Source organism: Cricetulus griseus, chromosome 5, assembly GCF_003668045.3.
Source record: "Cricetulus griseus strain 17A/GY chromosome 5, alternate assembly CriGri-PICRH-1.0, whole genome shotgun sequence".
Lineage (NCBI taxonomy): Eukaryota > Metazoa > Chordata > Mammalia > Rodentia > Cricetidae > Cricetulus > Cricetulus griseus.
In genome coordinates this window covers 56,148,349-56,220,437 of record NC_048598.1, presented here as the reverse complement: position 1 = coordinate 56,220,437, position 72,089 = coordinate 56,148,349, and the positions used below count along the sequence as shown (strand labels likewise).

The following is a 72,089-nucleotide window of genomic DNA, read 5'->3' as shown; positions in this document are numbered from 1 at the left end:
TGAGATCCTTGCTGTCTCTCTATGTAAAAGAATCAACAACCCATTGTGGTGAACTGGCAGATTTCTGTTTTCTACCCCATAGCTATTTCTGAGGAGACATAACAGAGTTGTTTACTTTGAGCAAATAACATGTCGTAAAGAGCTTTGGAAAGCCAGCTCTGTCCTCCTCCTTAGTCATTCTCCAGGCAGCCACAGGTATACACTGAGGGAGCCGTGACAGTACCAGAGTGGATACACTCACAGCTACAGGGACATGTTCCATGATTCACAGGTGCCACCGATATCTATGTGGCCTGCCACCTCCTTTAACACTTGCCTTTGTCTACGGAGTACAATTCTGAAGACTGAATGTACAGCTGAGTCAGTCATGATTGGCTACTTGCATTGCATGCCCTTGGCCTGCCAGTGGTCAGGGGTTTAGTCTACCCATGTTCCCAAGTAAAGGAAAACTGGAAAATATTAAGAACACAACATATCAAAATGTTGAGTACCCTTAACATAGGTAGGGAATTTCCATCACTGAATATCTATTTTATTTATTTGTTTGTTTGTTTGTTTTGGTTTTTCAAGACAGGTTTCTCTGTGGCTTTGGAGGCTGTCCTGGAATATTTATTTTAGAAAAGGCACTTTTAACCCAGTCAAACTTACCTCTGTCACCAGCCTACCGTGAGGATCTGTTTGTCTCCTCACCCAACAGAGGGTGATGTGTGCTCTGAGGATGTCTGAGCCCATCAGAGGGTGATGTGTGCTCTGTGGACATCATCCCCCATCAGCCCTGAATGGACAGAACTAACAGCTCCCCACCCACTGTTGGACTCCTGAAGTGAGCGCCCTCCCATGAGAGCTGGGGGTTTGCCCCTGATCTGAACCTTCTATTCCATTTGAAGAAAGCAAATTCTGACTATTTATGTGATGCTGGGAGAGTGAGGGCTGGAGGTGGATCCATTTCTCAAGCCCAGTCTATGAAAGGAGGCACTCTGGCCAATGAAAGCCTACTGACCCCTGTGGCACCACTGGGCTGTGTGCGTCTTTCAGCTTGGTCCAGCTCAGCCATGCTGGGAACGGCCTGGTTCCAGACAATGGTATTCAGCAGCCTTTGCTCATGGCTTCTGCTTTGGCATCACCACCACCTAGAACTCGTTCCAGGTGACCACCCCTGCCCACTGGCTACAATCTTTTTTGGTTTTGGTTTTGTCTTGAGATAGGATCTCACTGTGTAGCCCTGGTTGGCCCAGAACTCTTTATGTAGTCCAGGATGACCTCAAACTCACAGAGATCCACTCCTAAGTGCTGGGATTAAAAGTGTGCCACCATACCCAGCTACAATCTTGATGAAACTGTCAGTCAAAATCCACTGGTCTCCATCCTAGCCTTCCCTGTGAAGAGTGATAAACAGTCACTGTTGGATGAGTCCTGTCACAAAGACCCCAACACAGTTGGGCAGTGGTGGCACACCTTTAATCCTAGCACACAGGAGGCAGAGACAGGTGAATCTCTGTTTGAGGCTGGTCTGGTCTACAGAGCTAGTTCCAGGACAGGCTCCAAAGCTACAGAGAAACCCTGTCTAGAAAAAACAAGCAAACAAATGAAGACTCCCCAACACAGCACAATGTCCACTCATTGCTTTTCTTTAGTCTTTTTGTCTTTCATTTGATCCTATGACCTCTCCTTATTCTTCCAGAAATTTCCAGGTTTTTCATAGTCAATTCCTATTGCTTGCTATAAGTAACTCTAGGTCTGGGGATGTGCACAGTGGGAGAGCACCTGCCAAGAGCACACAAGACCCTTATTTCATCCCCAGCACCACAAAAACATAAAAATAAGAATAAACAAAACAGAAACAGAAAAACAAGGAATTCATTCCTTTATCATTCAAGATTTTTAAAAATGATTTTTTAAAAAATTGTTTCCATATTTCTTGTCTCTGTCACTAAAACAAAAATTGCAAATCAGCAGAGACCTCTACATGCTTTACCTCCTGCCACCCCATAAAAGGAGGCAGAACTCAGACACTTGGTCTGCGTCTTACAAGCCATGCCATACGCACTGAATACCCATGTGAAAGAGCGGAAAGGGAGAGAACCTGTGGCGCCTTTCCCAGGAGAGCCAACTCCAGTTTCAAATTTCAAACCGCAGGTTCCAAGACCTGCTCTCTCTTCCCTTCCCCTGCAATCTCACCAAGTCTGCACAAATCTCAAACAGATTCTTGTAAATCTTTAATTACACAAAGATTGCAACCCAACCAGCAAACACACAAACAGTGTTGATAAATATTTAAAATTGCTACAGCAGCAGATCTGAAGGGATTAAGAAAAGATATATTGGAGTGACAGTTATTAAACACTAAATCCCTGTAAATGTTACAGAGCAGATAAATATGCAAACTCCTGACAGGCAAAGATGGGGAGGCATCTCTTCAGGGGCATGGTGTCAGGGGAGACAAGGAGATTGGGGAAGGGACAGTCACTGACTTAATTCCCTGGCCCTCAGAGGCATTTCCTGCCTCAGTTCCCTCAACTACTGTCTCCTTAGAAGTGCAGGGGACAATGGCAGGGAGAAAAGGAAGGATGGGGGAACGAAAGGAAGGGAGGGACAAAGGGACGGACAGAGGCTCCAGCATGAATGCATATGGGGCAACCGGACTCTCCCCTAGTGCTGTCTGTCAGGTTGTCCCATTCTGGAATCTTCTCTGGACTCTGGAACTGGTCAGCACCATTATACAACCAAGGAAACCAATATCCCATTGATGTCTTCAGTTCCTATTTGTTGGGTACCGTCCCCCTTACATCCTCATTGACTCACTCATGCATACAACCACCACATTATGCATCCTTTCGAGCATGTTGTCCTTGTCCTGTGTGCTCTAATTTACCTATTAGCTACTCACTGACCAAGGATTTATTGAACACATCTTATAATGTACAGGAGAGATGTAAAACTGAGCAAGGCCTAGGCCTTGCCCCCAAAGTTGTGAAAGCTGAGAAAGGAGTAGAGATACAGAAGGTAGGAGGAGCCCGGGGCTGTGTTAGGGTTCTCTAAAGAAACAGAACTTCTGGGTAGCAGTGGCACACACCTTTAATCCCAGGACTCTGGAGGCAGAGGCAGGCAGATCTCTGAGTTTGAGACCAGCCTGGTCTACAGAGTGAGTTATAAGGACAACCAGAACTACACAGAGAAACCTTGTCCAAACAAAACCTGGTAGAATGAGTGTATAATATATTAAATAATTATATTTAAAGGCTATTTATTACAGTGCCTTACAGGCTGTAGTCTGGCTAGTCTCGCAGTGGCTGCCTTGCCTCAGAGAGACCGAGAATCCCATAATTACTGTATGTCTCAACAGTCCCACTCTGATGCTGGGATCCTGGAGAGTTACTTGTCTACTGTCCAAGTTGGAATCCTGGAGAAGTTAGATTTGCCACTGGCCTCAGCAACAGGACAAACGACTTTGCCTGCAAGAGGGAGGGCAAGCGAGAAGGCCAAGCCACCTTCTTCTGTGTCCTTTTACCTGCAATGCCACCAGAAGGTGTGACCCAAATTTAGAGTAGATCTCCCTGCTTGAAATAATCTGATTTAGAAATTCCTTCAGAGGAGTGCCCAGCAGCTTGGGTTTTTAGTTTATTTCAGATGCAGTCAAGTTGACAACCAAGATTAGCCATCACAGGGTCCAGGTCCACAAAGATATAACACAGCAGGCTCTGGGTGCCTATTTATAGCATGGTATTATTTGCCTAACACCGAAAGGTTCTGTACCTGTCAGAGTACACAATTGTCAACACGGAGGTTGGAATCACACACATGCCAGAGCTGGTGTGTGGAGGTGAGGAAGGCACTTGTGGAGGCCGTGAGAAGTCGAGGAAGGCTTCCTGCAGGAGGTAAATGAAGAGTGCTAGCAAACTGCCACATAGGCACTTTGGTTATCACAACCCCACCCAATCACCAGCCCATTTTAGAAGTTAGAACACTGGAAATCCAATCACCTAAGGTCACAACAGCAATGATGGAACAAGGTTAGAATCAGAGGCTAAGTAAAAAACCAAGGACTTTCAAGCTCACCCAACTGCTCCCTGCCTGGGGGTGGTCATGGACAGGCAGCCATCTACCTCCCTACAGTAAAGAGGAAATTTTTCCCCTCTAAGCATAGTGTGACATGGTGACTTTGCTTATTTATTTGATGTATGATTTATGTTCAGTAAAATACACAGATTTGAAGTGAGCAGATTAATATGCTTAGGCAAGGGTATACCCCAGATAACAGCACATAAATCAGGATATGGAATAAATATCCCTGTGGCCTCAGAAAACCCCCACTGGGTCTACCAAGTTCTCATTTCTGTCACTGTGGATTCACACGGATGGTTCTAGAACTTATATAAATGAGCTTAATGCATGCATGGTTTCCCTCCTTTAAGGTAATTAAGAGCAGGTTTCATATAGGGCACTCCCTGAGAAACCTCTAACCACCGAATTCTGGCTTACTGATGACTACAGGCCACCCAAGTCCCTCCTTGCTCACCTGAAATCTCTGTTAGCCAAAGATGTTCAGATGGCCAACCCTGGGATCCGGAAGACTTCCAACCATGCCCTGTTTTATTACCTCTTCTCCAATGGAAAGGGCATCCTTGGCCTCTGCTGGCCACTGGGGGACTCCCTCCAGCCTCCCAAGCAAGAGGGGACCCATTCCCATTGGCCTGAGGATTCCTCCCATCTTTACCACTACCCTGCACTTGTCTGCCTCCAGGAAGAGGATTCAATACTGCCCTGGGAAGCCCACCTGTTTCCTCAGAGTCCTGGAGACCATCTGGCTTTCTCTAGCTTGGAAGCCTCAGGCTTCATCTCAGCCTCTGTGTGAAATCAGCCCCTTGTATCTATCAAGCCATCATCCTGCATCCCTGTTTCCTGCATGGAGTATCTCTCTGCCCCTTGAAGGGCAGGGATTCTCTGACTCACCAAATCTGTGAGCCAGCTCTGAGAATCAGCCTTGTCAATCAAGAGCAGGACATAGGGAGAAGAACAAACCCTCAGTTATATTTTCACCAGGTGGGAAAGTGACCTTTGTACATCAGAACATATAGTAAGGCTTTCTGGCACAGGGTGTCTGGTAAGGCTGTGCAAATTCTCCAAGAGTATATAGCAGTGGGTACCACTGAAGTGGCCTAGGCCTGGGGAGGAGGGGTACGGGAATGGAGCACCTCAGGTCTCAGAGCCTCTGTCCTCCCCTAAAATACACTGTAACTGAACTGGAGTCCCAGTGGTGGTTGATTGAATATTTTTAATTGACAGATGTCCTAGACATCTTACCGTAAGTGTCTGCAGCTCAGGCTGCCTCCTCTCCAGGCAGCTCAATACTAAAGTGCCCAGTGGCATCCTCCCAACGCACCCCAGGGAAAAGACTCAGGCTCTGCCCTACCAATTATTTTCACCAGAAAAACAAAAGCAGGAGCTGAGGCAGGATGGATGTTTCAGCTCCAGTGTGTGTCAGTCAGCCAGCCACCACTCAGGGGTCCTTTGGGACAAACACCGGTTATATCCACTCTGTTTTCACCCTCTGCTCCTCCTACCATTTCCTAATGTGCTTGATATCTATGTATTTATCCATCTATCATGTATTTATCTATGCATCCATCCATGTATCCATCCATCCATCTGTCTATGTATCTATCTATCCACCCATCCATCCATGTATCAATCCATCCATCCATCCATCCATTTATCTATCTACCCATCCATCCATCCATCCATCCAGCTAGCTATCTTTATCATCTTTATCTCTGTCTCTCTTCCTCTCTCCACCTCTCCCTCACCCTCTCTCTTCCTCCCCATCTCTCCCTCTCTCTCTGCCATTCATTCAGCAAAGATGAACCATTCTTGAGAAGCAAGTTGGTGCTCAAGAGCCCCCTAGTTTGGGTTTGAATCTCAGATCTCCTACTTACTAGATCTTGGGCAAATGAGCCTCACATACTATGTCTGTGAAATGGCAACAACCCAATACTCTCGTGAGCTGCCACAAAGAGCAGATGAAGTCCCAGCACATGGCTGGGGGAGGGTCTTGGAAGAGTCATTTCTCTTAGAGTTTGGTTCCTTTACTGGGGTGGAGATGATGGCTGCCTCTACTGCACAGCATCTAAAATGATACTAATTAGAAAAGTACTTGTTTTTTGCTTTTGTTTTTGTTTTGAGACAGGATCTGTCTGCTTAGCCCTAACTTGCCTGAAACTCATTATGTAGAGTGTAGTTGGACTTTCCTTTGGGCTACCAGCTCACAGATAATGACACGGAGACTTAATAATTATGAAAGCTTGGCCTTAGCTTAGGCTTTTTCCCAACTAACACTTATAACTTAAATTAACCTGTTCCAATTAATTTACATCCTACCACGTGATTCTTTACCTCTCCTCTGTTCTGTATTTCCGACTCTCTCTATGTCTGAATGGCGTCTCCTGCTTCTCTTCTTCCCAGAGTTCTTCCCTCTCCCCAGAAGTCCCACCTATTTTCTCCTGCCTAGCTATTGGTCATTCAGGTCTTTATTAAACCAACAATGATACATCTTCACACAGTGTGAACAAATATTCCACAATAGTAGACCAGGCTGGCTGGTCTATCTATCTATGTATTTATCCATCTATCTATCTATCTATCTATCTATCTATCTATCTATCTATCTATCACGGACATGGTACCTTCCTGGGCTCCAACCTCAGCATCTGTGAAATGGCCACAATAAAAGTGTCTGCTTTGTGGGTTATTCACACATACCCTGGCACAGGGTGAGGCTCACTTATTGCTCTGCACAATATGTGGCGCTGGAGGGATGGCTCAGTAGTTAAGATCACTGGTTACTCTCCCAGAGGTCCTGGGTTCAATTCCTAACAGCCCACAACCATCTGTAACTCCAGTTTTAGGGGATCTGATGCCCTCTTCTGCCTCTGTGGGCACCAGGAATGTGAAGCATAAGTGATGCACATAAGTGATACATGCAGGGAAAACACCTATATACATAAAAGAAAAATAAATAAATCAGCCGGGCAGTGGTGGCGCACGCCTTTAATCCCAGCACTGGGGAGGCAAAGGCAGGAGGATCTCTGTGAATTCAAGACTAGCCTGGTCTACAAGAGCTAGTTCCAGGATAGGCTCCAAAGCTACACAGAGAAACCCTGTCTCGGAAAACCAAAATAAATAAATAAATCTTTGAAACAACAACACTGCCCAAGTTCTGGGTGCAGAGGTGACTCAATCATATTCAGCCTTTGGGATGGATATTTATGGCTTGGGAGGAGGTGGGCAGTCCTTATAAATCAGTGTGTCAAAGCAACTGGTAGTGACCCAACAGCCCAGAGGCAGGGTCTTCTCAGGCAATAACCTGCTACCCAGGGGCTGGGCCTCTGGGCAATGCTGATCAAGCACCAATTGAGTCCCAGAGAGCACAGTAACAGAGCACTGGCCTGCACAGCCTCAGTGTCTGCACTCTCCAGTGTCTGCACACTGCAACCAGTTTCATGAAGGAAGACTGCAGCGATTTCCTACATAAAACATCTTTATGGACTGCAAATGCCAGACTCTAAAGTTCTCTCTCTAGAGTGGACTTGCCTGAGTAAGCTATGCTGCCCCACAGAGACCCCTAAACCAAAGCCTGGGTGGCACAATAGTTGTCACCCATAAGTCTAGCTAGAAGTCTAGTGGGACTGAGACAAGAGTTGAGCTTGAAGACAGCCCCTGCCCTTTCTTTCAGGCAGTGTACAGCTTGGATAGCTGTACAATTACGAGTGTACTCACTAAACTCCCTCAAATGTGCACTGTCCAGGGGATTCCTACACCAGTGGTCCAGCTGCTTCCTTCCCAGGAACTGCACATCTTCGTAGCAATTACAGCAAGACTCGCAGGGGCAGCAGCACTCACTGGATCAGCCATGCACCACCCAGCTAGTCCAGGCAGATCAGAGTACCTCCCTCCAATCTGAATTTGGAAAGAGATTTCTACAGCAGTCATGACTTCTCATTAGTTTCAGATGTGCTAAAGGTGTCCTTTCTCTCCAAGTACCAAAGCATGTACAGTGAGGTAGTCTGCAACAAGAGGAAAGAAAGAATTGGATCCACAAAGAGAGGGCCCATAGCATCCATGCCCCTGGGTTCTAAGACACCATTAAGATTCTTTGCTGGGGCAAAGGGACAGTAATCTCAGTGGCCCACAGGAAGAAAGGAAGCGAGGAGAAAGCAACAACCACTGAAAAAAAATGCTTTAGAAAAAAATCTTTATTGCAGACTGGCATAGCTGCAGCTCTAGCAAAAAGGAGAACCTCCCATCCCCAAGACTGGTCTGTTAGCAGATCCAGGTTGTGGGAATCGGGTAAGAACAACTATGTCAACACTACAGATGCAATCCTGGGGACGTGGAAGGCAAAAGGGAACCAGGATCTGTAAAGGGCTCCTGGGTCTGACACTTCCCCGAGCAGACAACAAAGATGCTCCTGCCTCACAGTGATGACTGAGAAGCCAGGCCGGCTATCAAAGGACCAAAGCCCTAGCTGACAGGCTTGGTAACAGGCCACTCAAACGGGGGTAAGCCTCAAGACTAGTAGATGCCTATGGCTGGATAACCTGGGTCACTTTCCATGGGAGGGGCTGGTGTTTGCACCTTCAATAGCTGGCCAAAAAGTTCCACTCAAAGAAAGTCACTGCTGTGGGTGGGGACACTCAGATGCCTTCTGTGACCGACAATCTCCTGTGCAGGAAGTTCTAGGGAAGTCTGAGTTGGCTTCACTGTCTGCTTCTTTGCTTGGTCCCCGCATATTTGAGGTTGGAGACTTCCAGGGGCATGCATTGCCAAACATGCCATCAGCTGCATGTCACAGGGTCAGACAACATTCTTCACACATATACATCCCAAATTCCTTCCATGTCTTCAGTTCACTCAGGAAAGTGAGGAAATTGGCAATCTCCCTCCTCCTGCAGTTCCCTCTGGGCCTCCCCTGATCAAAAGGGTGGTGTCAAGATAACACAGGTAAACAGACCTCTTAGGAATAGCCACCTCAGGTCTAAGAGAAGGCTCAGAGGTAAAGAGCACTCACTCTTTGCTCTTCCAAAAGACTTGTATTGGATTCCCAGCCCTGATATGGCCATTCAAGTAGATTAGTTCTAAAGAATCTAGTGCCCTCTTCTGGCCTGTGTAGGTACTGCATGAAAGTAGTGCAGGCAGAACACTAAAAGGGTTGTTTGTTGTTTGCTTGTTTTTTGTTTTGTTTTGTTTTGTTTTGTTTTTAAAGACACAGCCAGCTCCTGCTCAATGTTGCTCCTGCTACAGTTAGTCTAATTTGAGATAACAGATGGAAAATGCAAAGCATTCTATGTTCAAATCAAAAGTGCTGTTTCACTCATCACTCCCTCCCTGGCAGCAGTAATTGACCAAAAACATCCCATCCCTCCTCGCTCCCCAGATGCCCATGGTGGCCTTCACCAGGCTCTCTCCTGGCCCCTCGTTCACAAATCCCAGCCCTCCTGGAACCTTCCATGACCTTCCTCTCACTTCAAATATGCTGTACTCTGTATTTTCTGCTTTTCTTTTGCCCTAACCCACCACAAATTCCTTGGGTACAGACAAGGTGTCTTGACACTTTTTTTTCTAGTATAGTGCTGGGAACTGAACCCAGGGTTTGCACAAGCTGGGCTCCCACTGTACCATAGGGTCACACCCCCAGCCAGGCAAATATACATGAATTTGGCAAATATACATGAATTTTGTTTGTTTGTTTTTCAAGACAGGGTTTCTCTGTGTAGCCCTGACTGTCCAAGAACTTTCTCTGTAGATCAGGCTGGCATTGAACTCAGAGATTTGTCTGCCTCTGCCTCCTGAGTACTGAGATTAAAGGCATGTGTCACCACTGCCCAGCTCAAGGATCTTAATGAATGAGTAAATAACAGAATGTCTATGAATCATTTTTCACAGTTGTGAGAATGATCATTGTTAATAGCTCACTCCAGGGGTTCTCATTAACACCCACTAATCTTCACTAGGCAGTATGGGGCCTTGGACAATATGTGATGGAGTCTTGTGCTTGAGGACTTCACAGGGGAAAAGGAAAGAAATTGCAGCATAACATTATTACTTAGAAATTACAAAGCCTGGTGTGGTGGCACACACCTTTAATCCCAGCCCTTGGGAGGCAGAGGCAGGTGGATCTCTGATTTCAAGACAGGCTGGTCTTTGGAGTGAGTTCCAGACCAGACCCTGCCTCGAAAGAAGAAAGAAGGAAGAAAGGAAGGAAGGAAGGAAGGGAGGGAGGGAGGGAGGGAGGGAGGGAGGAATTATAGTAACACAAACATATTAACACAAATGTGTGCCTGAAGAGGCTGGCTATGAGTTGTGGTGGTGTGGCCAGGGATCCTCCTAATGGAATGGACCCTGGATTTCTGACTTGTCTGGGATCCAGCTCTCCAAGCCCCACCCACTTTGGTCTATTCTCTGCCTCTAGCTCACTCTCTGCCCTGTCCCAGACACTCCCGCTAACCTGTGCTGCCCTAGCCTAGGCCACACTGTCTGCAGAGACTCTGAGTAGCTGAAGCTGTGGGACCAGGGTCCTCAGACACTCCTTGGCGCCCACCAAGCCCTGGAATGAGTCCTGCTGTAACCTCGCATCTGTACTTTCTCCAAGCCTCAGCTTTCCAGGGTACAGACAAAGGACAACAGTAATCAGTGAGATGGCAACACTACGGGAAAGAGAACTGGGCATGATTGCTAAAGCCCTCAAAAGATGACAAAGCAATTAAGAGCGACTGCTGCTCTTCAGAGAGCCTGGTTCCATTCCCAGAACCTGTGTGGTGGCTTACAACCACCTGTAAGTCCAGTTTCAGGGGATCCAACCCACTCTCCTGACCTCTTCGGGCACCAGACATGCACATGGTACACATACATATATGCAGACATACATACATACACACATGCAGACAAAATGCTCATACACATAAAAAAGTAAATCTAAAAAGGATTAAAGTCCTCAATAATGTAACTGTTTAACTCTAGGGTCTCTAAAATTTCAGTCCTGTGGGGGCTAGAGCAATGGCTCAGAGGTTAAGATACTGGCTGTTCTTCCAGACCATCCAAGTTCAATCCCCAGCACCCACACAGCACCTCACAGCAGTTCTAGGAGATCCACGAACAAAAGGCACAAAAATGTTACCCCTACGTATATGCAAACAAAATACCCATACACACAAACTCAGGACTGTGCAGCTAGGGCTGACTTTGCTGGGGGATGAATGGATTTGTTTACTCAGATATTTCATGGGACCTAATTCTGGACTTCAGAGTCTTATATGGGTTGGTGAGCCCCAGACCTCCCATATTTCATAGGTACATTTCAGAATATTCTCTATGTACCTAAGTGAAGAACTAAATGAACTTATGAATCCATTAGAAAGATTGTCATATTTTAGCCTTTAATCCAATAAGACACAGAGGCAAGTATACTTACCCCGGGTGAAGAAACCAAATCCAGAAAGGGGAAACAATTTGGCAAAGTTCATCAGCAAGCTGGTGGGACACCCCAGACCAAACAATACCATCTTCTATATCACATACAGACGCTTACCATCTTTTAGTCTGTCAGCCTTCAGTGCCCAGAGTTGTACCAAAGCCTTTCTAGCTGATTCGGGCATTCATCAGGTCTGGGGAAGACAACTCTGGAACACAGGCAGAAGTGTCTCAACTATAGATGCTGGAGAGCTGGCTCAGTGGCTAAGACTGCTTGCCGTACAATCATGAGAACTGGAGTTCAGCTCCCAGCATTCATGTAGCAAGCTGGGCACCCCTGTGACCCAAGTCCAAAAGAGACTGAGACAAGATGGTGTTTGCTGGGGTCCAGCTTAGCCAAGAGAATGTTAACCCCAGGTTCAGGGGGAGATACTAACTCAAAGGAATAAGCTGAGGGTGATGGAAGAGCACTGGATACCTTCTTCTGCCACCATGCTCACACAGGCATACATATACCCCTTCTCTCTCTCTCTCTCTCTCTCTCTCTCTCTCTCTCTCTCTCTCTCTCTCTCTCTCTGCATCAAGGAGCAAACCCCCAAAGGAAGGAGGCTTCCAAAGTACCCCTATGGCCCCTTGTTGACCTCAGTACAATCCCCCTCCTGTTGAATCTTTGATTAAAAGAGTGGGACCTGCATGGGGACTGATAGACTTAGTCTGTCCCTAAGACTGGCCCTGGGATCATCAGGAGATCAAATCTGCCTCGTGTAGCACTCACTCTCCAGGGAAGCTGGCAGGAAGGAAATGGTTTGGAGACCCACAGAAAGATGAGGAAAGAGATGGCTGAGAGTAGGACAGTATGAAAAACAATCAAAGAGTTGCAAGGCCAGGCCAGGGTCCGCCCCAGTGTCTCTCCTCATCCCCAGCCTCAGTGGTAATTGGTGCCCTATGTCAAGTCTCTGCAGCAAAAGTCCCTTGCCTCTGCACACAGAAAGCCAACTAAGGGTGCCTCTTGTGACTACCCCCTTTCCACTGTCGGGAACTTAGATCTCCCTGGTCACATACTGTTTTCCTTTCCCGCCCCATGCCTTGCCATTGCTGCCACCTTGCCTGGCATACCCTTGGGATGGGTTCTGTCTCTCACAACCAAAGGGAGTCTAATTTTAATTTAAGAGGGTGCTTTCATGGGAGGGCAAAGCGAGTTGCTGGTAAGTACGTGAACACTGGAGGTAAGCTGCCTGGAATCAAGTGCCTATGCCATTACTTGCTAGTCATGTGACACCCCACACACACACACAGAGGTAAGTCATTTAGCTTCTTCATACCACATCTGTCAACGTGAATCATAGCAGTCACTCACTCATAGAGCTGTGGTTAGTGAACTATTTTCCATAAAGGTCTGACTAAAGCCCACATGAGCACACAGGTCAGGCTCTTTGTTCCAACCTGGGCCAGCCAGCCAGCTCCCATCCAAAGCATTGCTGAGGAATGCCCTGAGCTACTTCCTAATAGCATCCTCCCAAGGCTACATCTGAGAACAGGAAGGACCGCATGATGGGGCAGGAATTAAATAGTTCAAGGGTGCTGGGATAGAGTGGAGCCTGCACACGGGGACACCCTTATCCCCTATAGACCCAGGAAAAAGGACATCTACTGGCTTCACAGAGGATATGCTGAGCTATGGTCTGAACAGCATTGCAGGGAGAACCTGGCCCCTAAGTATGGCTACCCATCCTCATGGTAACTGCTTCCTCCAAATAGTAGTTTAAGTGAAATGCTCTTGGACAGCAGGAAATTGATTTCTTTCTGTGTCCCTGTGTCCCTGTATTGAGGGAATTCACATTCCTCAACTTATCATAACTTTGTACTGTGTTGCAAGAACTCATGTTACCAGTGGTCAGTGTCTAGACCTGTTTCCAGGCTCTCAGCATCAAATAAATGAAAGAAATGTGAACACCAATTGCAAAGTCGCAAGGAACCCTTAGTCAGAAACAAAATAATGGTAGAGATCAGGCACACTGCCAAAGAGCATCGGGTACCTGAGGGAGAGCTCGGGCCCTAGGTTATTGCCTAGGGCTTTGCTTATGCGGTCTTAGGAGAAGGAGGAGCTTGTTGCTAAGGCAAGTCATTTAGGTGGTTCTCCACAGGGTTGAAATATGTAAGTCCTTTCTGGCTGTGTTTCTCCATCCTCCTGGTGCATCTGATTTTGATCATATGTACGCAAAATTATGTATGGATAGAAGATGGTAAATAACGGACTGGAGAATTGGCTCAGCAGCTAAGAGTACTCATTGCTCTTACAGAGGACCCAGGTTCAGTTCCCAGCACCCACATGGTGGTTCACAACTATCTGTAACTCCAGTTTCAGGGCATCTGACACCCTCTTCTGACCTTCTTGGGCACCAGGCACACAAACACGCAGGCAAAACACTCATGCGTATAAACTAAAATAATCTAAAACTATTTTTAGAGGTGGTAAGTAAGCTTCCTTGCTTTGTTTTCCTTTCTTCCTTTCTTCTTTCCTTCCTCCCGTCCAGCTCACTCAGTGAACAGTTTGCATTGCTGTGAATGCACCTTGCCTGAGTGACCGATCTATTACTGTCAAGAGACACCAGGACCAAGCAAGGCAACTTGTAAAAAAAAAAGCTTTTGATTGACAACTTGCTTAAAGTCCCCCCCTAGTCTATGATCATCGTGGTGGGAAGCATTACAGCAGGCAGGCAGGCAGGCTGGCAGGGAGCTGGAGCTGGAGCCATAGTTGAGCGCTCATATCTGCTCCACAAGCAGCAGGGAGAGAGGGAGGGAGGGAGAGAGAGAGGGAGGGATGGAGGGAGAGAGGGATGGAGGGAGAGAGAGAGAGGGAGAGAGAGAGAGACTGGATCTGGCATGGACTTTTGAAACCTCAAAGCCCAACCTAGGGACACACCTCCTCCAATAAGGCCACACCCTTAGGCACACTTGCAGCTAGCTAGATGCACCCCAGTGTCCTAGATTACCCAGTACATTATCAGAAGAGATGGATGGGGATAGCCCAAGCCAGGTGGAGTCCCGGGTTGCTCTGCTTGCCTGCCTCAGTGTCTCTGGCCTTATTGTATAGGCAGAGTACCCTTCGTGGTGTTTTGTTTTGTTTTTACCTTGCACAACTTCCTTAAATCAAGTAAATGCATTGTCAGTTGCCCTGTAGCAGAAGGCAGGTAGGCAAGGGCAGACGAAGCGGGTGCTGGGGAAAGTTTGACAGTGTAAAAGAGTGAGTGGAATAAAGAGCATTCATGTGAAGCTCTTCCTGTAGAACTCCCATTATCTTCTGTTTCAAGTGAAGCTTTGTTGAATGCCTGCCTTTCTAGCTGTAATTCTGCTTTGATAAATTGTGGAGTCTATGTAGCTAAACCAGCATCAGGTCTAGTCCTTATGTGGCCTTTGTTTTGGGATTCAGACCCAGCGAAAGGATATGAAGATTGCAGGATGTGGTGGTGCACATCTTTATTAGTCCCAGTACTCAGTGGACAGAGGCAGGGGGATTTCTGTGTGAGGCCATCAAGGCCTATACAAAGAGCTCTAGGCCAGGGCTACATAGTGAGACCCTATCTCAAAAAGGAGGAGGAGGAAGAAAAGTTAGGAAGGAGGAAAGGAGGGAGGGAGAGGAGAAGAGGGAAGGGAGGGAAGGAGGGAGGGGAGAGGAAGGAAGGAAACAGAACAAAAGAGGAAGTTTATTTCAGAATGTTTGTTTTCTGCCCATGGCAGGGGCACTGCATGGTGTAGGGGACTTCAGAAAGGGATTCCTGACTCCCAGTCAGTGCTCTGGTTTCAGATAAGCAAGGCGTACCCCACATCTTATATGGGAAGTTAGGTTGGAACTCCACAGACAACTCCAATGAGTAGCCACCACAGTTAACTCACAATTGTCCAGCCAAGCCCATCCAAACCCAAGAGTGTGCAGGGCAGGTCGGACAATTCTTGTTCGCTCAGCAGAGCCTGCCTCAGCTGGCCTTGATTTACTCACAGCAGCTCTTCCGGCTCTGTTGTGATGAAATTCACCAGCTTGTCCTTGATTCACATTCTACAGGGAAATCACAGGCCCATCTCACTCATCACTGCCCGTATACTGCATGCTGAGGGATGGATTCTAGGGACAATAATCTCTAAGTGAATTACTTAGGAAGGGTCTGCCTTGGAGTCTTGGAGCATAGAGCAGGGACAGGATGTCCATTCATCATAAAGCAGTCCGTGGATGGCAAGGGCCTGGGGCCACTGAGACTGTCCAATCAGTGGACAGCAGGTGCCTGGAGCCATTGAGTCTGTCCAATCAGTGGACAGCAGGTGCCTGGAGCCATTGAGTCTGTACAGCAGGGAGGGCAGGAGGGAAGGTTTCTGGCCAAGGGACACCCATCCATCATGAAGACACTACTCATCTGGCTTCCACGTGCACAGGACTCTGGTTTCCTATTGGCAGAGATGTGGTCCTGGCCTTGCCTAGCCTTGATCCTGCCCTCTGGCCTGTCCCAGCATCCATCAGTCCTGCTACAGTTAGCCCAGACCTTGCATGGAGCCATCGTTAACCTTTAGGAAGCCACTTACTAGATGTGACTTCTCACATTTCTCAGGTCCTAAGAACTGCTCTGCTCTTCCTAGAATCCAAGAGAGGACATACTCCTTGTTGCTTCTGCACTCACTGACTTGTAAGATCTTCTCCCAGAATCTTGGGCAATATCTCCACTAAGCACAGTGGCCTGTGATGGACAGGCTTCCCTCTTCCTCCTTGAGCCACCCTGGACTGTGCCTTAACCAGGCTCAGGTCAAGGTGATTGACATTTTCATGGCAAGCAGGTCAGGCCTTCCAAAACATTGCCATTTTAACAGGGAGCAACCTCCAGGTATGGTGGCGCACACCTTTAGTCCCAGCACTTGGGAGGCAGAGGCAGGAGCATCTCTTTAAGACTGAGGCCCAGCCTGGTCTACATAGTAAGCTCTAGGCCAGTCAAGGCTACAAAGAGATACTGTCTCAAAAAAAAAAAATTAACAAGAAGACAATGTTTTTGCCCAATGTCTTTGTAACTCTTAGGCATAGACTTACGCAATAATGAGAACAATGGAAAAGTGCCATTTTTACATATATTTATTTATTAGGGAGTGTGTGGGTGAGGGGCTGTGTGGGCACCACAGTACCCACCTGGAGATCAGAGGATAACTGCTGGACTCAGTTCTCTCCTGCCACCATGCAGGTTCTGGGGATCAACTCCAGTCATCAGGCTTGACAGCAAGCACCTTCACCCTCTGAGCCAGCTCATAGCCAAGTCTTGTTTTTCCCCTGAGACGGGATTCCATATGTAGTCCATGCTGGACTTGAACTTGAGATCCTCCTGCCCCAGCCTCCTAAGGTGCTGGGACTGCAAAAGCGTGGAAGGAGGAGGATCCAAAACATCTTGACATCATGAGGAGCTGCTGCATGACTCCAGTCACAGTGAACCCTAGGATTGTTAATAAACCCAGAGAACACTTTAAGTCATGAGGTTCTCCTCGGTCTCCACACCATGTCCCCTCACGTCCAGCCAAGGAAAGGACTCGGTGGGAGATGTTCAAGATGAGGAGGCAAAGTCAGAACCTCCTTGTGTATAAGGCCATGGTCCCGACATGGAGGGTGCTAGAGAAGGTTGGGGAACTTCCCTCTGTAACTAAATACCAGTAAGACAGCCAGGCCCCAACCCGTGAAATACCTGTACACTGTTTCAGCATCTCCTCCATTACGCTTGTCAGTGCGCCCTCTCAGACTGTGAGAACCCTGTGAAAGGTTCTAACACCCTGGTGCATGTTGTTTATCAAAAGATTTCTTGCTCCCAGGCATGATAGCAAATGCCTTCAATTCTAGCACTTGGGAGGCAGAGGCAGGAGGATCTCTCTAAACTCAAGGCCAGTATGACTTACTTAGAGAGATCCTATCTCGATTTTTTTTTATTGTTTTTCTTGTAAAAACACAGGAGGCGCCAGGCGTTGGCAGCACATGCCTAAGAGGCAGAGGCAGGTAGATCTCTGTGAATTCGAGGCCAGCCTGGTCGAGTGAGTTGCAGGACAGGCTCTAAAACAATACAGAGAAACCCTGTCTTGAAAAACAAAAACAACACAGGGGGCCCCAGGGCACAGACAACAAAAGAAAACATGGATTGCCCCACTATGGGTAGCCAGAGATCCATTCCCCTAGTCAGAGTTTTATTTCACCCTTACAACAACCTTCAAAAGTCAGCACTGTTAAAGGGAAATTTCCACAAAAGTAAATCCAAATCCCTCATAAAAATCTAAAATTAGCCTATGCCAACTGTTTGACTTAACTCATCAATTAAGGAAGGACCTGATCAGAGAGCAAGTATAAAAGCTGAAAGCAATACTGTTAGAGGATGCAGATCAGTCAATATCTACAGAGCAGCAATCAGTTGCATCTCCATGAGATATAGCTTGCATGTCTCTAACACAATCCTTCATTTTAACAGCTTTCTCTATTTTACAGTAATAAGAAAACCCAAAGACAATGAAAGGCAAAGATAACCCAAAGGAAAACTAAAAATGGCCATTTCAAAGTCTTTTATAACCTTACCCAACACTGCAGTTATAAGCATACAACATGGGGAAAGGTAACCACCTAGCCCAGGGGCTTCCAGATCCAATCCCTTCTGAGGCCGGGGAAGTCACATCTGGGATGAAGATGAGAAAAATAAGAATGGGGTGGGGGGCTGGAGAGATGTCTCAGCAGTTCAGAACACTGGCTGCTCTTTGCAGAGTTAGTGTTGAGTCCCAGCACTCATTATCAGGCAGCCTACAATCACCTGTAATTCCAGATCCAGGGGATCCAATGCCCTCTTCTGTCCTCCTTAGGCACTGCACTCATGTGGTACACACGTGGGCGCAAGCACACACACACACACACACACACACACACACACACTTTTTTAAAAATAAGAATGTGTTAGTTTCCTGTAATGATCTTCGGAGAGGTTATTTTGTTTGTTTGTTTTTTGTTGTTGTTGTTGTTTTTCGAGACAGGGTTTCTCTGTGTAGCTTTGGAGCCTATTCTGGCACTCTCTCTGGAGACCAGGCTGGCCTCGAACTCACAGAGATCCGCCTGCCTCTGCCTCCCGAGTGCTGGGATTAAAGGTGTGCACTACCAACGCCCAGCCAGAGTTTTACCTTACTGGAGATTATATCTTTTGTGAGGCTCTAAACTATCCTTTATGAAAGTTGAGGAAATAACTCAGTCACTAAAGTGCTTGTCATACAAGCATGAGGACCTGAATTTAACCCTAAAGCTCCACACTAAAAACAAAATAAAACAAAGCCAGGAGCTAAAGAGATAGCTCAGTGGTTAAGAGTACTTGTTCTTGCAGAGAACCCACAGAGCGCACCCACAGTGGTTCACAGCCATCTGAAACTCCAGTTCCAGTGCTTCTGATGCCCTCTCTGAGGTCTGAGGCACCAGGCATGCACATGATAAACATATATATGCAAGACAAAACATACACAGAAATAAAATTAATTTTTAAAAAATTAAGCTTTTTTAACCCTTTCCAGTTGTTCAAAGTGAGGACATGGTGTGTCCTAAGGTATGAAATTCTGGCTTACTCTGAGCCTTGCAGGAAGAACTATGATCAACAGTCCTGACAACACAGGAGACAATTTTTCATATATCATCTCTGTGAATGGGATCAAGGGACAGCTGGGCAGATTTCTTGCTGCTGCTGTTATGGGTGACACGGTGATGGCCACAGGCAAGAAAGGCAGACCAGGCCAGGTGTAGTGGTGCACACCTTTGATCCCAGCCCTTGGGAGGCAGAGGCAGACAGGTATGGCTCTCTAGCTTACCCAAGTCCCTACTGTTCCCAGCCCAGCTGATTTCTTTGTCTATGAGTTCCCACTGAACTCTGCAGGTAGGCATCTGTGCAGCTAGTCCTATCCACGTCCCAGGTTTTACCAGTGACCATGGCCGGCGTAGTCCCAGAGTTCAATCCCTTCTGGAGACATGCTCCACCACCACTACCACCAACTCCCCACCCTCCCCCCCAGGGAAGGGTCTTCTTCTTGTCCTGGCCCTGTATCCATCTTGTGGCTTTTATTCCCAAGCAAGGAAAGCAATTCTATGTATTATTCTCCTTTATGACCTCACCTAAATCAGTGGCTCTCAGCAGAGGAAGGCCACGACCAGTCTACCTTTGCTGTCATTGGGGCCCAAAGACACTCCAATATATAAGGCACAATCACAAACATACACACATGCATGCGCTCTTATTCCATTCAAAATGTCACTAATACTCATGGGGAAACACTGGTTTAAATGGAATGGTGACTAACTATCTTTTTTTTTTTTTTGAAACAGGATCTCATGTAGCCCATATGGCTCAAACTCCAGAATAGCCAACAATAACTTAAGCTGATTCTCCCATCTATATTTTCTGAGTGCTAAGAGCATAGGTATGAGTCTCTGAACCTGGCATATTTGATCGTGGGGAGTAGAACCATGGCTTCATTAACACTCTACCCGGTAAGTATATCCCTAGCTTATCCCATGCCATTTATTTAACTTCTCCATTCTTATATAAAAATGGGAGTAACATTACATTTCTCTAACACTCTTTCAGAACTGTTATGGTTAGGATAAGGCAGAACAAATGCTTTGCTTTTCTGATGCTGGGGGATGGAACCAAAGAAAGCCTTGTGCAGTGCTGAGTGCTCTACCCCTATACTATACCCCAACTGCTAAACACTGAAGTCTTAGAAACAATGACTCATGTGGACAGTAAAACAGGGAGACTCAGTGTGCCTGCCCACAGACCTGAATCTAAGCACTGCTAAAATGACAGATGTGAAGGCTACAGACATAGCTCAGCAGTTAAGAACACTTGTTCTTTCAGTGTTCCAAACTCAGTTTCTGGCACACCCTCAACTATCTCACCTCACCCCCACCACACAGAGAGCAGCTAACAACACTAACTTGTTTTAGGGGATCCACTACCCTCTTCTGGCCTCCATGACACATAAAACACCCATACACATAAAAAAAAGATAAATAAATAAATCTAAGAGAGACAAATCTCCTACCAGTGAGTTTTTTACCTGGTCATACCATTTCTGCTCTCCAAACAGTAAGGGGTTGATACTAATTTCTGGAGTCATCCCACCAACCTAAGTATTCTGTGGTTCTGTGGCCCTACAGTGTGCATGGCATTCCCTTCAGGCTTCCTTTGGAGCACTTACCTAGGACAGTGGTCTCTAGGAAGATGCTGGGAGCGAACCTGGCACTGTATTTCCTTCCCCATCAGATTAAGACAGATTTTAAGAAACACTCCTATTCCCTGCCTCCCTCCCTCCCTCCCTGCCTGCCCCCCCTTCTCTGTTTTAAAGATACACACTTTAGTCTGTTACACATTGTTCTCCTGAAGTAAGTAATATTTGGGGGAGACTATGGTGGCTGATGGCCTCAACTTTTAGGTGTCTCCCCACTCGTGGGAAAGTTTTTCTCCTCGGTACATGGTTTTCTGTGGTGGACATTCATGGATCACTAGACTCTCACCAGAGTGGTTGGTTCAAGAAGACTTCTAAACTCCTACAAAGCTCAGAAATAGATCCCTGTCCCTGTTGTCTGCTGGGAGCAGAGCTGCCACTGTGGGGATGGGAGACAAAAAAAAGGAATCAGCAGTGGAATAAAACAAGAACAAAGGAACTACAACAGTTATTACTGAAAGAATAGTTTGTAGCTAGGCTACAGACAGGCTTGAGATGGAAGGGTAAATGTAGACAATAGAAATACAATACTCTTAGTGACTGGTTTGCAGTTACATGTGTTCTTTTACTCAAGGATTTACTGGTGGAAGAATCTTACCCTAACACCATGACTAGGGGTCTTTAAAGACTTGGACCTAACGGGTTATCAGCAATTGTGTTGAGGACAGAAGGAACTTACTCTAATTTTAGGTCACTAGTGCCCTCTAGTGGAAGATAAGGGCTCTGCCCACTGGGTGAAGATGAGAGCCAAGCCCTTCCCTCACCTATGGTACCTGGTTTGTCCAGAAGCCTGTTTATCAAACCAGGACCGTAATGCTTAGAAATATTAAACGGTTTGCCTCAGGTCACCCGGTAAATGTCTAACTGGCAAGCCAAAATCTACGTTAAAGCTTTCAGGACTAGTGATAATATCTCAAACTATTTGTACAATTCAGAGAATGATGAACAATACCCACACTTTGGATTCTGAATAAGTTTATTAGGTATACACACGGCAAGTACTACCAGGTGTGGTGGCACACACCCTTAATCCAGGCACTCAGGAGGCAGAGGCATGGTCTACACAGTGAGTTCCAGGATAGCCAGAGCTATGCAGGGAGACCCTGTCTCACAAAAACTAAGAACAGAAGGGTTGGAGAGATGGCTCAGTGGTTAAAAGCACCAGCTGCTTTTCCAAAGGACCCAGGTCCACTTCCCAGCACCCACATAGCAGCTCACAACTATCTGTAACTCCAGTTCCAGAGGATCTGGCACCCTCACACAGACACACACAGCAAAAAATAAAAATAAATGCACATTTTTTAGAAACACAAAGTAAGCTGGGCATTGGTGGCACACGCCTTTAGTCCCAGCACTCAGAAGGCAGAGGCAGGTGGATTTCTGTGAGTTTGAGGATATGTGGAGCTCCCTATCACTCATGTGGTAGGTCGGCCTGTTGAATATTAGTTGTCCTGTTGGATTCTCACAGCCCTTGACAATGAGGCAACTGTGCTGCAGTTCCTAGTGGGAGTTGGAGCTATAGGCAGAACAGATGGGCCTCTGCCTTCTCCTTCCTACTGGAGGCACCTTTATATTGTGGGATAAAAACAAATCCTTGATTGAAAACAATCTACTTTCTAGCCATTTTCAAGGATACAAGTATTGTTCATTTTAAGAGCAGTAGTGGTGCCCGCCTTTAATTCCAGCACTCGGGAGGCAGAGGCAGGCGGATCTCTGTGGGTTCGGGACCAGCCTGGTCTACAGAGTAAGTTCCAGGACAGCCTCCAAAGCTGCACAGAGAAACCCTGTCTCGGAAACAAAACAAAACAGAGTTAATTGAACATATAGGGGTTGCATGTATTTGCATGCAACTGCAGGCGCCTGAGGAAGCCACAGGTGTTGCATCTCTGGAGCCAAAGTCACAGGCAGCTGTGAGCTATCAGACATGACTCCTGGGAATAGAACTTGGGTCCTCTGGAAGAGCATCAAATGAGCCATCTCTCCAGCCCAGACATAATAGTGACTCTTAGGTGCCTGTTGTTTTCCATCCTCCTGTTACAAGTTAGAGGCCAGGTCAGCCAGGACAGGGAGTTTAAGAGGAGACAAGGGAAGGCCGCCTCCCTCTCAGAGTACATCTAAGCTTAACCAGTATATGACAACTTACAATGTAATGCATACTACCCAACATCACTTTTGTCCTCCGTGATCTTTTGAGTCTTCCCTCTTAGCCTTCCTTGGACTGCAGCAATGGTTCAGGATGATCACTAGCAGAGCACACAGCAGTACCTGGAGCCTGACCCCTGCCCAGGACTCACAGATGGCTCTAGGGTGTGGAAAGGTTCTTGAAATAAAAGCTCATACATCTTTTCTGGAAGACTTAAAAGCCTATTGACCCCACCAACCAACAAACTAACATAGTAGCTTCATTAAGACTTTCCAAGTATTAACCATACAATTTCTGCCAGCTTCCCTAATCAAGGGTAGGGCACAATCACCCCGCTGTTATACCACCACACACAAGACACTCACAGACATTCAACATCAAAGTCCAAGGTCTCTCCCCAGCTCCATTCTCATGTTCTCATATGAGCAACACCATCGCACTTGGAACTCATCTTCATGTTACTTAAGATTTAATCCCAAGACGCAGAAGATAGGCAGATGAATCTGTTAGTTCAAGGCCACACTGCGCTACATGAAATCGATCCAGTCCTAAAGAGAAATAGCTCACACAAAGGTGATCTCAGCACTTGGGATCACATGCCTTTAGTCCTAGGATTTGAGAGGTATAAAAAGAAGCAAAGGGTCTCATGTGAGACTTAGTTTCCAGACAGGGAGAGAGCCTGTCTCTGAGGACTCACCCTTTCAGTCTCAGGCAGTGGCTGGTTGCTTTGCTCTCTGATCCTCAGCTTGCACCCTAATATCTATCTCTGGGTTTTTATTTTTCGTGTTACAGAAGACTATTTGTAATTATGACAAGTGCTCATTCATGGAGGTCATAGGCACTGGCTCCCAGGGGCTGAGGAACTGGAGGGCTGAGACTCAAATGCAGGGCCTGGAAGGGAAGTACTGTTAGCCACTGAGCATCTCTTTAGCCTCCATTTTTTCCCTCTCAATACCAGCAGAACCTTTTTATCCATGGTTGCTGTTGGTCTCCCCATGTAGCTCATAATGGCCTTCAACTTGCAGTCTTCCAGTGTATTTCCCAAGTGCAGATATTAAAGGTGTGTACCAGGGATGAACCTAGGGCTTTATTCACCCTCATTCATTTTTGCTTATTTACTTACTCATTTATTCATTCATTCTTGAGACAGGGTTTCACTATGTAACCCTCACTGGCCTGGAATTATGTTCCAGATGGGCCTCAAACTCAGAAATCTGCCTGCATCTGCTTCCCAAGAGCTAAGATTGAGGGCACATGTCACCTCACCAGACTTTACTCCTGTTAATTCTAATGAGTGGAACCAATCATCCAGCAGCTGACTCCTTTGGCTCACTCTACACCCATTTCTAAGTTGACTGTGTTTTCCACAGCACCTTTTCCCAAACCCAACCACTTATTTGCTGTTTATCTCATTAAGTCACTGACTGCAATTCTTGGTGCCTGAGGCATGTGTCTAATGTCTTTACACCTTTAACACTTTATGGATAACAGACTCCAAGTCTTTATTCCATGTTCTTTCCAGGCCTAATGCCATGCCTCGGGAATGACACCATTTCTTGTTCCAGACTTTTGTAGCCCACGTGCCTGGCCTCTGCTCTACAGCACTTGGCTACGGAGTAATACAATATACTTGTAAGTACACACATGTCTGTCTAAGACCCTTTCGAGGATCATCAACGTCTTTAGGATATAGAAGAGGGGAGGGAGGAGAAGGGATTGACATGTGAAACAAGCTTGTTCCTAATTTGAACTAATAAAAAAATTAAAAAAAAAAAAGAACACACACACACACAGAGATTCAAACTTAACAAATTACCTTCTGCTCCCTCAGCACTCTGTTACTCCACCTTATGCAGGTCCCCAATAAGTTTTCTCACCTTCAAGTCTTTCCCTGCGGCCTCCTTGGTCCACATGGAATTTATCTTACATCCCAGTTCACTCTTAAAACAGCAGCTAACTTGAAGGCAGCTTCCTTAGTCATTACTGTGTTCACAGTATGTTTAGTATTTACTGGATAAATTTATTTTGAAGAGGATGAATTAATTATGAACTCAGGGTTGAGAACATGCACAGTAAGATTACCCCCACATTCTCAAACTGTATGTAGTACCATTAAAATTTCCTGTTTTTATATTTTATAGGTTGTGTTTTGCAGAACGGATGGAAAGAAAACACTGACTGAGAACAAGCCTGGCACTAGGCTCAGCTTACCTTCCCTCTAACATCAAGAACACAAATCTTCAATCTTCAGCACCATCAGTTCAAATACAACAGTGTGTAAAAATCTCAGTAAACACAATGTTAGACATTTTGCTAGCTGCTGGAATTATATTACAAAGTAACATAAATAGCAGTACATACCTACAATCCCAGGATTTGAAGCTGAGGCAGGAGGATCACAAGTTCAAGGCTAGTCTGGGCTACATAAGCAGATCTTCCACCCCAAAACAATAACAAAAACAACACACTTTAAAGAGGTCACAAAACGTGAAAAGGTTGCCAAGTTGAAATTGTGCGAATTGTCTCCACTGATCCTCTGGCTTTGTTCCCATTTAAAAAGTGCCATCCCTACTATTTCAAGCAGCACACTGCCCCTCCCCAAGGTCTCACACAAGTGGAGGCTGCTCACAGAGACAACATTAACATTTTGGCAGTCTGTGAACAGTGCCCGAAGTTGTGCCATGCACAATTTGTATCAATTAAATGGCAGCTCAACTTTACCAAAGGCTGAGAGTGGATTTTAGTGGTATGTAGGTATACAGGTAAACAGCCTCTTAAGTAACATATGAACTATCAAGGCATTCCACCACAGAGCAGAATCTGAGGATCATGGACCAATGGCTTTAAGGTAGCCCTGAGATTCAATATAAAATAGTTACACCAGACAGGCTGGCACATACCTTTCATCCCAGCACTTGAGAGGCAGAGGCAGGCAGATCTCTGTGAGCTGGATGCCAGATATATGGCAAGTTCCAGACCAGCCAGGGCTATATAATGAAACTCTGTCTCAAAAAACAAAACAAACAAAAACACTATCAAGGGCTTCCTTAAATCTCATTAGTTTCCCAAGGACTCTAATCACCAAAAGCCCAAGAACTGCTGCTGCACATTGTAGCAGATGCTAGGGACATACATGATAGATACAGTAAGGTCCATTTTTAGTATTACTGCTGCAGATGAGTTTTGTAAGTGGGAAGCAGAAATGGATCAATTACTCTAATAGGGGACTTGGGAGTAAGCTGCTACTAATTTTAAGGCTAATCACTTCCCAAAATCATGCCAAACATAACAGAAAATGGGTTAGCTATATATAAATAAAATTGCAACTTCCAATAATGACAACACACAGTGAAATGAAAACCGTTTAATCACAGGAAAACACAATAAAAGGCCATGGAAACATTACATAGTGCAAACACTCAGGTACAGGGCACTGTAAAAAGTTACACAAGGACACACGGAAACACTTCCCTCTGGCCTCGTTAGTAAGCTGCCATTCTTCTCAGTTTATTACCCTCTTTTGCTACTGCACTGGTGACTACCCGACTGGGATGCCAGAAATGCCCGTTGCTTCACACCAGCAGAGCACCCTACAGCACCTACTCAAGTGCATGCAGATAGAACTCCTATACAGTAAGACCACAGCAAGGAAATTCCATCATGGTACAATGTGCTATCCAAATTTACACACATTTCTCACAGCATCTGGAGACAATGCTTCCTAACCAAGAGCCTAGTGTCAAGGAAAGGATAGGCATGTGGGCAGAAGACTTCCAGCAAGCACCACAGGCTCTGCTAAGCAGGCAGCAAGAAGAACTGCACTTACTTCTAGAACATGAGGGATTCTCAACATAAACCTCAGAGTGCAGTCAACCAAGACTACTAGCTTCTTCCATTTTCAAGGCAGTAAGTTTTTAAGAGTTGCTCCCCTACAGTTTCTACAACAAACTGAGGTAGAAAGGGGTGGGTGTGTATGTTGGTTTTACAGGTGAGAAAAGCTGAAGCTTACAACTTTCAGACTACGCTACAAGCTGCTGGGTTAATTTTTCTTTATCCAAGAGGTACCAAATCACAGTAAGACACGGACAGTCTTCTTCAGATGCTGACTGAGAAGGCCAAGAACATTGCATTTTCTATTGTGGTTTTGAAGGGGTAGGGTGGCATTCTTACTGAAAGGGAGTGAACACTATGGAGAAAACAAGTGGGCATGAAGAGGGGGAGCACTGACAAATTCCTCAGTGCTCAGACAAATCAACTGTGAACCAATCAGCACCCCATCACACACACAAAGGAAGCCAGATCACAGCTCTGACCTGACAGCCACCCTCATCCCTGACTGAGCTCATGGTCCTCTGCAAACACAACACTGCTCAGGACTGGCTGAAAAAGGATTGTATATAAGTGCAATGCAGTTCTAACCGTCCAGAGTGACAGATGGCCTCTAGCATAAAAGTAACATGCAAATGCAGCTAACTTGGAACTAGGAGAGCGTAAGAGTAAGGGCGAGAGGGAGGGAAAATGTCTACACACATCGAAGTACTTGCTGTTTAAAAATACAAAGTGCCTTTGGCTAACAACTTACATGCTCAGATTGGCCCTCAAGTGTCACAACACAATGCTGCTCTTCAGTAAAATGCCTGCCAAACTCTATAACCACTCAAGGAACTGTCCTGGCAGCACTGCTTGCCTTTTTAGCTTATCTCTGACTTCTCCATCTCAGGAAATGGGGAGTTCTACTGACCGTGCTGTACTCCTAGAAGGGACTAGAGGCTCCTATGCAAACACAAAGCAGGGAAAGCAGCACCAGGATATAAGATTGGTTTCCATAATATCAGTCTTTCAAAAGGCTACTGAGGATGGGTATGGGGGCAGATGCCTTTAGGCCTAGCACTCAGAAGGCAGAGACAGGCAGATCTCTGTGCATTTGAGGACAGCCTGGTCTACAAAGCAAGTTCTAGGTCAACCAAGGGCTACACAGTGAGACTCTGTCTCTTTAAAAAAAAAAAGGGGGGGGGGGAGGCTATTGAAGGAAGATCAGAAATAATTTATAGAATTTCTTTACCAATGCCATATTCACCAATAATGGCATTACTTGGGATTGCACATTTATTACATCAAAGGATCTCAAAATGCCTACAAGACATTCTCCCACAGGAGAGGAAGGCTGGCAGCTCCTCTAAAGGAAGCACATAGTTAATGCAGACAACGAAGAGCTGTCAACAAAAAGAACATCTCCAAACAAACAGGAAACTGCTTGTTTAAACTCACTTTAACCACTGGTCTCAGATGCTCATTTCCAGTTTAGCCCTAGAGGGCTGGCTCAACAGTTCCTCTCATAAGCTTAACTGCAATTATCTGCTCATAAATCTAAGGGATCTGGTGAAATAACTTCACCATTCCCTATGGCAGTGCAAACTTCCACCCATCTGTAAACAATGCACACTTTACTTTTGGCACAGAGGACAGCTTCCAGGTTTGTCTTTGAAGTGAAGACTCTAAACAGCTCATTCTTTATCTAAAGTTTTTAGCAAAGGTAGCATCAATCTAGATAGTGTGCACATGCATGAATGGTTGGAGGCATCAGAAAATAATCTTTAGGCCGAAGCAACAATTTAGACTAACAGAAAAATAACAGTCACAGTATCTAAAGCCATATACTTTTGAATTTCACAGAACATCATGGGAACAGAAAAAAACAAACAAAAACAAACAGGTAACATTAGGGAACTGGGAACATTGACCAATTTCTCAATGGTGACTTTTCAAGGAAACTATTGCTTTGAACTGATACACAAATGTTACAAGTGATCCTGGGTTTCAGAATAAATTCTTTCAAACCATGCAAAGTATCATATACACCTACATATACAAAAATAATGAATATATATCACACAATCACAAATGCTTGGCAGTAAACTGTGCTATTACACAATTTTGTGGCAGTTAGGAGGCTGGCCTGACTGCTCCAATCTACCAGTTCCAGCCCTCACTAGGAAATCTATGACATCCTAGATAGGCCAGGGAGGTAGTAACACCTGTGTGCAGGCTTGGTCTAAACTTCTAGTCTGACACACTAGTAAATACAGAAGCATACCAACAGTCATCTCTACTCTGTGCTTTCTGTCTAAGATAGCATGATCACAAATACTAGCTTAAATGACAACCAAAGTTAAGAAATTTAGCCAGCCCATGCCAATAATCCCATCACTCAAGGGGCAAAAGCAGGAAAACCACTGCAAGGTTGAAGCAGCCTGAGACACAGGATGAGGCCCAGGGCAGTCATAGCTAAACAGCAAGACCCTGCCCCAAAAGATAAGAAGAATTAGGGTGAAGTAAAATGACTTACTTTAACACAATCTGTTTTGAATATAGTGCTTGCAACTGAAAATCTTAAAGACCCAACTCTACTCAGAAGAAAGTCCACGTCCTGGCTAGGAAATGACTGGAGTCCAGGGTTGGGTACATCACAGCCTGTTCTGAAGCAGGGGTTGTGATTGATGACATCTGTGATAACCTCTATGCTACTCTGTTATTCTCCCTACCATGAAGATGTGGATAAAAATGTGGATAAAGATGTGTTATCAGTCTCTCAAAGAGACTGCACATCAAGCCAAACAAGAGCTGCAGGACTTTTAACACTGGTAGAAAATCTGTAATAGCAATGACTTGACCACTGAGGAAAGACAAATCCTACTGAAGTTTACTACAATTAGTGAGATTACCAACTGGGAGCAACGACATGATATGGCTAGGAAAGAGCTCCTTTGGGAACTGGTGGTCTGAATGAGAACGGCCCCCACAGGCTCATGTTTGAACATTTGGTCCCCAGTAGGAGGAACTATTCCAGAAGGATTAGGAGATGTGGCCTTGTTGGGGCAAGTGTGTTACAGGTGAAGGATTTGAGGTTTCAAAAGTCCATGCCATTCCTGAGGTTCTCTCTCTGCCTCCTACTTGCAGATCAAAATGTGAAGCTCTCAGCTGTTCCTGACATCACAAATTCACCCTCTGAAACCATAAACCCAGTAAAATGCTTTCTTCTAAACTCTGCCTTGGTTTGGAGTGTTTTGTCAAAGCAACTGAAGAGTAGCCAAGACACCAGATGGTACCAGGAAGTGGGCCATTGCTGAAAGACTTGACCACATGGATTTTTTTTTTTTTTGGAGGAATGTGAAACACTGGGATTTTGGACTCAGAAAGTGGTTGAAGCCTGGAAGATAGTAGTGCCAAGATCTATGTGATCTGTGGAAGCCTAGTTCAAGAGGCTTCAGAGGATAACAATTATTAGCAACTAGGATAAAGACTATTCTTAGGATGTTTTGGTAAAGAATGTGTCTACCTTCTTCTGCCCGTGTCCTAAGAATCTGCCTAAGCCTAAAGTGAAAATAGACTAATTTCTTTGACAGGAGACTTCCAAATAGCCAAAGGCTGACTCTGCAGCATAGTTATTAGTAACTGTCATTATGAAGGACTACCAATAAAAAAGAGCATGTGGGGCAGAGAGACTATAACATACATAGCTTCAAGGAAAGAACAGCAGGGAAGTTAATGTTGGGAGCCAAGGTTTGTGCTCATAGAGGTAGAGATTAAGGAGAGTCCTAATCTGAAATAGAGAAACGCCCTCAGGATAAATCCCACCCATCTAAACTTCCAACTTGTGAAAGGAAAAGGCCCAAGGGATTTCCAGCTCCTAAAAAGTAACAACAAAGAAGAATCATTGCAAATGTGACTCAGAGGCCAAGCTCCTCCTAAGCAGGCAGCAGAACTTGGCAGTGTCACCTGACTTTAGAGCCATGAAGGATACATGAGTAAAGGGGTTGAGGAATCTTCCTCCAGTTAAGGAACACCACTGAGGCCACATAATAAGACTGTACATGTGGAGGTAGCAGAGCCATGTGGTATCTGCCAAGGAGAGCTGCACACAAGACATGGAATCAGAGGAAGTATGTTGCAGTCAGCAAAGCAAGTGACTTTAGCTAAGCTCTTTGACACCAGACATGGAGTTACAGGGTTTGGAATCTGTTGTGCTGGGTTTCAGTCTTGCTTTGGTCCATATTTCCTCACTCTTCCTGGAATGTAACTTTTTAGAATGGTGATGTATATTCTGTCCCATTGTGTGTTAGAAGAATAATTTGCTCTTTTGGCCGGGCGTTGGTGGCACACACCTTTAATCCCAGCACTTGGGAGGCAGGGGCAAGCAGATCTCTGTGAGTTGGAGGCCAGCCCAGCCTGGTCTACAGAGTGAGTGCCAGGATAGGCTCCAAAGCTACACAGAGAAACCCTGTCTCGAAAACAAACAAACAAACAAAAAATTTGCTCTTTTGATTTTGGTTTCAAAGACTCTGACTTGACTTTTAAATTATGTCAAAACCATGAGAAATTTTGAAGTTGGGCTAAATGCATTTTACATTACAATATGGCCGAAGTCTACAGGGGCTAGGAAGTGGAATGTGGAGGCTTACATGAGAACGGCCAAACAGAATTAAAGATCAATTTGTTTCCCTCCCTTTTCACGGGTGTTATATTCCATCTTCTCTCCACTTGTTCAAGCCCTATCATAAGCCATTACCTCAGAGTGTAAACAACTCTAGAGGCAGAGGACAAAAACACCTAGCCAGCTTCTAGGAGAGACACGCAAAGTGTTGGCTACAAAATCTGTACCTTCTCTTTGCTGTGCAGAGATGTACACTCCTATTATTTATTTGATCTAAAGCTGAGAGATTTCACTTGGGCATGGAAGGACAGGCTGTATGTATAGCAAGTAGATGGGAGAGACAGGGTGATCAGGAGTTGAAGGTCATCCTTGGCTACATAGCAAGTGACTAATCAGATTTGTTTCTTCAGTGTTGGCCCTAGTATTTTTCTAGTAACTACCTTAGATTTTGATGCCCCAGAACATTACATAACAGCAGAATAGAGACTAAAATCAACTAATGTATTACTCGTGCATTAATTTGGCAAGTGAATGTAAGAATGCATTGTTATATTGCTATTGGTATTATTCCCTCTCAGATTTAAGATCTGGAAGAAGAACAAAGTGATTTATGTATCTTCTTATGTTAATGAAACCCTCAAACTGATCTTCTAAAATTCCACATATGCTTATATAAATAAACACACACAATGGATCATCATGAAAGATGCTCAAATACTGATTCTTTTAAAAACAAGGTCTCATATGGCCCAGACTGCCATCAAATTAGGTGATCTGCTCCTGCCTCCAAGAATACTGATTTTTGAGAAATGACCTGAACCTAATATTTCTCTGCAACTGACTCAGCTATGCTATAAAAACTTTAATAACCAATTGAATCTGTTTCTTACAAGAGGGACATGAAGCCCCAGTCTTCTTTAATCTTCTGGCACACTGGAAACAAGTCGTAAGATGGCTCGTCCTCCCATGAATAATGTTTCCATCCCGAGGTCTTTTTTCACATAAACTACACAGTTTCAAAATATTGTGATAATCTTCCATACTTTCTGTATCCATTTTCTGTTCAGAAAGGATATCTGCTTGTTCTCTCATGCTTGAGATGGTCTCTTGGCTTTCAGAACTATGAGCCAAATCCAAAAATTTCACTGAGTTACAAGGGTCAAACTTGATATTTTCTTCCTTTAAATATGTATCTTTCGGCCTAACAACTGGAGCTGAGATGGTTCTCCGACAATCGGGAACATCAATTCCTTCATTATCTTTCTTTTCATGTATGGCAGTGATATTAGATGTGGAGAGAGAATGAGTTAATTTAGGACAATCTGAATACCAATCCTTCCTTAAGGCCCAGCAACGAAAACAGTACCTCTTGCTTGGAGAATTAAACTTCTTGCACTCTGTACACTGCCACTCATCCTACAAAAGATTAAGTGAAGCCAATTAAAACTGTGGTAAAAAAGATGCTAAGAAAAATATGTTCACCCCAATATTTGTCTAGACATCTTATACCAGCAATCCAATCTGAGACCTGAATAAATTCTACACTCACATAGAAGGGAATCTTTGGACGTTTTACACTGATAGTGCCACAACTGTTTTTATCAAATCAAAATTTGGTCTAGTTATCTTTTAAGTAAGTTAATTATTTTGGCTTTCTATCCAGTATGGAAGACTTTTTTGTTGTTTTTTGTTTTTCTTTTTTCTTTTTTTTTTTTTTTTTTGAGACAGGGTTTCTCTGTGTAGTTTTGGAGCCTGTCCTGGAACTCAATTTATAGACCAGACTGGCCTCAAACTCACAGAGATCTACCTGCCTCTGCCTTACTGGGATTACTTACTGTGTGCACCACCACAGCCCAGCTTGGATGACATTTACATTTCTTTTACTTGCCTTCTTTCAGGTCATTTTTCTGTTCACAATTCATCCCTTGTCTGGCCAGTGGCTAAAAAAAGGAAACTTATCAAAGGACTGGAAAGATGGCTTAGTGGTTAAGAACAATGGTTGTTTTTCCAGAGGACTCAGGTTTGACTTCTAGTACCCACTTGGCAGCTCACAATTCCCTGTAACATCAGTTCCATGGGATCTAACACCCTCTTTTGGCCTCCAAGATCACCAGACACATAGTGGCGCACAGACACACATACAGACCAATAAAATAAAAGTAAATCTTTAAAAAAAAAAAAAAAAAAGGAAGGAAGGAAGGAAGGAAGGAAGGAAGGAAGGAAGGAAGGAAGGAAGGAAGGAAGGCAGGCAGCCAAGCAGCCAGGCAGCCAGGCAGCCAGGCAGCCAGGCAGGCCAGGTGTAGTTGTGCACCTTTAATCCCAGCACTTGAGAGGCAGAGGCAGGCTGATCTTTGTGAGTTTAAGGCCAGTCTGCTCTACAGAGTGAGTTCCAGGACAGCCAGAGCTACACAGAGAGACCCTGTCGGTGGTGGTGGTGGTGGTGGTGGTGGTGGTGGTGGTGGTGGTGGTTGTGGTGGTGGTGATTGTATGGCACTCACAGGCTCATAGATTTGAATGCTTCGTCACCAGAGAGTAGCACTATTTGAAAGAATTAGGAGGTGTGCCCTTGTTGGAGGAAGTATGTCACTGGAGGTGGGCTTTGAGGTTTCAAACACCCAAGTCATGCCCAATGGCTGTCTCCTCCTGCTGCCTACGCACCCAGATGCAGAACTTGCAATTACTTCTCCAGCACTATGTAGGTCTGCATGCTGCCATGCTCCCTGCTGTGATGAGAATGAACTAAACCTTTGAAATTGTAAGCAGGCCCCAATTAAATGCTTTATCAGAGTTGCCATTATGGTGGTGTCTCTTCACAACCACAGAACACTGAGACTAAGACATGGCCTCACTGGAAGAGGTGTAACTAACTGGGAGCCAGTCTGAGGTCTCAAAAGCCTCCATGCCTCTTCAATGAGCTCTCTACTTCCTGCTTGTAGTTTATGATGTGAGCAAGCAACTGTTTGTACCACCTTGCCTTCATTCTGCTATCATAGGCTCTAACCCTCTAGAACTTTAAGAATAATTAAATGCTTTCATAAATATGGTGCCCTGGTCATGGTGTTTTTATCAGAGCAATAGAAAAGTAACTGATACACAGGATGAAGGCCAAGCACTTCAAGTGCAGAGGTCATACAAACTCAACTGCACAGAATGAGAGGCATAGGCCATTTGTTAAAATACAATACTAACCAGTTTAGGACCTTTCAATCTTGTCTGAAATGCTATATAAATACTCAAGACTGTCATAATAATTTGGAATTTATAATTGGTAGTATGCTATAGTTTAACTGCCATTGCTTTTTTTATAGTATATAAAATAACAGGGCTTTTAAGTCCAATTGCATCTTTGATTTGATGAAATACCTATTTGCTTAATAGCTTTTCTGTGCCCAAGTGTTACATAAGTCTGGTTAAGATGAGAACATTCATCTCAGCTATGTGTATTATGGTCAAGAACACTTACTAGACCAATTATGTTCCATTTCATCACTTATTTTTGCAAAGAGAGACAATTTATAAGGAATTACCAAAATAGTCAACAGCAGTAGGGATAAAGGGTGAGTTCAAGGCCAACGTGGTCTACAAAGCAGTTCCAGGACAGAGAAACATCTGGGGGAAAAATCTATTATGTTCTTAAATTCCAATTAGAAACTTCTTAAGATGATGAAATGCAAAAAACCCAACACATCTTAGCAAGCAGGAGAAAAGTAGACAGAAACAGGAAAAAATAACAGTCTTCAATGCATGGGAACTAGGATTCAGCTAAAAATTAACCACAGCAAAACCGCTTTTACCTCAGAGGTAAGCTCCACATCGGTATCATCACTCAACGACTTAAGGTCCTCAGCATCATCATCTTTTCCCACTTCAACCATCTGTGAAGGTAAACAGATCTCGTTAGAAGTGTTACCTATTTTATGAAAGACTAGTAAAGCAAAAGTGATGAACAGTTTCAATATAAAACTCACTCTGTCCCACATCACTACCACTCAAAAAGGAGACAACACAAATGTCAGACCAAAACCTTGATCCTGGAGACACACGGTTTACAACTTAGTAACACTAGTGATGGAAAAGGAGCCGCAGGGTTACCAAATATCTTCTATATTCAGAAAGAGGAGTCCAAATTCACAACAGCAATTAATGACGAGGTGGTAGTGGTGCATGCCTTTAATTCCAGCACTCAGGAGGCAGAGGTAGGTAGATCTCTGAGTTCTGGGATAGCCAGGTCTTTATGGCAAAACTCCTATGATTCTCCCTCAAAAGTTCAAGTATTTTAAGACCTGTTATTTTATGTAAATATTTCCAAACTGTCAGCTTCATTTTAGTCACCAAGATTCCTTCCAATGTTATCTACAATTGGTTTAGAGAATCTAACACATATTTATAGGAAGAAACCCAAATCCCTATGAAAAACTATATGAGTAAGACAGCCCAATTTAACCCAGCATTTGTTTTTGTTGTTGCTTTTATCCACTGCTACATTTATTCAGTGTTTTTCCTTTCATCTTCTTTTAAAGATTTTTTTTTCAGTTAGTATACAAAGTGGGTCTTGTATGTTTTCACACATAATCACTGGGTATGACTGAGACATGCCTAGGTGCTAAGCACTAGCTCTCTACCCAATTCTTCTGACAGCTGAGCTGCTTCAACTGTATGTGCTCATACCATGGTACTGACAGATCCAATTCCTGCTTTTTGTTTGTTTGTTTGCTTGTTTTTAAAGTTTTTTAAGACAGGGTTTCTCTGTGTAGCCCTGGCTGTCCTCAACCTCCAGAGATCAGCCCACCTGCCTCTGCCTCCCAGTGCTGGGATTAAAAGCATATACCACCACACCCAGCTCTAACTCCTTTTATTTTATGACTTTAATTTTAATTATGTGGTTTCATGCATGCGAACACAGTGCCCAAGGAGACCAGAAGGGAGCATTAGATCCTCTGGAGCTAGAGAAGCACTGATCCACCAGACATGGGTGCTAGAAACTGAACTCAAGTCCTCTGGAAGAGCAGCAGGAAGAACTCTGAAGCACTGAGCCATCTCTCCAGTTCCTATCCCCAATTCCCTTCTTAATATAAGAGAAAAATCATACGTACTTTAGATAGATTTTAAAAATTAGCTTTTTCCAATTTAGTTATAAAGTGGTTACAAGGCTACCAAGGTTCTTAAAACATAAGGATTTTTCTCCTGTAACAGAATCTGCTGAGGTCATTTACAGCTTTGCCTTGTAAGCAAAAGTTTCTAGAAGAAATACTCTACAATGGACCTCTACAAAGGAGGAAAGGGGCTGCATGTCCCTAAAACAGCAAGAGCTTCTCCATGAAACCTGGCTCATTTCTAAGGCAGCCTTGTCTAACTTAATCTAAATCTAAAAACTGGACACACAGAGAAATACTCAACACCTAAACAGACAATTCTATGAAGACAGTTACAATCAGGGTGAAAATGTTTAAACATACCTTTTTGTCACTTGCTTTCCCTACTTCACTTGCTTGCTCAGAACTAGCAGCTTCAACTTTTATTCCAACACCTAATTCCTCTGACACTGACTCATTTAAAAACCACAAATCGTCCGTAGTGTCTGAAACAATGGCAGTACCTATATCCTAACAGAGAAAAACAAAAGTGAGCTTTGTAATCAGTGACTTATGACAGATGTTGAACCAATTTAAAGTCTTCTTCACATGCCATCCAGAGAACACCAGGCCTTTCCTCAACTGACATGTCTTCATTCAGTAGGTCCTCTATCTGTCACCTTCTATGGTTACAAAATAGGTAGCTCTGCAAGTACCTGACAAGGAAGTTTTTAACACTAAATGAAGTATGATATACCAAAAAATGGTACAAAAAGAGCTTAAAAACAGTTGCTCTGCTAAACACAATGCATTCAACAGTCATCTCCACAAGGGAGAATCTAGAAAAGTTCTATGCTTTCTGACATATTCCTTCCTAATTTACGATCAGTAACTGCTTTCCAGTTACAGATGGCAATCCCACTCTTGGAACATGACATTTTTGAAATCTGTGTTTCTTTTTGAAAAGTAATTTCATTATGTAGTCCTTATGAGCCTGAACTTCACTATGTAGCTCAGGCTGGCCTGAAACTCAACATCCTCCCGCCCCCAACCTCTTAAGAGCTGAGACTATTCACATGCACCACCACCCAACAAATACAACATATGCAAACTTAACTTTCACATTCATCTATAGACATGTTTTAACAATTTATTTTTATTTTATGTGTATACGTGTTTTGCTGCATGCAGTGCCCAGAGGCCAGAAAAGGGGATCGCCTAACAAGCCATGAGCCGCCATGTGGATGCTGAGAACTGAAGCCTAGTTCTCTGAAAGAGCAGTAAGCATTCTTATCCTCTGAACCATCTCTCCAGCCCATTATCCTTATGTCATTTTCTAGAATTTTGTGTTTTGCTACTTTTCTATGACCTGAATGCATACCAGATACAATTCTAGGTATTCAGTAAGTGAACAATGCAAAAGCCTTGATCTTACATAGCAATGAAAGTAAACAAACAATAATTACAAATATAAAACCTGTTGGACAATGGTGGTACACACCTTTAATCCCAGCACTTGGGAGGCAGAGGCAGACGGATCTCCAAGTTCAAGACCAGCCTGGTCTACAGACTGAGTTCCAAGACAGCTAGGACTGTGACACAAAGAAACCCTATCTCAAAAAATCAAAATGAAAGCCGGGCGTTGGTGGCACACACCTTTAATCCCAGCACTCAGGAGGCAGAGGCAGGCGGATCTCTGTGAGTTCGAGGCCAGTGGGGGGGGGGGATCAAAATAAATGAATGAATCAACCAATATAAAGCCTAACAGTGTTTCTATAAAGTAGCAAGTGCAACTGAGAATATCAACTAAGATAAAAGCAAACCACAAATGATGAAAAGAAATGCTGGTGGAAAAATAAACTAATGCAGTCACACATACACACAAAATAACAATAACAACAAAACAATGTAGTCACTATGAAAATCAGTGTGAAGGTTTCACATAAAACTTTTGCACTCTAGTATATACTCAAAGCCCTATCACGTAGATAACCTGTACATCCATGTTTATTGCTGTACTTCTCACAATAGCTAAGAAATGGAACTACCCTAGATGTTCATAAACAAAAGAATAGATAAAGAAGATATGGTACCTAAAGACAACAGAATCTTATTCAGCCTTAAGGAAAAAAGACATTTTCAGGAAAACTGATTACCCAGAAAGAATTATGTTAAGTGAAATAAGCCACAGGTCGAAAGATACACATTGAATGCTATCTGTCATATTCATGTTCTAGATTTTAATTGTGCATGGGAGGGGTCATGAACTATATAAAGGAAAAAAATATAGAGATATTAAGGGGTTGGAAGAAAGTTGTGGAATACATGTGACATGAAAACAAAAGGGCCCCCCAAAAGGGGGACTACTGAAAGGGGAGAAGAGACCACCAGGTGGAGGATACAGGGAGAGTAGGAATGGAGGACCACTAAGAATGAAATATGAGGGCTGGAGAGATGGCTCAGCCATTAAAGGCTAGGCTCACATCCAAAAGTATAAAAATGAAATATAAGCCAGGCGGTGGTGGTGCACACCACTCACAAGAGTGAGTCCCAGCACTCGGAAAGCAGAGGCAAGCAGATCTCTGTGAGTTCGAGGCCAGCCTAATCTATAGATCGAGTTCCAGGACAGGCTCCAAAACTAAAGTGAAACACTGTCTCGAAAAAGAAAAATAACAAAATAAAATAAAACAAAAAAGAATGAAATATAGAGTCAGGCATATTGGCATATACCTTTAATTCCAGCACTCAGGGGGCAGAGGCAGGCAGATCTCTGAGTTTGAGGCCAACCTGGTCTATGTAGTTATGTTCCAAGACAACCAAAGCTACATAGTGAGACCCTATCTCAAAAAAAAAAAAAAAAAAAAAAAAAAAAAAAAAAAAAAAAAAAATCTAAAAACCCTACCTATCAATTGAGCCAAGCTCATATGAACTCAGAGATGGAAGGAATAAGCAAGTATAGGGCCTGCACAGGTCTGTGCCAGTTGTGTATATATTATAGATTTCAGTTTAGTATTTTTATGGGACTCTTGTGTGTGAACAAGTGAGTTTCTAATTCTTGTGTCTTCTCTTGGGCTCTTTTCCTTCTGTTGGTTTGCCTTGTCCAACTTTGATTTGGTGGTTTTTATCTTATTTTGCTAAAACAAAAAATAAATAATAAAATTGCTAATTCTTATGCCGATGTCTTAAAAGTTGATTGATATTCTGAATGTCCAGATTATTTGTTTACTCATTTTTGTGGTTAATAAAACCATTTTTACTCAAAAAATTATATATGGAAATGCTATAATGAAACCCGTTACTTTATATACTAGCTTTTAAAATTTAAAAAGGACTTAAAAAAAAGTTAAAAGGAATAGGGTGGCTGGAGAGGAGGCACTTTTGAGAGTGGGTTTTACTAGATTACTTCATAGAATTACAATGCATATCAACAAAATAAGAAATGGATCCCTCTGGAATTATGCAACAAAATAATCTTGGAACTAGTGATGATGACCTCTAAAAAGAAATTACATTCAAGTCAAGTTCTAAATCATGAGAAGGAAATAAAAAGATTTGGGGGAAAAAAACATTTCACAAAGCAGAAAACAAATTTAATTGCCTAGGAAAGAAAGGAAATCAGAATATCAGGATTAAAGTTTTGTGCGTGTAGAATGCAGACAGTGAACAATGAAGACTGATAAAGACAAGCTACAGACAAGCTACCATCTATGGTAAGGAGTCTAGATCTTAATCTATTTGTTTTCTGATCCCACTGAAGAATTATAAATATGGCAATAATGTTAAGTTATTCATTACAAATTTACTCTTGGCCAGGTGGTGGTGGCACACACCTTTAGTTCCAGCACTCAGGAGGCAGAGGCAGGCGGATCTCTGTGAGTTCTCGAGACCAGCCTGGTCTACAAGAGCTAGTTCCAGGATGGCCTCCAAAACCACAGAGAAACCCTGGGGGTGGGGGTGGGGAGGAGATTTTACTCTTGCCAAGAACTCAGGAGGCAAAAGCTGGCAGAGTTCTGTGAGTTTGAGACTAAATTGATCTACACTGTTAAATTCCAGGACACACAGTCAGGGCTACGTAGAGACCCTGTCTCACAAAAACAAAAATACAACACCAAAAATGTACTCTTGGAAAGAAATTTATTAATGGTCTTACCTAGATGAGAAGAACCCTATAATACCAACTTATCAGGTGAGATGTGCCCCTCTGGTGTAATAATGGTCTGCTATGGGGGTAACCAAGCATCTTAGCTAGGGTTTCTATTGCTGCAATGAAACACCAACACCAAAAAGCAAGTTGGGGAAGAAAGGGTTTATTTGGCTTACACTTCCACATTGCTGTTTCACAGCTGAAAAAGTCAGGACAGGAACTCAAACAGGGCAGGATCACAAAGGCAGGAGCTGATGCAGAGGCCACAAAGGAGTGCTGCTTACAGTCTTGCTTCACATAGCTTGCTCATCCTGCTTTCTTAAGAACCCAGGACAGCCTGCCCAGGGATGGCAACACACAAGAGGGGGCTGGGCCCTCCTGCACTGACCACTAATTGAGAAAATACCTTACAGCTGGACTTCATAGAGATATTTCCTTAACTGAGGTTCCTTCCTCTCCAATGACTCTAGATTGTATCAAGCTGACACACAAAACCAGCCAGTATACCAACCACTTCCTGATTACATATGAGAACAGTTCCACAGGAGAAAATTCATGCCTGGTCCTGGAACCCAAGACTAGAAAGATGACTCAGTGGTTAAGAGTACCAAGTTCAGCCGGGAGTTGGAGGTGCACGCCTTTAATCCCAGCACTCGGGAGGCAGAGACAGGCGGATCTCTGTGAGTTCGAGGCCAGCCTGGTTTCTCAGCTACACAGAGAAACCCCGTCTCGAAAAACCAAGAGTACCAAGTTCAGTTCCCAGTACCCACATAGCAGTTCACAATTGTTGAAACTCTAGTTCCAGGAGACCCAACACTCTCCACCCTTCTACTCTGAGGGTTCAGGAACACACAGTACACGCACACACACACACACACACACACACACACACACACACACACACACACACACACACACACACACACACACACACACACACACACACACACACACGTGCTTTTTTAAAAATCAAAAATATTAAAACCAAGAAATGTAGCTATGGTATGAAATTGCCCCACTACCTACATGAAAAACAGTAATGGCTTAAATTGGGTTATGACAATTAAATAAGTTTAATATAAAACAGGTTAGCTTCTGATGTGTTCTGGATAAAGTCCTGACAATCGGAGTGCATATGACAGAGAATGAAGTGAGTAGATCCTGTAGTTTGGCTAAAATTATTAAATAGAAAGAAAAGACAGGGAAGGAGTGCTTAGTTAAAAAAAAAAAAACATCGATTTCATGTTCAAGGTCAGTAAGAATGACCACCACTTATATATATCAGTTCATTGTGGAATTTGGAAACGTCAGCATCATATTCATACACATACAACAAAGCAGTATACATGTTTAGCTGAGGATGCAATACAGTCAGAGTAAGCAAGAACAAAACAGCACAAAACAAAACAGATTTGACTTTTACCTGATTTGTCTGTAAATCTGTTGAGCCATTACTTCTAGGTATATAGTTGTTTCTCAAGTTCCCTAAAAACCACCATGGCAGGCCAGCAACATCCCACTCCTCAAAGTCAAGATCCAGCCTACATGTCTCATCTTGAGTTAAATGTTCTACTAAGTCTTCATCTACAGAAATCAAATGAAAATAACTGTAGGTAAAAAAAAAAGACCACTAAGATTTTCTCAGAATACTTAACAATCTTTGTAAAAGTAAGTAAAAAGTAACTCCTATTTTCAGTAAGAAAGAAGCAGAAATAAATACCTTAGTGGCATGGCTCAAAGCTCCCATTTAGGTTTCAAGTAGTAACACTGAACAGAAGATCACTTCAGGACACAAAACTCTGAAAAGCATCTGAACACAATGTTCTAAAGGAATTTCAAAAAGACCATTTTCTGCAATCTTAAACTTTCCTAACACTTTAATAAACAATGATAATGACTTAGAGCCAGGCATGGTAACACATGCCTGCCTTTAATCCTAGCACATAGCAAGTTCCAGGATAGTGAGAACCGGTCTCAAAAACAGGTAACCATAATGACTTACTCTAATACATGTCTTGATAATGGCTTAGCCAGTGGACTGCAAATGGTAATGATGAAGTAGCCAAAGCCCTGAGACCAAAGCAGAGGGGTAAAGATCCTAATAGGGACTCACAAGGTTGAAGTCTTACTGGCCACATATCTGGGATACTTATCAGTAATGCATGTTTTGTTAGGTAACAACTATCAACAGAGAACTCCCAACTATCCAAATAAACACATATATGTGTTTTCTTTGGATTAAGGGCTCCTTGAGAGATCAGTGCCTAAAAGTACTGCAGATGACAAGGGCCCACATATTTTAAGTAAAGACCTAGATAGTAATTAAGTTCATTCTTGTTGTGGTAAGTAATCTTTTCTGGTCCTTTAGTACTTTACCCTTTCCTTACTTCCTCACTGTTTTCTACCTCTTCTCAATGCACTGGACTTGACGATGGCAATCACAGAAGCATAAATGTGCCGAGGCACATATGATTCAAAGATTTCTGCAATAAACTGGTCCCTACCAGAGTACAACTAATTAATTACATTTTGCTGTTATCATAGGCATTGTGGCCAGAGAAACTTCAATTACATTTTCATCCATTCATTACTGTAATGATCAGAAACTAATTCCCAAGACAGAATCATTAAAGGCATCAAGCTCTAGATTTATTATGAAAGGAATACAAATAATACTTTCCACAGGTAAAAATGCTGTCCTTTCTACCTATAGATCTTTCTGAGAATTCTGGAACTATTCATTCTTAAATTTCTATCACAAATTGCATATAGTGTCTTGAGCTATTATTTTAAAAAGCTTTTTGTGAGTAGAAATAAGGATTTGATATAAAAGCACACATTTAAAAGACTAAAATACCTTAAATGTAAACACATAGATTAAAAATCAATTTATGTTCAAATACAGTGAGAAAACAAGCCAGTATGATAAACTAATTCAAATTTAATTAAAACATGTTATAAAACAGCTTTAGCAACATAACATTTTAAGATACAATCCAAAGTCTAATCTGCCTTTGACCCAATTATGACCAAGGAACCAGACACTAGAAAGCATTATGCCATAAACTAAATACCTTTGGGGAAATTTGTGGTTTTGTACAAAGAAAAAAAAAAAAGGAAAAACCCTCCAAAATTTCAGAAAATATTTTAAGAGAAACTTCCAAATTATCAGTTAACTCACTCCCTTCACCATGTGGCTAGCAGAATGAAAGGTTCTCCATTGGCAACAGAACTACTCAACTTGCTATCTCATGCTATCTCATGTTTGCCTCTGTGCTGTTACATACACTGTGCTGCTACATATATTTTGCCATTTTTGTAAACTTTAAATCATTAAAAACTAGTTGCCACCTCCAAAGTTAAAAGCCAAGTCAAAATATGAAGTCTACAGAGGGCGACCAAAACTCAAAAGGCCGAGCACAGAATCTATGTCTATACACAGAGAACGTGACAAGAGCAAATTCGAACAAGCAGCATCCTCTCAAGCTTGCTATCTCATGCACGGGTCCTGTACTACTCGGTGTTTAGAGCTGCCAAAGAATACCTACTATCTAGATGGATGCCTGCTGGGAGTCGGGCAGCCTAGTTTCAGAATAGCACATGAATGATTGTCCAACGGGTCTCAGATGAGGCAAAAGCCCACAGGGACAGTCTCACTTGGCAAGGACCAGTGGACTTCGGGACAGTGCAGAATGCTCGCTTCTCTCTCATAATACTCAAGATTCTCTTGGCAGTTTTAGTGTCAATATTGTCAGTCATGCATGGGACAGATGTGATCATTCCTGGAAACCCCATTTTTTCTCGAACATTTCCCCCTAAAATTCTTTAGGAACTGATACTTTTCAGGTTTCTTGGCTAGAGATGGCAGCCATTACTTCAGACCCCGGGAGCTGTCTGATTCAATGCTCACAGGATGGAAGCAGATCACCCCTATTTCTGTAAACATGTTTTGAACCTTTTACTCTTATAAAGACAGGATGTACCTGGCTCAATATTTGACCAAGCTAGCAAAATGATAAAAGTTGTTTTTGGTTTAAAGATGTTTTGATATAAAAGTTGGGAGAAAACATTTGACATTTGTTTTTGCCAGAGGTTAACATTAGAGGATGGAAAAACTTGTTTGTTAGTATGGGAAAACATGCTTGATGCTTGTTTTTGATGTATAAATAAAGACAGCTGGAACTATTTGGGCCCGACCACTTGTGTGAAACTCATCTGGCATTTCTTAATGCCGACACCCCTTCCCCTTCTCAGGACCTGAATCCAGGCTGTGGCATGACCACAGCAGATGCCATTTCTACAAGTAGAAATGAAGGAGAAAGAAAGGAGGGAGGAAGAGTCTTAATCTAAAGCTTACCTCCTCTAGAATCTCTGCGTTTATGTTGTGAGGTAGGCAGTGTAAGAGTATCATCTTCTTCATTTCTTTTTCTGGAATTGGAGCATTCTGTTGCACTGCGCTGAAAGGGAAGGATGTCTATCAGTATAGCAGAAATGACTAAGACCAGGGGATGTAGCAGTTCCATTCTGGCTTACCAGTTAGTGTGCAACACAATGGGTTACGCACAAGAAAGAAAGCTCTGCAGCTGACAAGAGTTGTCAAGTAAAGCAACACAACACCTCTCAACACCATGAAAAGAGCTAGCAGAATCCCAAACTTGGGGGAAGGGGAATAACAACTGTACAAAGGACAAAAAAAACTCTTAACAAAACAGGTTGTCTGCACAGCCTATTTCATATTAGGCATAATTCAGAAAACATGTAACATCCTCACCATATTCCAAGATGATCTTAAAGTTTCCCCAGGTTTGAGGAAACTTTAGGAAATGGCATAACATGAACTTAACTGCAACGAGCCTGCTACAGTCTAATACAGCAATTCCTCAAAAACCTGAATATGTACCATCTCAAACACATGCATGCAAACACATTCACACTCAAGAGCGCGCGTGTGCATGCGCATACACACACACACACACACACACACACACACACACACAGAAAGAGATAGACAGACAGACAGATAGGGAGAGAGACAGAGAAAGAGAGAGAGCAACTGGAAGAAGTGAAAATCAGAAGTGCTACATCCCAAAGACACATTCAGAGACTGGAACTCTGTTAAGGGCAGAACAGAGAAGGTTCACTCTGTCCCTGGTCTGTGAACTCCCAAGGACTTTTCTTACTAAATTCTTACCACATTCATGAAAAGGCCTTGGGAGCCCAAGATCCACAGGTACAGAGAAGGGGCCACTCTGTACAAGAAAAGAAGTCACCGTGTGGTGATTTTACCTTCAGTCGGTCTTGACTTGGAATATCCATACTGTGATCCTGTGCGAGAGCGAGAGTCTGAGCAGCATCTGGATAGCAAGTAAAACAAAAGGAAAACCTTCCCTGGTAATAACCATTCTTTCCACAAAACCTCAGCAAACAGCCCTGAGGAGGCTTCTTTTCTATAGATGGACTTCTGCCTGGAAGACTCTCATTCCCAAGATGGGGAAAAACCAAAACTGCTAAAAATAACAAAAACCAAGACAGGCTATGGTAAAAGAGAACACCAGAACAATCTGGGAGAAAGCAAAAGAGGCTGAATATGTTCTTCCATGGCATGTGTTCAAATTTTTATGCAAAAAGTGACCTCAAGCAGAAAACAATGTCGTGTTCATCTCTTCCTACATCAACAAACTGCCTACCTTATAAACAACAAACATCACTTATTTATTTTAGTTTGTATTTTTAAATGTTGTATTATAAGATCTGAAAACCAGAAATTTGCCAGACTTGTTCCAGAAAACAATTCCACCTTGAAGCAAACCTTAAACTGTATTCCAAATGCCAATGGTGACTTCATGATCTGAATTTCATTCACCTGAATACAGACTGTCACTAAGTCTTATTCTTCTCAGTGATAACAAACATTTTTTAAGAAGAAATGAATGTTTCTCTCTGAACAATCAACAGAATTAGATAGAAAAGAGAGAAGAGAGAACATAGCTGAGAGAAATTCCTTTTTAAATTTTTCTTATCTACTATTATTGTGTATAATGGGCACTCATGTCACACTTGCGTTATGAAGGTCAGAAGACAACTTTGGGAGTTAGTACTCTCATTCCACAGTAGGTTCAGGTCATCAGACTTGTACAGAAGTCCTTTAGCCCACTGAGCCATCTAACAGCCCAGACAGACATCCTTATATTGCATTAGCTGAAGAGGGAAATGTATCCCAAGGACCTACAAAGGTCTCAAGTGAAACAAAACCTAAAAACATGACTACAGAAAAGAATAACCTACTGAGATGCTAACCTGACCTATACCGTTACTATAAGCTCTGTGTAACTGAGATACATTTCATTGTGCCTGCTAAGGACTGGGTTCACCAGGCACTAGCAGAGCCAGAAAGACACATTCACAGAAAATAGCAGCAGCATCCAACTGACTGCTGAGAACCCAGATCTAGACTCTAACTACTCTGACAATTCAGTCATTTTGCACAAAACAAACATTTTTCAAAGTTGTAATATTTTGCCAGGTGATGGTTGCCCTTGCCTTTAATCCCAGCACTCAGGAGGCAGAGACAGGCAGTGAGTTCAAGGCCAGCCCAGTCTACAGAGTGAATTCCAGGACAGCCAGGGCTGTTACATAGAGAAACACTCTCTCTCTCGAGGGAAAAAAAAAGCAACCTGTGGTGAGTCTTATTACTAAAAAGCCTTATTACTTTAAGCTAAACTACTTAAAAAGCAAAAAAAAAAAAAAAAAAATCTAGAAAACTTCAATTAGCTTGTCATTTTATTAGTATACCTAGGGATAGTTGGACAAATTATTTAAAAAGAACCACCTTCATTTTAAATAATAACCATTTTCTTCAACATCAAAATAAAAGTCTAAAACCACATTCAATGGTACAAAAGTTATAAGAAAAGCACTTTTTTAAGCGGATCTCTGTGAGTTCAAGACCAGCCTGGTCTACAAGAACTAGTTCCAGGACAGCCTCCAAAAGCCACAGAGAAACCCTGTCTCAACGCCCCCCACCAAAAAAAGGACTTTTTTTTTTTCCATTTCTCCTTTCAATCCACATGCAATCCAATTTGTTTTCAGGTCAACAAGATATCCAACCATAAGCACTAACTATAAGAGCAAGTCAAAGCAGACAATCCAAACTCCTTACACAATTCCCTATGAGACCCTACATGCATACATAAAATTTTTAAACCTTGAAAAAGTTCCTTGCAGCAACTTCCTGAGGCATCATTATGCTATGGTTGTGTTACATATTGCCAGTGAGGGAATCTGAGTAAAAAGCATGATAAATACTAAATACTTTTTCTTTTTCCCTGAGACTACGTAGCCCACAACAGACTAGAACTTTAGATCCTCCACCTCTACCTACCAAGTAATGGGATTACTGGTATTCACCACTCCATTAGGGTTTTGTGGCTTTCAAGTACAAAGTTTCTTCAGAATGACAAGTAAAAAATTTTAATAACTTAATATTCAGAGGAAAAATGTGTATCCAAAACAATTAGAAGTGTGGAGCAAATTCTATTAAAGAAGGGTTAAGGACACATCAGTGTGTGGCATAATGGATGGCCCAAAATGGCCAGTGATCAAGAGTCTGGTACTGGGCGAATCACGGACTAGCATAAAACCTTCTGTTTCTTTACCTCTAGGACCTTTTCACAGGGTGGCTGCAAAAATGAACTGAATTGTTAAAGAAATGTTCTTTATCTTTATAATACACTATAGAGAAAGATATATGCAGAAAAGGTACAAGAAAGAAAATAAGAGGAGTGAAATAAGAATACTCTCACTCTAAATATTCAGAGGATGGATCAGAAAACAAATTTAACTGAATATACAAATCAAAATTATAAAACCCTTCATGTATTCCAAGTCATCAGTGACTTTCCAAAGAAAATGTTAGTTCACAAATGACTACATTTCAATAAAGTTGCCTCTCATTTGAAGTTCCCCCATAGTGTCTTTCACGGACATGAAAAGAGATTTAGGAAGATTCTTTGCAGTCTATTTACTTCCAAGAACATGAGCAAAATCTAGTGAGATAGTATAACTTGGACGGTTTCCCTCAGATCTAAATGAGGCAAACAGAAGAGGAGACAGTTTCATTGTCCAGAGTGAGAGTACCACATACATTTCAGTACCATCTCTACCCGAGCACTTTGGAAAAAGACTCCAAAATAGCCAGTTTTCTCCTCATAACTAACAAATTCAAAAACAGTATTTAAAAGGCCTGGGAAGAGTCAAAATGGCTTACATATTACAGTTTATTGAGCCAAGTGTAGCAGTTCATGCCTGGGATCCCAACATTCAGGAGGTCAGGATAGGCAATATTTCCAAGTTTGAGGCTAGCCTGGGTGGGGTTCATAGCAAGTTCCAGGCCAACCTGAACTACAACATGTGACTCCATCTCATGAATAAGTAAAGAAATGTGTGTTATGTAAACAAATGACTAAAATTATTAAGGTAAAAATTTTGGGGAGAACCTTTGTAATAGATGGATCAGAGCAATTCTACCAAGAGTCCACAGAATCATATGTGAAAGAGGGACAGGCTCACATAACTAATGTGAGACGTACAAAGGGGAGAAAAAGTAAGTCCAAAGCACCATCAATGACCATCTGTCAGCAGAGAAATTTAAATCTGAATCTATTCAAGCATTACACTAAAACAGCAAGGGTAAAGAAACACAATCACAAGGACACAATCTGTCAGTTCTAGAACACAGGCAATACTACAGGTCAAATTACTCAAATCTTCAACAAATATGAAAACCAAATGAAGCATCCATCCCATACCATAATAAGGTAGTCACAGCAAGTTACTGAATATTTCAATAGTTAGAAGTTGAGATCTTTGAATACCTCCCACATACAAAAAAAGCTAAACTTGAGATGGTAGGTATGTTAAGTTATTCCAAATTGATCACTGAACATTCTATACATAACAAAATACATGGTACCCCACAAATACGTAAATGTTATGTGACATTCAAAAAAGGTATCTATTTAATGTCAAACCAAACCGCTCTCACACACACCCACACACACAGAGGGCAGGCAAATTTTTTTGTTTTTTTGCAATAATCCCAATGCAATGTATGGATTTTGGATCCTCACCTGAACAAACCAAACATAAAGGGTATTTTTAAGATGGATGAGAGGAAAAACAAACTACAAACAGTTTATTCAATAGGATTAGGGAACACTTACTAATTTTATTATTACTAATGAGTATAGTAATGATATGGTTATGTCTGAAGAGAAAAGGTCCATATCTAAGAGATTTTTTAAGTATATAAAGATGAAGCAAATATAATGCAATGTTTATATATAATTACTAAATTTAAGCTGGGTCTGCTTCCACAGACAAGGAAATACAGCTTCTGGGAAGACAGAGGCAGAAGAATCCACAAATTCAAGACCTGTATGCGCTACAGAGTGAGTTCAAGGCCAGCCTGGGCAATTTAAGGAGAAACTGTCTCAAAACAGTAAACAGAAAGCTAGAAATATAGGTCAGTGTTAGAGCATATGAATACAGACCCTAGAAATGTAGGTCAGTGTTAGAGCACATAAATACAGACCCTAGAGATGTAGGTCAGTGTTAGAGCATATGAATACAGACCCTAGAAATGTAGGTCAGTGTTAGAGCATATGAATACAGACCCTAGGCTAAACCCCCTGTGCCACACAAAGGAAAAAGAAATACATCTAGGATGCAGGCATCTCTCCTTCTTGTAGCTTCAGTATGACTGAATTTACCAGGGAGAACTTAACAGTAAAACCATTCTGTATGATAGTCATGTCACAGACAGCACTGCGTTTTCATTTTGGCCCTTATTCCCACCAATTGCTCCCTTAAATCAAAGTTTCAATACAGACTGAAGAAACACACGACATACCTGTGTTAACAGGGACTGATGTGACAAGATTTTTTCTCAACATATCATAGAGAGGGCTGCAAAAGAAACAATATATAAATATTGTGGGGTTTTTTTATTATATATTAAATGTACCTGTGGTATGTTACCTACCTACTTTCTCTTAGACAGACACAATCTTTTCCCACAATTTTTTAAAATAATTTAAGTATCAAGAAGGAGCCAGACATAGAAGTATACCCCTTTAGTGCCAGCATTTGGAGGTTCAGGCTAGAAGATTAAGTTCAAGGTTATTCTTAGCAACATACTGATTTTAAGCCTACCAAAGGCTAATGTGAGACCCTATTTAAAAAAACCAAAAGGAGAGGCTGGAGAAATGGCTCAGGGATTAAGAGCACTGGCTGGTTCTACCAGAGAACCTGAGTTCAATTCCCAGCAACCACTTGGTGGCTCACATCCATCTGTAATGAAATATGGTGCCCTCTTCTGGTGTGCAAGCGTACATGCAGGAAGAACACTGTATACACAATAAATAAACAAATCTTTTTTTTTTATTTTATTTATTATGTATACAACATTCTGCTTCCATGTATATCTGCACACCAGAAGAGGGCACCAGATCTCATTACAGATGGTTGTGAGCCACCATGGGGTTGCTGGGAATTGAACTCAGGACCTCTGGAAGAGCAGTCAGTGCTCTTAACCTCTGAGCCATCTCTCCAGTCCCCAATAAACAAATCTTTAAATAAATACCAAAAAGAAGTGAATGTCCAGCCCTTGCTATCTTGTTCCCAATAAGATGGGGAGATTGCCTTTGAAAATTATTCTTTCCTTTTAGATGTCAAGTTTTACTTTTTTTTTTTAAGATTTTATTTATTATGTATACAGTCTTCTGCCATCATGCCAGCAGAGGGCACCAGATCTCATTCAAGGTGGTTGTGAGCCACCATGTGGTTGCCGGGAATTGAACTCATGACCTCTGGAAGAACAGTCAGTGCTCTTAACCGCTGAGCCATCTCTCCAGCCCCAAGTTTTACTTTTGACTGAGAAATGAGAATATGAAAGGAAGATTTATCAATGTTAAGACAAAATAAGATCGGGGGGGGGGGGGGAAGCAATCACTATTCAGAGAGGGAAACCACTGGAAGATGAGGGAGGGACAAACAGATGGCTCAGCTGAAGAGCACACAAACTGTTCTTACAAACAATTCAACTGTCAGCACCCACATGGTGGCTCACAACCATCTCTAGCTTCAATTCCAGGGGATCTGAAGCCTTTTTTGGGCTCCCTTAGCAAACATATATATGGGACACAGACATACATATGCTGGCCAAACACTCATACACATGAAATAAAACTACTAAAAAAATTGTCTTAAGAACACTAGCTTCGGCCAGGCGGTGGTGGTGCGCACATTTACTCCCAGCACTCAGAAGGCAGGGGCAGGCAGATCTCTGTGAGTTCCAGACCAGCCTGCTCTACAAGAGCTAGTTCTAGGACAGCCTCCAAAGCCACAGAGAAACTATGTCTCAAAAAACCCAAATAAATAAAATAAGAACTGCTCCAGCTCAGCTCAAATTTACTTTTTTAAGGAACCTCTGACACTCTAAGTCCCAGCCATTTCCCATTTCATGTACTTTTCTTCCATAGCTCTCATTGTCATGTTATTTTACCATGTATGAAGACAATTAGTATACCGCATTGCCATTATCAGACTGCCCACACTGTTCACTACTGAAATTTGCATGTATCTCACTGGCTATATAACATATGCAGCCCCTAAAATACTTACTAAAAAAGCAAAACAAAACTATACAGCTAGAGTGAGCAAGTATAAGCACTCAAAGATACATAAACCCTCACCCTTTGTACCTTGGATCTTTCACAGAAAAACTCTGACGTCCAAGCAGATCTCCCAAAAGATCTCCACCACAATATACCATATGTTGCTCCCGTTGATCATAGAGCTGCTTCACCATTATATACTGGCCTAGGTAGTGCATTACCTACATGAAAATAAAACACCATGAAATGAATGATCTACCTGACTACTACCAAAACCAGTTACCCATGAGTGACTGAGACATTTTGTTAGATGAGAAAGACATACAAGACTGCCAGTGTTTGGATGCTGATGGCATATCCAAACAAAGAGATGCTTCCTACTACTAGGTTCATCTACTCATCCATCAACAGAGCCAGAGATTTTTGTATCAAAATATATTGATCTGACAGTGAAAAAACATAGCAACTCAGTATTCTATTGACAAATATCCAAAGTTTAATGGATCATTATTCCTAATATAAAAGCCAGAGCTGGGTGGTGGTGGCATACACCAGAGCAGAGGTAGGTGGCCTACAAAGCCAGTTCCAGGACAGCCAGAGCTACACAAAGAAACCCTGTCTTGAAAAACAAACAAACAAACAAACAAAAAAAAAAATCAAAACAGAATCTAGTCTACCTAGCTTTTTCTTCTCAGGCTTCAGAAACTCATGATTCTAAACTTACAAAGTGCCCTTTTACATGTAGATGAAGCAAATCACAGAACCTTTATTATATTATCTAGGTTGATGTACTGTTTGCCAAAAAACCTGGATAAATTTTCTGATAAACAGAAAGGGAGGGAATGAAAGGGAAAAGGGAAGGGATGGGGAGGAGAGAGCTATCTACTGAAATATTTTTAATGCTTATTTCCCTTCTGTCCTCCCACCTAACCCTGAAATGTTTTTTAAAGGTAGGTTAAAAAAACACATCAAACTTTTTACTCAATCAGTACGCTCTTGTTTAATATCGAAAGCAAGTAAAAGACATCTGTGATCTCAGGAGTGGTACTGATAGATGCGGCACTTCTAAGTAAAAGAACTCCATGATTTTGTTTTCTGCTTAGGAAAGGTGAAGGATCTATCATACTAATCGTAAACTGTTTGAGTATATTAATATTTTAATACTGCTTTCCACTTAAAGAATTCATTGTACTTTGGTAGCTTTAAAAAAAGCTTCCAGATCCTAAGTAAGTTATTTAAATTCCTAAATGTTCAAATTGACTAAATGACTCAGTGCTCATAAAGTATCTGACAAATGTACAATGACAACATTATTGCATCAAATTCCTGCCTGGCAAGCCAGGTGGAAGCCTTTAATCCCAGCACTCGGGAGGCAGAGGCAGGCAGATCTCTGTGAGTTCAAGGCCAGCCTGGTCTACAGAACTACACAGAGAAACCTGTCTCAAAAACAAAACAAACAAAAAAAACAAAAAAAAAAATCCCTGCCTGGCAGTAAATCGGAGACACTTTTTTAAACCCATACATGCAGCATTAGCATTAGCACTCCTGTGTCAGTGAACTATTTGCAGCTGACCACACACACACACTTCAAAAGGAACTCTAAGAGAAACAGGAAGTTAGTAAGACAGTCTTTATACCAGCAAAAGCTCTCCTTTGGTAGTACAACTTCCTTTCTTAGCCCAGATTTCAGAACTGTGCATATGATGGCCTCTACTGTTCTTAAAATTGGGACTGTCTTCAATGACTTACCTCCTTCATGGTGAATACTTCACCTTGAGCACCTGCTGTCTGCAAAATCTTCAGAAGTGGCAGTTTTGGTCGTACCTGCTGTAAAATATGAAGACAGAATTTTGATGTACCCAACAGGCCTGGAACTTACTATGTAATAGAAGATGACCTTGAACTCTGGATCTTTCTGCACTAACCCAGCATAAAGTTGCTATTTATATTTCAATTACATTGCTTTCTGAAAAGAAAAAAAAAGGCAGGCAGTAGTGGTGCACACCTTTAGTCCCTACACTTGGGAGGCAGAGGCAGGTGGATCGAGGCTGACCTGGTCTACAAAGTGAGTGCCAGGACAGGCTCCAAAGTTACAGAGAAACCCTGTCTCGGGGGAAAAAAGGAAGGAAGGAAGGAAGGAAGGAAGGAAGGAAGGAAGGAAGGAAGGAAGGAAGGAAGGAAAAGAAAGAAAACCCAATACTCCTCAGTAATTCTCTACTTCCTACTAATTTAGATGGAAATTAAAGTCTTAGGTAGAAATGAGTCCATGAAATTCCATTCCAATTTAGCTGTACTGGCCAGAAGACAGAGCACAGAGTAAGGAAAAGAAGCAGTTTTCACCATGAGCTAGCTATCGGTGAGTGGCAAGAATGAGCAGAGGCAGCTATGACTGTGGAATGATAGATAATACACAGATTCTACTCCTCAGAACACATCCTGGGCATAAGCCTGAATAAAACAGTAATTAAGCACCTCTAGGTAAGAAAGTTCTACAGCCAACTACCTACATTTCTGAGTAATAAAGATTCTTCTATATAGGGAAAGTTTTATTCTTTAAAGCAAACAAAAAGCAAAAAAAAAAAACACAAGGCGACTGGGGATATAGCTCAGTGGTAGAACACTTGGCTAGAATGCATGAGGCCTAAATTCAATCCCCATAATAGGAAGGATAGGCAAAAAGACAAACAAAATTTACAGACTGGGACCAACTTAAATTAACTCTATCTCAGGTGGGTGGTGGTACACGCCTATAATTCCAGCACTCACGAGGTCAGAGGCCAGCTTGGTCTACAGAGAGTTCCTGTCTCAAAAAAAAAAAAACAAAAAAAAAATTAATCCTATCTCTAAAAGACAAAACAGGCTGATGTGTAAAATAAGTCTTTCCACCAAAGCTACCCGAGCCCTGTCGCCACATGGGCATTTTCTGCCAGGCTGCCCAAGTGCTGCTGACACTGGACTAGACTCGGGAAGGCAGCTCAAGGAGCCTGGCGGCTTTTGGCAGAAGGTTACCTGCTTCCTCTGAGAACCTCAGAGTGTGAGGTCATCCCACTCACTGACACCATTCTGTTACAATAAGTCTTTACTCCATCCACCGGAGGCCCGCCACCACGTTAAGGTCCCAAGTAACACACAGAGACTTACTTATATTAGGTACAAATGCTGCTGGCCAATGACTAGGATTTCTCATCTGCTAGCTCTTTAAATCTATATATTTTATAAGACTTATCTTATAAAGGATGCCTTCTGCTGGCGCCCTTTCTTGCCGGTGAATCACATGGCAACTCCAGAGTAGAGACCAGGTAGAAGAGAAAAGGGGACGACTTCCTTCTTGCCCTTGCTTATATACTAAGTCTGCTCGCTATGTCACTTCCTGCCTGGATCTTTGACTATATTTCCCAGAATCCTACATGACTCCTAGTCCCACCTAACTTGCTGCCTCGTTGGCCAAACAGTAATTTATTTATCATCCATTAAGACAAACACATACATAGAAGCACTTCCCCCATCACTGATGAGTCTAAGAGATAGGGTTTTATCTAATTCAAACAAATTTTATCCAAATATCCAAATTTGTTTGGTTAAAATAAGCACTAAGAAAAATAGATGTCATCTTCTGGTGCAACAGTCTGAGATCTTGCAGAATCAGTACATTTATAACACTGTTGTATTATAGAACTGGAAAGCCTACTTTTGAGTTAGCTTCTACACTTCCTCATTTTTATGCAGGAAGCAGACAGGTGCAGGCATGGGAGTTTGTTTTCCCCCACACCATGAACAAGGGAGATGAGCTACAGCTTTTCTAATTCCACTGTAGGGAGAACTTCTACACAGCTGCAGCTGGCTCTGAAATGCAGACACATAGCCTTAATCTACCCTTCATCTTCAGTATTTTATGTTTAACATATGTGAACAGTGTCTGAGAGTTTTCCAAAGGGACAATGCCAAATGCAAATTCTCCATTAAGGAATATCACAGTGTGCCTGATTTTTCCCAACTAAGTTTTGCATAGGTAAAGGGCCCTTGGCTAAGGTCTCAGTGCAGAGAGGCTGGGCCCACCTGCAGCTATAAAGGCTAAAAATCATCCTTAAAGTGCCCTGTGTCTTCTTTCATGGACCCACGTGACCACATACCAGTTCTACAACACTCCACAGTTTGCTTCATGCTGTATTAACTTCTATACCAACCCACTATATCTAACACCATCATCTCTAAACACTTAGGAGGCCCAGACTATAACCTACTACTCTACTTCAAGCTGGCCCTGTAGCATGCGCATGTTATACAATTTTGTTGTATTTTTATTTTTGTTTTATTTAAAATAGGATCTCTCACTGTGTAGCTCAGACTGGCCTCAAACTCAGAGATCCACCTGTCTCTGCCTCCTGAGTACTAGGATTATAAAGACCTGCACCACTCCACCCAACCCAGTTTTGTTTTAGATTGTGTATTATCAAGTTTGCATTTTTTTCCTTTTATAGCCACTTCAGCGCCAAGACCTCTTTCATTCTAAGTTTCACAAATATTTCTTACATTTTTCTATCAATGTCTTGATTTTTGACATTTAAATCCTTAGTCTGCCTGGAATTTGGTTTTCCAAAGATGTCCAACTATAACAAAACAATTATTTTAGGGGCTGGAGAGATGGCTCAGAGGTTAAGAGCACTGGCTGCTCTTCCAGAGGTCCTGAGTTCAATTCCCAGCAACCACATGGTGGCTCACAACCATCGGTTATGAGATCTGGTGCCTCTTCTGGCTTGCAGGCAGACATGCAGACAGAACACTTACATACATAATAAACAAATCTTAAAGAAAAAAAATATTTTATAAAATTAATTTATATTACATCTTTCCTTCACCAATTCCAAGTTCTACTTTCACCATATACTAAGGTACAGAAACATGAAGAAATGTTTCTGAAAACACAAAAATATTTTTTTTTTCCCCAAGATAGGATTTCTCTGTGGCTTTGGAGGCTGTCCTGTAACTAGCTCTTAACAGACCAGGCTGGTCTCGAACTCACAGAGATCAGCCTGCCTGCCTCCCAAGTGCTGGGACTAAAGGCATGAGCCACCACCACCCAGCAATGAAGTAATTTTTAACAAAATATTAAAGGTAAAGGTCTGGGACTAGAGAGATGGCTCAGCAGTTAAGAGCACTGTCTGCTCTTCCAGAGGACCCAGATTCAATTCCCAGAACCCTCATGGCAGCGCACAACTGTATGTAGCTCCAGCTCCAGGGGATTTGACACCCTCACACAGACATACATACAGGCAAAATGCCAATGCACATAAAATAAAAATAAATATATCATTTAGTAAAAAAAAAGAGCACATGTCGCTCTTTCAAAGGACCTGGGTCTGGTTCCCAGCACACACAATAGCTCACAATCATCTGTAACTCCAGTCCCAGAGGATCCAATGCCCTCTTCTGGTTTTCAATGGCACCACCTGCATGTGGTTCATAGACATATATGTAGGCAAAACACCCATACACATACAATAAAAATAAAAAAATCTTTAAAAAAAAAAAAAAGGTGGGGGGCTGGAGAGATGGCTCAGCCATTAAAGGCTAGGCTCACAACCAAAAATTAAAAAAGGGTGGGGTCTGTCTGCAATAGGATATACCAAATCTGAGAGGAGATGGTCAACAGTCTGTATCCACAAATGCCTAAAGAATTATAAGAATATATTTGCTATATTCACAATTTAAGGCAGCCTTTTGTTTTGTTTTGTTTTGTTTTTTTTCAAGGCAACCTTTTAAATAAAACTAACTAGCCTAACCCAGTTGCACATGCCTTGAATTCCAGCAGCTGGGGAATGGCAGGAGGATCAATCAAGTTCAAAGCAGCCAGGTCTATAAAGGCGGTCCAGATCAGCTAGGGCTGTACAGTAGCAACCTGTCTGTGTCTGTCTTTCTCAGACCTCAAAAGTAAATTGCACAAACAAAAAGAAAGAAAATCAATTAATCACAACCAGCTGAGACAAAAAAGAATAACCTGGCCCTAAATTCCCTACTACCCACTTGTAACCTAAAACACTCGCCTAGTATAACAAAATGAAAGAATTAAGCAGAGGGGCATAAGGAATGAAAACTCAGATCAACCTTGGCCATTTCAAGCTGTCTGTAACTTTCAAATAGGTAATATAAGATTTTACAATTACTGGGCAGTGGTGATATACATCTTTTAATCCCAGGCAGGCAGATCTCTGTGAGTTCAAGGCCAGCCTGGTCTACAGTGAGTTCCAGAACAGCCAGGGCTATTACAGAGAAACCCTGTCTCAAAGGAAAAAAAAAAAAAAAAGATTTTACATCACTTCTGCTTTAAGCAAATTATAATTGGTGAATTCAATTTCTTAAAATTTTTAAAGAAAAGTAAGATGACCAATACTGATTACCTGACTGATTCTTTCTGAAGAGATTCTGCAAGCATTATCAGATGTCGAACACTGGGCAGAGCTGGAATGTGATGTCATTTTGGCAGTGAAGATTCTTCAGTCAGCAAACTAAAAGGGGAAAAAATTATATATAAATGCGAAGTAAAAAAATCTGTCTTTAGCATTTATTAAGAAATAATCTGGCCGGGTGTTGGTGGCGCACGCCTTTAATCCCAGCACTCGGGAGGCAGAGGCAGGCAAATCTCTGTGAGTTCGAAGCCAACCTGGTCTCCAGAGCGAGTGCCAGGATAGGCTCCAAAGCTACACACAGAAAGCCTGTCTCGAAAAACCAAAAAGAAAAAAAAAAGAAAAGAAAAGAAAAGAAATAATCTGGGCATGGTGGCACACCTCTAGTACCAGCAACCAGGAGGCAGAGGTAAGTGGATCTTTTTTTGAATTCAAGATCAGTCTCATCTACACAGCACGTCTACGGACAGCCAGGGCCTATACAGAGACCCTGTCTCCAAACAGAATAAAAAAGAAAAGACAAAACTGCCAAAAAACAGTTTAAAAACAACAAAATCTGACATATACACATATTGCTCTGCACAAATGCAAAATACTCACTTTGAGATTCTCCAATCTCTTTCAGCTCTAGCACAAAAGCTGGAGACTAAACCATCCGTGCCTCCCTCAGGTGAATCCTGAAACAGAGACAGGTTTGGACATGTCCTGCCTACAATGCCAATGCTAATGAGTAAACTGTTCTAGCTGAAAGTCAATTTACAATCACTGCTTCCCCACTGGCTCTCAGGTTACCAGTTACTCCAGAGCAGAGTGCTTAAGGTAAGAGCTAGGAAACACACACAGCTGGAAAATCACCAAGTAAAGACCATGGTGTTCCAACATGCCTGGACAAGAAACCACACAGGAAAGTGAGTGTCAGCATTGCCTGGTAATCATGGTAGGGCACACTGGTAAAATCTTAACACTCGGGAGTTCAACGCCAGCCTGAGGTACACAGTAAGACCCTCTCAAAAACACCAAAAAGTTTTTAAAAATACATTTTCACCAGGCGGTGGTGGAACTCGCCTTTAATCCCAGCACTCAGGAGGCAGAGGCAGGCGGTTCTTGTAGGTTTGAAACCAGCCTGGTCTACAGAGTGAGTTACAGGACAGGTTCCAAAACTACAGAGAAACCCTGTCTCAAAAAACCAAAACCAACCCCCCCCCCAAAAAAAAATGTGGTCTTGTTGGAAAAGGTGTGCCACTGCAGTGGGCTTTTGCCAGGCCCAGTCTCTCTCTACCTTGACCTTGTGGACCACAAGTAGGCTTTCAGCTTCTGCCCCAGTGCCACACCTGCCTGCTCCATTCCCACCACGATGGCTGTGGGACTCACCCTCTGAAACTGTAAACAAGTCCTCGATTAAATGCTTTCTTTTTTAAATTGCCTTTGTCATGGTGTCTTTTCATCGAAATGAAGTAACTAAGACACATACTAAAACCATTTAAGTAAAAGAATGACTGAAAAGTTGGTGAAGGCAGGGACTTTGAAGGGCAGATCCCCCCCCCCCCAAAAAAAACATGTATGAGTCTCATCACTAGTTAGACTGAGGCTGTACAGGTCAGTCAGTGCTGGATCCCCAGCCTGTGTAAAGCCCTGAGTTTAATCCCTAATACCAAAAAATTAATACAGCAAGACTTAGGAGCACACACCTGTAATCTCAGCACCCAGGAAGTGCAAACAAACCCCCGTAAATATTATTGACCAAAAAATAAAGAAAAGGCTACATTTAACATCAAATATAAATTTGATGGGAAATGGAGGACAGGGTAGTAAGTAAACAAAGGGAGACAATTAGCTTTGGCATAGAGAAACTACGTGAGGGTCCATGAAAAGAAAAAGAAAAAAGGGAAGGACGACTGCTCCTAAGTATGGTGGAGGCGAGTTTACTGTAGATAAAAGGGAGAGTGTTGCCAGAGGTAGGGAGGGACATCTGGGACAGTCCAGAGTGAACATGACCCTGAGCCACCTGAGGCTATGGGGGAGGGAGGAGGGCAGAGCAGCTGCTGGCCAAGACAGGCAGGGCAGCCCAGCCCCTGGGCTGGAGAGGTTTAGGTAGGGAGTGGGGTATGTAGCCATATTCTGTAACAGTAGGGACTGAGGGGTGCAGAAGAACTTGGCAGTCAGCATTCACTTTAGTATGCTGTTTGTCCAGGTTTGAGACCTAACATCAAGATTATGGTGACTTTTACAACATAAACCTAATGAAACACAACCACTTTATGTGAGTCCTAATTCAAGCAAACAATGTGCAAAGTATGTTTTAATCAATAAATGGGGAAATGGCAGGGTGTGGTGGCATGTGTCTTTAATCCCAGCCCCAGGAAGGCAGACGCAAGTGGATCCCTGAAAATTCAAGGCCAGCCTGGAATACATGAATTCCAGAATAACAAGAGAGGACTATGTAGAGACCCTATTTCAAAAAACAAAAATAAGTAAATAATCAGGAAGTTTTGTATAAGACAGTATTAAGCTACTGTTAAAGCCAGGCATAGTTAAGAAAAAACAGATGGAGAACAGTCTGAGCTACATTATGAGACCCCATCTCAAAGCATGAGTTCTTCACTCTGCTTTTTCCGAATTCTGTGTCTTACTCAATTTTAGTGTATAAAGACACGTTTGTTGTTTTATAGAGGTATGTAATATTTTATTTCATTTCATGTATCCTAACGTCTTTAAACAACATTTTTGAGATACGGTTTCTATGTAGCCCTGGCTGTCCTGGAGCCGGCGCTGTAGACCAGGGTGGCCCCGGAACTCAGAGATCCACCAGCCTCTACCTCCAAACAGCTGGGATTAAAGGTGTGTGCCACCATCTCAAAACAAAACAAAAACTTTTAACTAAGGACTGGAGAGATGGCTCAATGAATATCCTGACCTTTCAGAAGACCCAAGTTCATTTCCCAGCACCCATGTAAGGAGGCTCACAAACTCCTATAACTACCACTCCAGGGGGACCGGATGCCCTCTTCTGGTCTCCAAAAGCACTACACTCATGTCATGCACATACCTACATACAGACATACACATAATTAAAAAGAAAAAGAAAAATAGCAACTGTTAACTGTAGTAGAAAGGCCTGTGGTCATTTTAAAAATCCTTATCTATAACTTTTAAAGAATCCCTTAACCTTTCATTTAAGGACAGTGATACAACCAGACTCATTGCCAACCATGGCTGAAGTGTGAGGGGGAGGGGGACATGGAAAAAAACAAAACAAAACCTAGAAGGAATATATTTCAGCCCTATTTCCACAAACAACCCCTCACTGGATATTGAGAATATAAGCTTTTCTGACTTTCCAAACTTCCATTTCATTGTCTCCAAGTCTTAGTTTATACTATTTAATATCCATAATGTATTCAGGTACTGAATTTTCATAGAATTTTTACCATTCCCTTACAGTGTTTTTAGTACTAAGTTTTCAAAATGCAAATTGTACCAACTGATCTAAACCCTCCACAAAATAGAAATAAAATAGTACCTAACAATTAAGTTTTGAGCTGTAGAACCTGTTTCTCTTATTCAATTGCCAACACCTCTGGGTCAGACACTCTTCAAAGCACATTAGATACAACTCTGATCCTTACTGGGTGTCATGCAGTGGAGTACTGTCCTCATTTCCAAAGAAGCAACTGACATAGGCAGGAAGATTGCCTGCCCCAAATCATGAGTTCTCAAACTACAGCTGCCTTAACACCTGTACTTCCTTCTTTCCCCATGCTTCCAAAGTTTTACTCTGGCTGGAGAGACTGATGAGTGAATGAAGGTGCCTTGACAGACTGTCTTGACTCCCCCCACCCACCCACACACAAAAAATTAATAAAATGATGTAATCAATCTGGGGGTCTTGCTCATTCTTCAAATGAGGTCAAGTTGCTTCCTTGGAGACGGCTTTGCTGACTCCAAAAAAAGGGAAAATGATGGTATCAGAATGAAGACATTTGAGTTGTGAGACCATATGCTTAACACACACAAGGTCCTTAGTTCAATCCTCACCAATGTGATGACCCCTTGAAAAAAATTAATAGATTTGGGGTTTTTGTTTTGTTTTGGTTTGGTTTTTTAAGACAGGGTTTCTCTGTGTAGCTTTGGAGCCTGACCTAAAACTAGCTTTGTACACCAGGCTGGCCTTAACTCACAGAGATCCACTAAATTCATTTTTTAATATGCCCCTACTAGCTTGAAACAGAGTAGAAAGTCTGGTTTTCTCAATGTTAAGTGGTTTCTACCCTACATTTAGTCCAAGGGACTCCTGTATCTCATCTTGAAATGCCTGCCTTTGAAAATAACTGTAATTTCACATGGTTTCTCTGTGTAACAACTTTAACTGTCCTGGAACTAGTTCTGTAGACCAGGCTGGTCTTGAACTCAGAGATACACCTGCCCTGACTCCCAAATGCTGGGATTAAAGGTTTGTGCCACCACCACCCGGCTTTTTTTTTTTTTTTTTTTTTTTTTTTAAGACAGTCTCACTATGTAGCCTTGGCTTGGCTAGAACTCACTTTGTTGACCAAGCTCATTTTCAGAGTTCTGCCTGCTTCTATCAGGATTACAAGTGTAAACGACACAACCAGCAAAGACAACCATAATTTTAACACTAAAATTTAAAATTCCTAAAAAACATAAAAATAATTAATTAAAGATTTATAATTATCAATTCTTTTAAGCTATAAGGTTCTTCTTTTTTTCCCCCGAGACAGAGTTTCTCTGTATTGCTTTGGAGGTTGTCCTGTCCTGGAACTCGCTCTGTAGACCAGGCTGGCCTCAAACACACAGAGATCTGCCTGCCTCTGCCTCCCGAGTGCTGGGATTAAAGGCCCGGCGCAATAATTGGTCAAGCCAGGAAATAACCTAGAAGTATACCAACGAGGACTCAGCTAAAGAAATAAAGGGCTTGTTACCTTTTTAAAGGACTATAACGCAAACACTTTAAAAGAAAGTCTATCTTATAGAAAGCTGCTGTTATCTGAAAAATTTACGGTGCACACCCGCAAAATGATCCCTCTACTGTTTAAAACTAAGAATATGTGTAGAGCAAGTCAGGAAAGCTGTAAGACCCCAGTGATTATCACATTAGGAAGTTCGAGGGTTTAAAGATGCTGTCCTGTCAACTTCACACATTCACATTTTTTTCAAATAGGAGTTTGTGGTAGTCTTGACTATTGTATGTAATATTTTAAAGCTAAAATACTTTCCTAACAGGAATGAATGAAAGGGAAGACTAAACCCGACCTGATAGTCAGCAACTGACACCTCGTATTATTAAAGGGTTCAAGTACCTTTGACAGACACATCCCATGCAGTGGGGCTTCCTAACCCACACAGGCCTTTCTTGAAAAGGACAAGACAGGCGTCGTTTTGTCCAAGTGTGGCCTAACAGAGTCGTTTCAAAACTTGGGGGATGTACAAGAATCATTGGGAGGTGTGCTAATTAAAGTTCATATTCGTGGGCCAGGCGAGGTGGGGGAGCAGACTGGACGGCAGGGCAAGCCTGATCTACACAGCAAGTTCCAGGATAGTCAGGGATGGTTACACAGTGAGATCCTGTCTCACTCAAAACAATACAAAACATAATAATAATAAAACTCTTACTCGTGGAAGAAAAAAAAAAAAAACCGGGGTCCGTATGTGGACCCCAAACGAACATCTTTCAAACACTAGAGCAGATGGTCCGCAGCCCTAAAAATTATTTAACTCTTAAGTCACGTTAATGTCACTCTCCTGGTCTCCGTTTCTCCGACCCCTTCTCCTCAAAGCCCCACATCCTCCTCAAATCTGAGATGCAATTAAAACACCAACACCGTCGCTTCAATTTTTGTAACTGTAAAACCCGTTTCTCTGCACTCCGTTTTTTTCCTCCGCGGAGCCGTAGCGCCACCCTTCCCCCACAGGCTCGCCCGTGGCCCCGCGGCCCACACCGCCCTCCCTGGCCCCGGTTCCTCCCGCTCGCTCGCCAGCTACATGGCCTCCGGGCCTCCGGCCCGCTCCCCCCGCACCCGGCTGGCCAGACCCCACCGCCACACCTCACGGCCACGCCACAAGTCGCTTCGCCTCCGAGCTGGGGGAGGGGTGGCAGGAGTAACTCCTAAGGCCTCCGCAGCAATTTGAAGCTGCAAGCAACGGCGGGGCGACTTCCGCTCTCTCAAAGTCAGCCTTCGCAAGAGCTTCCGGGGAGGCCGTCGAAACCATAGAGGAGCCCCTGGAAGACTAGAGCGCTAGAACGGCTGAAGAGCCTACCATCGAGTAGATGCTAATCCGGGAAGAGAGTCTCCAGTCATGGAGCGTGGGCGCTAGAGATAGTTATATATTTTACCTTACTTTTGAGACAGGAACTCTTTGTGCAGCCCCGGCTGTTCTAGAACTCACTATGTAAGCCAAGATAGCCTCGAACTCACAGAGGTCCACTTCGTCCGCTGCACCGTGCCCTGCACAAAGAAGTTTTGAAAGGGAATAGGGAGAAGTCGCGGGATCTTGCGATAGCCCCGGCGATCAAAACAGAAGGAAGCAAAGAGCATAATCAGAGGTGGCCTTCAGCTCTTCAGAAAAACCTTAATATAATTTGCTCATCCTTACACTCCCAGAAGTAGCCGCCGAGGGAAACGGCATCCCGGTTGTTATTCACTGGGGAACATACAACGTGGTTTATTCACGAATAACCCCAAAATAAGTGATAAACGCCAAAAGAGAGGGGCAAAGAACAATGAGACGGAGCTTAACTTACATCACAGAATCAGGTCATGCTTCCCCACCACCCCCGGCAGTTCACAAACTATCTCAAGCAAACTGCCTTTAAACTCTGCCAGTGCCAAGCGTTATCACCACCCCCAGACAATCTCATTTATTTCGGTACAATCCTGAGAGAGGAATTTGTGAGCTGAAATGTTTTGTCTTGTAACTTCTATTAATAGCTGGGTATTTTGGAGGACAGTACTGATTCATTACTTCCAATATAAATGTTACCCCGTTTTCATTTTTGTTTCTTTTGCTTTGTTTCGTTTTGAGACAGGGTCTCTCTGTCTCCCTGGCTGTCCTGGAATTCTATGTAGACCAGGCTGGCATCGAATTCACAGAGATCCTCCAGTTTTTGCCTCAAGTCTAAGTGCTGGGATTAAAGACTGTGCCACTCTAACTCCTCCCACCCCCAGTTCTTTAAGGACAGCCTCCGTATCCCAGCCCCAATCCTCTCATTTCTCTATGGGCTAAACCTTCCTGATCCTTTGATTATTTCTTTTTTTGACATGTCAATGAGCCTCCTTGTTACCCTGGTCGGTATTTTCTGGACAAGAACTTGTTCGTGTTAAAATGTGGCTCCCAGAAATAGATACGGATTTATGTTATGCAAAGAAAACAGGGCAGCAATCTCCCTCGATTTACACATGACAGTTCTCTACTACGAATTTATTACTTGGACATTTTGTAGCACAGTACGAATTTGTTATTTCTAATGTTAACATTATTCCATTAGCTCTGGCTGTCCCCGAAATCACTATGTAGACCAGGCTGGCCTGGAACTCACAGATCCCATGGCTTATGTCTCCAGAGGGCTGGGAATAAAGGCATGCACCACTGTGCCCAGCTCCTTCTTAGAACCTTTTCCCCACTGGGAGATTCAGAGTTTTCTGAAGGCCCTAAGGGAATCTTCCACTTTGTACAGTCTCACTGACAATGAGCTTGAAGTCAACAATGGTTCCTCAAACGAGAGGGAAGCACACTTTTAGGTAAACCCAGGTCAAGTATTTCCCCCTCTCACTTTGTGCAACTACTTTTTATTTAGTTACTTTGGTTTGGTTCTCTTCTGTTTTGGAGACAGGATCACATTCTGTAGTTCAAGCTGTCCAGTAAGTTATTACATAGTGTGAACTGGTCTGGAACTATAGTCAGTCTTCTGCCTGCCAAATTCTGAGAATACAAGCATGACCCACCATACTGACATAGTAAGTACTAGGTCCTTAAGGGCTATATCATGAGATCCCACTCTCAAATTAATTAATTAATTAATTTCCCAACAGGAATTTGTTTTCTGTCTTTTAAATAGTATCTGGCTAGCTTAGATTCCTTACTACTGTCTGCTGAAATCTTGGACTTACAATCCCCTCATGCAATTCTGATTCTTTAAAATGAACAATCTAAGCTGGGCATCAGTGGCACACACCTTTAATCTCACCACTCGGGAGGCAGAGGTGCGTGCCACCAACGACCGGGCCCTAGCCTGGTTCTTAAACCACCAATGAACTTGCCTGACAGTGCTTACCATCTAACATCATATCTCCATCTTTTCTGTACTTTTCATAGGACTTCAATGAATAAAGTAAACCATGGCCTGGCAAGGTAGTACATCCCAGTCTTCCAGAAGCAGAAACAGGATCTCTGTGAATTCCAGGCCAGCCTGATCTATACATCAAGAGAGACCATCCTGTCTCAAGACAAAACAAAAATGTAAACCATAAATACACCAATCAAATAAAATTAACAAAAAATAAACTAGCATAAAAGTTCCTAACTGGTCTTGGTATCTGCCACTTCCTTCTCAAGGAAGACTCTTGACATAAACAAATAGGAAATCCGATCTCTGTTATGGCTGTTTCTTGAAACCAGAACATTACCCAGTTATATGTCTTTAGTGTCTCAAGTTATAAAATAAAACAGATGAACTGGCTTCCCTATGGCCCTTTTTGACTTTAAAAGAATTGGAAGACAATTCTTGGATTATCACCTTTCTGAAACAAAGCTACAGTGATAACTCCCTCATCCCTATAAAGGATATGAAGATGAACATAATTTTTCCTTACCATTCTTCATAAGGAATAGTACTTAACTACACAAAGAAATTTCCTCTCCCGGCTTCAAACTCAGAATCATTTTCCTGAGTCTGGTATTTACCTGCTCCATTCATGTCTTTAGATGTTTAAGATTTATAAATGTTTTTATTTTGTGTATGAGGGGCAGGTTATGTGTGGCGGTCGGAGCTGATTTTCTCTTTCCATGATGTGGGTCCCAGGGATCAAACTCAGGTCCTCAGGTTTAGCATCAAGTGCCTTTACACATTGATCCATCTTGCCGGACCAATCTTAAGGACTTATGTATGTATATGTTCCTTTTAAATGTTTTGCACCTTTTTGTTTAGTTGGGTTATTATCTTTAAGACTGTTTTTTTCATAACTTCTATTTTTTTGTGTGTGTATGAGTATCTTGCCCACATATATGACTGTTGTCCGCAAAGGCTCCTACAGGGTATTTGATTCCCTAGGGCTGGTATTATAGAAGTTGTGAGCTTCTACACGGGTAGAAGAATCCCATGTTGTAGGCCACAACTCTCTAACTGCAGACAGGATTTTACTGTGTAGCCCTGGCTGACCCAGACCTATGCACTATTTAGACCAGGCTGGCCTCAATCTCACAAAGATTGTCCAACCCGGCTGTGAAGTGCTAGATTAAAGGCCTAGTCCACTATTGTACACTTTTGGATTTTTTTTTTATAGTTGCGGCAAGCTCCAAGTGTTCTACTGCAACTTATATTCATGTCGTTGTGGTTATTTTTTGTATGCATGTGTGTGCCACAGAGGCCAGAGAAGGCATCAATAGATCTGGAGTTACAGGCAGTTGAGAGTTGCTTGATGTTGGTGCTGGGAATTGAATTCAGGTCCTGCCTTGGGTGAGGCGGCTGATGGGATCTCGGGTCCCCGGGAGCTGGACCTTCAGGCAGCTGTGAGCTAGTATTCTCCTTCATGCAGGCCTGACCATATAGCCCTATGCCTCCAGCCCCCATCGCTATAAGGTGAATTTCTTCAAGTAGCATTGCTAGACCAAAGCAATCACTCTGAAGACAATTACGAAAGGAATTAAGGGGAAGCAAAATCGGCAAAAACAAAAGCTCTTTACAGTCCCATTCTCAAGCCAGCTCCGTAGCGGAGGGCTGTGCTCAATTTACTAAGGAAGGTAACAGTGGCGACTTCGGTGGTGTATCGAGTAAAATTACCTGAACACGGTCAGGAGATTCACAGGACAATCTCAGCACCCCTCCTCTCAGACCATTCCCTGCAGAACGGCATGTTTGAAGTAGCTCTTAAAACTCCCTCTGTTGCACGGATGTCGTCACTGCTGTCAACGGCAAAAGAGACCCACGTCTGTTACTACTGAGTTTCGAGCGTAATTAGTTTCCAGATCAAAATCTACCTAACGAGGGAAATATACATGAATCTCACAATCGTGAAAGGAGTCAGCAACCCAACTGGAAGCATTATTTGGACTGTTTTTACTCTCGCGAGAACGCAGCGTTTAGGGCGGGAGCAATTGCACAAGGTTCCTTACTCTTATGTAAAGCACAGTAGAACGAACGCGTTCCGTAAGAGCCCGGATAGCTCAGTCGGTAGAGCATCAGACTTTTAATCTGAGGGTCCAGGGTTCAAGTCCCTGTTCGGGCGCTTTAGTTTTTCTTTTCTTACCGCCCCTCTCTTCACATCAGCAACAATTGTACAATTTGTAAAAACTTAGCCTAAGCTAATTAATGTATGCTTTCTGTTATTATTCTTCTCTGGTGAGGACTTGGACAAGATAACAGCGACTCTGTACTCGGACCTCCCTCCGCGCGGAAGAACAAAATTTTGTCAACACTTCACCTTCTTAAGAGTATGTACCATACCCTTAAATCTCTTTAATTCTATGAAAAATACAGCTAAAAGTCACCTTTCTTGACAAAAGGACATCAAAGATGCTCTGTAACCAAGTATTTAAGTTAGTCATGCAAAATTTCCAGCCGCCCGAACAGGGACTTGAACCCTGGACCCTCAGATTAAAAGTCTGATGCTCTACCGACTGAGCTATCCGGGCGCCCTGTTAGTCTGCTTTTTCTTCTTTTTACTTAATATAATGTTAGCCCATTGCTTCCCTTCCACACAAGCTAAATATAGATTTCAGTCAGCTAGCTATCAAGTATGTTTTTAATGTATTAAATCCATATTTACTTTTCCCTTTTTGTTCTATTTACCTAATATATACGTTTTCCAAAATCTTTTCATATTTGATGTTTGATAAATTGCCAGTATTTACTAAACTCTCTGAAACAATATTAATGCTGATTAACTGCAGGAAAATGGACAGATAAGGTGAACACTGACACTTCGGCATTTGCGTATGATCTTTTTATTACACTTTTTCTCTTCCTTCCTTCACTCTTACTTTTATTCCTCTGAACCACATTTTTTCCCATTAATGAAAATTAACACTTTCATTCTCCCGATGATGGAGCTGTTCAGTTAAACACCCCTTGGCACAAAGGCCAGATTTGCTGAGCAGAGGGTGTACTATGTCGGGAAAATAGAAGGAAATGGAGATGGAAGTCTGAATCTAGTTTAGAAGGGAGTTTAAACTTTTACATTTTTGACTGAGTTTTTCTTTTCCTCTTCTTTCAGCCTCCCAAAATGAATCCTTCCAAAGCAAGATTTGTACACCTAAGGAAACCAAACTGTAGTATTGTGAGTAAAAGTTAGCAGGTCAACTGGATATGGTGGTGCACAACTTAACCCTAAGGATTCCAGAGGCAGAGGCAGGAGCATCTCTCTGACCAGGCCAGCCTGGTCTAGACAGTGAGCAAAACTCTCTTCTGAACTCCACAGGCACCCACACAGTATACACTTACACAGACATAAACATATGTACATAATTAAAGATAAAATAAATCTTAAACCTGGCGTTGGTGGCGCATGCCTTTAACCCCAGCACTCAGGAGGCAGAGGCAGGCAGATTTCTGCGAGTTGGAGACCAGCCTGGTCTACAGAGCAAGTGCCAGGACGCCTCCAAAGCCACAGAGCAACCTGTCTCAAAAATAAATAAATAAATAAATATAAAAAATAAACATTAAAAAAATCTTAAAAATATAACTAGTTTCCAGATCTGCCTAGTTCTGATGCATAAGTTGTGGAACACAGACTATGAAATGTCAAACACTGATCAGAGAATTCATCTTTGTTTCTGAGTATATGAAGCTCCTGTACACAAACAACAACAAAATAGCTCGGCCTCTGTTGGGGGAAATTCCCTTTCCTAGAAGGGTGTGGTTCTTAAGAACAGTGACCAACCATCTGTGGGATCCTAAATAGGCCTGGGTGTGTACTTTCGAGAGATTATTCAGGTGACCTTTAAGACCCAGTTGCTATGTGAAAACCCTGACTGAACACAACTTGAGGACCAAAGACTGATTTCAGCTTACAGTTTTCCCATCACAGTCCATCCCTTGGGGAGTCAAGACAGGACAGCAGACAAGTAAGAGCTGATGCAGAGAACAGGACCTGTCTGCTTTCTTTTCTTTTCCTTTTTCTCCCCCCACCCCCTGCCCCTTCCCCGCCCAGGCCTGGTTTCTCTGTGTAGCCCTAACCATCCTGGATCTGACTCTGTAGACCAGGCTGGCCTTGAACTCAGAGATCACCTGCCTCTGCCTCCCAAATGCTGGGATTAAAAACATGCGCCACTACTGACCAGCCTCAGCCTGCTTTCTTATAGCACTCATGACCACTAGCCCAGGGGTGGCACTGCCCACAGTGAGCTGCACCCTCCCACACCAATTGTCAATGAAGAATATGTACCACAGACTTGCCCACAGACCAATCTGGTGAAAGCATTTTCTCTGCTGAGATTTTCTTTTCCCAGATGACTCTAGAGTGCGTCAAGTTGACATATAAAGAGCCAGCATGCCCTCTAAATCCAAACATTATTATTCTGTCATATTTTCCATTGCAAATTAAATCTGAAGGAAGAAGCTCAAAATGCACAAGGAAGGCTGGTTAGATTGTAGGTTAAAGGTGCTTGTTGCTGAACCTGGTAACACGAGAGAGAATAGACTCCCACACTCTGGTATGCATTCCCACCCACATACAAAGACACACAAACACATGTATATTAAGAAGAAAAAAAAATAGAGCTGGAGAGAAGGCTCAGCGATTAAGAGCACTGGCTGCTCTTCCAGAGGTCCTGAGCTCACAACCATCCATAATGAGATATGGTGCCTTCTTCTGGCCTGCAAGCATACAGGCAGAACACTGTATACATAATACATAAATTTAAGAAAAAAATAATGCATGAGAAATGCTTTAAGTCAACAATGGTTTACTGATAAACCATTGTGTTCAGGCACTGTGCTGTCTATGGAGTAGGAAGTAAATAGGACATGGAGCCAGCAGCAGTCTAGGAAAGGTGAGCTTAGAAGCAAACACATTAGCATAAAGAACTAACCACAGTAGGGGCTGAAGAGATGGCTCAGTGGTTATGAGCACATCCGCTGCTGCTTAGGACCCCATATGGCAGCTCGTAACTGCCTGTAACTCCAATTGTAGGTGATACAACACCCTCTTCTGTTCTCGGGGCTTCTGCACGCACCTGGTGCACATTGACACACAGCCAAACACACATACGTCATACGTGTAAGTAAATACATCTTTAAAGAAATGTACACAGTAATAAATACAGGAGCT

At 42.8% G+C, this 72,089-nt stretch overlaps 1 protein-coding gene and 2 non-coding genes across 15 annotated transcripts; 1 reads left to right on the top strand and 2 right to left on the bottom strand.

Annotated features, from left to right (window-relative positions):
- Nucleotides 1-30,009: 30,009 nt before the first annotated feature.
- On the bottom strand, nt 30,010-68,849 carry Mdm4 (MDM4 regulator of p53). Of its 13 annotated transcripts, XM_027417617.2 has the most exons (14): nt 68,603-68,848; nt 66,878-67,039; nt 64,940-65,051; nt 59,188-59,264; nt 58,582-58,689; nt 53,936-54,013; nt 52,274-52,407; nt 50,422-50,477; nt 45,798-45,865; nt 44,869-44,968; nt 41,935-42,095; nt 36,752-36,898; nt 35,090-35,170; nt 30,010-32,711 (listed from the first exon to the last, which is right to left on the bottom strand). In XM_027417617.2, the coding sequence occupies exons 5-14, from the start codon at nt 58,657-58,659 to the stop codon at nt 32,142-32,144; spliced, it is 1,473 nt and encodes a 490-aa protein (XP_027273418.1). In that variant the 5' UTR covers nt 58,660-58,689; nt 59,188-59,264; nt 64,940-65,051; nt 66,878-67,039; nt 68,603-68,848; the 3' UTR covers nt 30,010-32,141. The 13 variants fall into 13 exon arrangements, with proteins under 13 accessions (XP_027273418.1, XP_027273419.1, XP_035300816.1 ...); XM_027417618.2 differs by lacking the exon at nt 64,940-65,051; XM_035444925.1 differs by lacking the exon at nt 68,603-68,848 and having other exon boundaries at nt 66,878-67,047.
- Nucleotides 68,850-68,974: 125 nt separating this feature from the next.
- On the top strand, nt 68,975-69,047 carry Trnak-uuu. Its single transcript has one exon. It is a non-coding gene; the product is annotated as a tRNA-Lys (tRNA).
- A 333-nt stretch (nt 69,048-69,380) lies between these two features.
- Nucleotides 69,381-69,453, bottom strand: Trnak-uuu. Its single transcript has one exon. It is a non-coding gene; the product is annotated as a tRNA-Lys (tRNA).
- Nucleotides 69,454-72,089: the final 2,636 nt, after the last annotated feature.

What these genes read in the sequence shown, in the direction of transcription:
- Mdm4 (XM_027417617.2), bottom strand. Translation starts at nt 58,659, where the DNA reads ATGACATCACATTCCAGCTCTGCCCAGTGTTCGACATCTGATAATGCT. An exon ending in ATCAGTCCCTGTTAACACAG is followed by an intron (nt 45,866 to 50,421) that starts GTATGTCGTGTG and finishes CTTGCTATCCAG; the next exon opens with ATGCTGCTCAGACTCTCGCT. An exon ending in CAAGTCAAGACCGACTGAAG is followed by an intron (nt 44,969 to 45,797) that starts GTAAAATCACCA and finishes CTTCCCTTTCAG; the next exon opens with CGCAGTGCAACAGAATGCTC.